This window comes from Rhinolophus hipposideros (genome assembly GCF_964194185.1).
Source record: "Rhinolophus hipposideros genome assembly, chromosome: 20".
Taxonomy (NCBI): domain Eukaryota; kingdom Metazoa; phylum Chordata; class Mammalia; order Chiroptera; family Rhinolophidae; genus Rhinolophus; species Rhinolophus hipposideros.
Genome location: NC_138066.1, coordinates 3,872,238 through 3,944,326, shown reverse-complemented (window position 1 = coordinate 3,944,326; position 72,089 = coordinate 3,872,238). Strand labels below are relative to the sequence as shown.

The window sequence follows — 72,089 nt, the reverse complement described above, 5'->3', positions numbered from 1 at the left end:
CATGATGCAGTAATGCAGGAAATACACTCAAAGTGGGGAAATTAAAATTGAGTGGTGCCCATTTGGTATATACGTATATGTCTTTTCAGCACGTGTTGTGAAGGTATTGACAGGAGGTATAAGACTTTATTTTCCACACAGGCTGGATTGGATAAAAGGCACTCAAATGAGAAATAGAAATTAAAAATGAGGTTGTTTTGGTTTTGTTTTTTTGAAAGCATTACTTTATGTTACTGATAATATCAATTAAGGTCATTTCAATGATGTCAAGGGATTTACCCAGGCAGCATGTGGAATATCTAACTACATATTTGGTAATTTATGGAGATTCTTAAAGAGATGGACATGGTACAAGTGACTTAATTGCAAAGAATTTGACTCCTTCCTGATATTTGATGATTTTCTTCAATTACTTCAGGAAGAAATGACGTTATTGGACAGACAGCGTTTTAAAACTGTAACCAAATGATTCCACCGAACTTTTAAAATTCCAAAGCTCAAGTCAACCTAAAAGTGCATTAGAAATCATTCACTGCTACCTCCCAGCTTTCAATTTTAATATATTCTGATTGTACTTCTGGAAGTTTTAATTGATACAAAGAGTCTGGGAGGGTTTCTCACAAGCTCTTTAGTTCTCCATCAGATGCTTTCTGACAGAGCCACCAAGAATTTACTTCCAGTTTCCTTAGCCAATAACTGTGAGTTAGAATTTTGTGCTTTTGATATTTTTACATTATTATTAAATGTCCTACATTTTCTCTTAGTACTTTCATGGTTTTTAAAAATCTGTAATTAACTAGAATTTGTGTTAGTATATCACATTAAATTACACTCTAAAAATTTTTTTGCAAATAGCCAGTTATTTAATAACCCATCCTTTCTCCAACTAGTATGAAGCATTGATTTTATTAGATTCACATATATATGTGGACCTATATTTGGATTTTCTATTTCATTTATCTGTCTGCCTGTCCCAGTTTTAATTGCTATGGTTTAAAAATATTGATTCTGAAATAATAAACAAGTAAGAATGGTTAGTGATATTTTTAAGGCTATTAAGAGAAGTCTTACATTAAAATTGTCATCAAATTATTCATCCATCTCTAGAAGATAACACATGCAGTATGATTCTTCCAAGATGTTTCATTTCTCACTCTCTCCATTGGGTTCTTTCCTTATGCTTACAAATGTGAACGTATTTTTTCTATGTAGAAGAAACTAACAAGGGCTTCCTGTGTTTTTCTGGCTGTTGCGTTCCTGTCCTTCCTTGCACTGCCGTTCCCTGTTACCCATGGAACACATTTCTCTTTCCCTTAAATTCCTGAGTTATCTGGCTACACTGTGCTCCCAAAGAGAACTATTAAAAGTTATCAGCAACCTCCTTCATGTCCTTCAAGTCTGTTTCTGATCCTCAACCTCCCTCAACTCCTTATGTAATGTTACACCAGTCACCACACTACCTGGACTCACCTCAGCCTCTCCGGCCACTGCTCGCTCCTGGCCCTCCTCTGACTTTTCTGGGGGCGACTTCTTTGCCCCCTGCCCTGCCTCCTTGCACCTCCTGTACTTTCTGTGCACACTTCTATTAGAATGGATGGGTGGCCCTCCACAAGTTAGTTAACTTTGCTCTCCTCCTAATCCAAAGAACATGAGGTGGTTTGGCTCACGTGGTTTAGCTCATGTGACTTGCGTTCATCATGCACCAGCTGAACGTTTTCACAACTCAGTCTACTATCAGTTAACGTCTCCCTGACTTAGAAATGAACTGCTTGCCTTCTTGTGGACTCTGGGAACCACTCTTCTCCTTGACATTTCAATGTCACCGTTTTCCTCAGCACCTCCGAAACATCTTCCAGGTGTGAGAGAAAAGAGCCCCTAAGTTACAAAACCTTACGCATTTTCTTTTTTTTTAAGCACTCCCTCTTTCCACTCTAACATCACCACTTGCACTTCTTCTTACTTCCTCAATAGCTTCCACTGAGAAGTTCGTTAAAAGCTCTTCTGGCTTCCTGCTGCCAATGAATCAAATCTAAATTTCTTAGCGGGGCATTCAAGACCACCACAGTCCATCAGTTCACAAACTTTGATTGCAGCAGCGGCACCCAGTGCTGCCCTAATTAATATTCGGGTCAAGAGGATCTGGATTTCAGTCTGGCCTTTGTCCCTTAGTAGCTGTGTGGGCTTGGGCAAGTTACTTAGCCTTACTCTCACCAAACCCAATGAGCTTGGAGTGGCCTAGCCAGTGGAATGTACCAGCCTGCATGGGTCAAGCACTAGCAAACTTCCTGTGTTCAAAGCTTTGTCTGTGGAGCACAGAACCCGAACTTGACCCATCTTGTTCAACAGTAGTGGTAACACCTCTGGACCCCTGCAGGTGAACACAGGGACCCTCCTTTCCTTCCTTGGTGTTCCAGGAGGGCCACACAAGGACTCTCCCTTCTTCTTCCTTGCTCTTAGAGGTCAGTAAAGTGATTTTCTTTTCTTATTTCTGACTCCTTTTCCACCATATTTTATTTCTTGGCATCCTCAAAATACTACTCTTAATAGGTGCTCTATAAAACTTGGCAAATAAATCGTTATATGAGACCACCCATTTGTAGGATAAAGGATCACTGACAGTCAGAAGATCTGGGTTTGTATCTAGATTGTCCCTATTCCAGCTCTGGGATATTGAACAACTAAATAATCTTCCTGAGCTTTAGTGCCCCCAATTTTCATGTGGAGCTCTAATCAGTGTTCAGTAGCCACAAGTGGTTGGTTGCTACCATTTTGGACAAAGATATAGAACATTTCCAACATTGCAGAAAGTTATACTGGATAGCACCGATAGATAAAACAGCACAGGAAGGGCACTGTGACTGGCAATAATGTCATAAAATAATATTTATGGGAAATGCCAAAAATCGACGCTTCACTGACAACAGAAACACAGCCACACTAAATGGAAGAGACAGCTAAGTGTCTCTGGGATGTACTCCAGTGCATCTAAGGAATTAGATTAGTGGAGATTTAGACAAACAACTGAAAAACCTCATCACAATCATCTGGGAGTTATCTGAGCTCATTGAATAATGGGAAGGAAGAAGGAAAAGGAGCCCCATCTTATGTGGCAGTCATTTGCATTAAGTCAAATATATGAGGCAATTCCAAAAGATATTATGAGGCTTCCAACATGAAAGTGTGGTTTTCAGATCTTTAAGTTTCTTAATTGATTGAAGAAATTGAGCCTTGAGTTGAAGAAGCAAAGAGAACTGGTCTCTAACTCAGAGAAAAAGAAGATTGGAAGAAAGTGTGCAAGAGATTATAGCTTTTTGCAATCAGGAGATTTCATTAGATGACCCTTCCCTCAATTTCTCAGGGTCCTCTTCAATATGTTTTTAATAATACACCTTGGCCAGACTTGTTTTTTTCCAGCTGTATTATTATTTCATAAAGGGCGATGATTATGTCTACCATTCCCTTCTTCACATCACAACCAGAGTGGTCCTTTAGGAATTGAGGTTACATCCCTACTTTCCTAAAATCCTCCAAGGGCCACATATTATAAGATCAAACTCTCACATCCAGAACTACCTACATACTTTGAGGGGCCCCGTGCAAAATGAAAATGCAGGGCTGAAAAATTATTAAGAATTTAAAGATGGTGACCATAGAACACAGAACCACGCATTAGCCCTTCTGAGCCCAGGGCCCTGAGTGACTGCCCAAGTCTCATGCCCCTAAAGCCAGCTTTGCCCATATCTAACTCCTATATATAGCATCTCAAGTGTTCAGTCTTTTAAAATGTTACTCTCTCTCTCTCTAACACATTTTTAAATGTGATTCTGTACCTAGAACATCCTTGGGCACTCTCTCACCCTACCATATTTCTTATGGATTTCTTACCTTTCAGACAGTTGATTAAGTCACAATTTCAAGAAAGCCTTCCAAGGTCTAATCCCTCTCATAAATTCTCGTAATTAGCTGAGTGCTCTGTGTGATGATGTGATTAGCAATCTTATTCACTAGACTAGTAGCTCCATGAGGAAAGAAACCTTGTCTATTTTGTTTACCATGTTATCTCCAAAGTCAAATACAGCACTACCACAAAGAAGGTACTCAATAAAATTCTATATATTGAGTCAGTGAATAGATGAATGAATTGCAATTTTCTTTGTACTATATCTTCAGAGAATTGGCTGGTGGGGACAGGAGGAAGGTGACTCTGGAGAAGGGCATGTCACAGTCCCCAGCCCAAATTCCAGTTCCTGCAGAGGTTCACCCTTTATACCTTGCTCTGCTCTTTGTCAGGGATTCAACTAGACAGCCAGCAGGGAGATGGAGTAAAGAAAGCCAACGTTTGGGTTACTAATGATTGACCCATCTTGCCATCCCTATTGGATCTCAGTATATTCTTCTCACTTGCCACTGGATTTCACTTGTTTATATTTCATTTAGGGATTATTATTGATTGCATAAAATACTTAACTAGCATATTCGTTAAAGTCCTATTTGGGTTTTCAAACTCCTGCTTTGAAGGAAATAGTAATGGCTCCCAAAAGGCCAAACAAAGTGGTCTTCACAACCAAAAACTTGAGAATGTCTCACCAAAGCAATAACAGCACTTACCTCTGAGGAGACACGGGGTGGTGGTCAAAGGAGTATTTAGCCTCATGTATTATGTTTCATTATTTTAAAAGAATATTTCTGTGCTGTCTTGTCATTTTAAATAATATTAAAGTATAAAATGTGAGTGTTTTGCTTCATTGAATTAGTCTTAAACTATTTAGAACTCAAATACTTAAAAATTGGGATGTCCCACCCAAGATAAATCTCCTGTGCTTGGAAGGCGTTGTCATGTCCTATTTCCAATCCTAAATATGTACAAAAGATTTATATGATTTAAATGTTAAAAATAAACAATTGCCTTGATGGTATCAGTCGCATAACTGACCTTACTGAGCTTTGTATCACTAGATTGATTTTGTTGACTAATTGTTTAGTTGCTTTGATCTCTTCGCTGAACCAGTGTGATTTTAGTAACACCAATCTGGTTTCCAAATTTTTATTTGATGTTTCTGCAGTTACACTCTAACCATGCAGCCTTCCATAAATTCATTCAAGAATAGGTGCCACTGAGTCCTGCAAAATGACCAGTTTGGGATTTGTACAAAGTCCAACTACGTGTGGCCCGCCTACGTGTGCCTCTCCCTCTAGTTGTCCCGTTGTCGTTTCAAACTTAACATTAGAGAGTGTCAGGCTCCTTTCCCGTTTCATCAAAAGAATTAAACTACATTATTATTCTGCTGTGTAGACATGGATGAATGTCCATTGAACTCTGGATTAGGTCTGGTTGATTTCTAACAATCATGTACTTATAAAATTATTATATAGGTCTTAGTTCTACTGAATGATCTTTGATCCAATTTCCCATTTTCAAATGAACTATATACTAGTACAATAAATTAAAACTATATAATGTTACCTGTCTCGATTGGTGCATGCTTGCATTTTCAGGGTTGGTTCATCTCACGCGCACTGAGCCATCAACACTATAATTTATAATACGAATATAATAAACCTAAGCTCCAGGCAGGGCTCCACCCCACCATTACCTTTACTATTAAGTTGCTTTGTAAAATAAGCATCTGAAGATATTCTGGTATTATTTCCGTCTTGCCCTCTCTCATCTCCCCAAGCTAAAGCCTCTTGACTCTTACAGGGTTTAAATAACTGCAACAGCAGTTCCAGCTACACAGAATCACATTCCTGCTCAGCAATGACTGCCCAGAGCATAACAGTGGCACCCTCTTTTAGACTGGGCACACATTCTTCGATTCATTCCAGGTCTGCTCTCCAGCTCCCAACAGTCTCTGTTGTTTCCCCAAAACAGAAGCAGAATTTCAACTACCATTTATCCTCACAACTGCACTGTTGTTTTTCTTATAGCAGAGTTATAACAGAAAACTTAAATACTCTTTACTTATGTCTCCTGGCTGGCCCTGTAGGCATTTGAGTTTGCCATCCCAGCTCTAGAGTCTTTGAGAGTTCTGATACTGAAGTGCCTTGGGTTATTTTGGCTCTTATGTAGACTTGGAAGCACCTGCACCTCTGGGCTGGTTGCTTCTGCGCTTGGAAGGCCTTGCATGAACTATTTCCAATCCGAAATATGTGCAAAAGATTTTGTCTTAGCCTGCTACTTCTAGGGATGGAGTAGACACATGCTCAGTTGTTTAGTCAGCACTGCTGCGTGCATTCTGGGACAGTAAGGAGTCTGAATTTCACAGTGGAAAATTCTCCATTTAGTTGCTGCCTTCAGCTGTTTCTTGTGCCTGGTATATCACTCAGGATAGGCCAGGACAGGCTGCAGTACCAAACAACCCAAAAGTGTCAGGGGCTTCAAATTGCACACATATATTTCTTACTCATGTAACATGGCCACAGTGGGTCAGCAGCTAAGTTATGTTTAGTGTAGTTGCTCAAGGAATATCTCAAAGGTTACTGGTTGTCATGTGTGAGGGTTGATTGTATGTGTCAACTTGACTGGGCTAAGGGATGCCCAGATAGTTTGTAAAACATTATTTCTGGGTGTGTCTATATACATATTTCTAAAAGAGATTAGTATTTAAATTAGTAGACAGAGTAAAGAAGATGGCCCTCACCAATGCCGGTGGGGGCCCGAATAGAACAAAAAAATGGACAAAGAACAAATTTGTTCTCTTTGCTTGAGCTGGGACACCCATATTCTCCTGCCCTCAGACATCAGTGTGCCTGCTTCTCAGGTCTTTGTACTCTGACTGAATTACACCACTGGCTTTTCTGTTTCTCCACCTTGCACATGGAAGGTCATGGAACTTCTTGGCATCTGTAATCATGTGAGCCAATTCTTATTATATATATTCATAATATATATGTATTCAGTTATATATATATTATATATAATACATATTACACACACACACACACACACACACACACATATGAAGGTCTGACAATTAAGTTCGTGAACTTGTTGCAACAATGTTGCTAACCTTTTTTTGGTATCAGAGGGATTACTCATTATAAATTTGTACTAAATGGACAGTTTGCTAATTTTACTATTTGGAAGTGCTGTAAAGGCTGCATGAAAAAGTTAGATGATCTGAACTTTTTGCCAACAAATCATGGCTCTTGCATCACGACAATGCACCAGCTCACATGGCACTGTCTGTGAGAGAGTTTTTAGCCAGTAAACAAATAACTGTATTGGAACACCCTCCCTACTTACCTGATCTGGCCCCCAGTGACTTCTTTCTTTACCTGAAGATAAAGGAAATATTGAAAGGAAGACATTTTGATGACATTCAGGGCATCAAGTGTAATACGATGACAGCTCTGATGGTCATTCCAGAAAAAGAATTCCAAAATTGCTTTGAAGGGTGGTGGACTAGGTACTGGCGTTGGTGCATAGCTTCCCAAGGGGAGTCCTTCGAAAATGACGGTAGTGATATTCAGCAATGAGGTATGTAGCACTTTTTCTAGGGTGAATTCGCTAACTTAATTGTCAGATCTCGTGTGTGTGTGTGTGTGTGTGTGTGTGTGTGTGTGTGTGTGTGTGTGTATTCTACTTCTCTGGAGAACCCTGACTAATACATCATGCCAAAAGGAAGAGAATTTTGGAAAGTCTCACACTGGCTATTGAACACTCAAGCCTAAAATGACTCACATTCCTTCCACTTGTAACTCATTGGCCAGAACTAGTTGCGTGGATCTACCAACCTACAAGGTGTCAAGGAGAGGGAATGCTGGAAATAACTTGATGTACAGCACTCATGACTGCCAGAATTCGTTCCCAGTGACAATGTTTACTGAACATGGCAACACTGTCCTCGATTCTTTTCCTGGTTATAGATTTGCCCCACATGCAGACCAAACTATTATGTGGCTGTCTCATTTCTGCATTTTGCCCCAAACTTATTTTATATTTTACTGATAGCTTTATCTTAGCTTAATTCATGCTAAAATTCTTATGGAAACTAGTCATTTGTCTGTCTTCAAAACACTTCCCACATCAGTAGAGTGAAAAACAAATCAAATAGCTATTTGGCATGTAGCTCAGAAGCACACCCTGGTGGGTGACTAGTCCTCAGTTTTCTCTTCTGTAAAACAGGGACAAAACTCTGACCAATTATCACTTTATAACACCAAAACTTTCAAATGAAAAAATATTGAAGTATTTTCTCTAATCATGCATTCAGCAAGTGGTTCCCTTTCTAAGTAAGAAGACTAATACTCTTTTTTTCTTTAACAATTGCATTCATTCAAAACCATTATAAATTTTGAATGAATTTATAATTTTATTTTTTGAATTGAGCTCTCCAAAAACAAGTCCAAACTCCTAATCATAATCAGTTGGTTCAGAGCAAACAATTTCTTACCGACATGCCACTTTTGCACAATTCTAGTTGGGGTGGTGAGTTTGGCTCCCTCAATATCTACTCAAACCTTCTGAAAGTATGCCGTACTGTAGAGGCTAAAGCTTTTTAAAAACTGCATTTGTCAGACTGTCTCACAGCCTAGATTCTGGATGTGATTTGGGTTCCGCTAATCAAATTGTAATTGTGTGAGGCTTGACTTTGGAACTCAGTTATATGAAGAGATGAGGGATGAGGTCAGGTGTGAATTTTGCTCCTGCAGATGACAGAGGTCGTATTCTTGGAGTTGGTATCAGAGTAGGTAGCGATGTTTACTGCTTCCTGATTTACCAGAAGCAACTTTCTGATCCCAACAAAAGTGGCAGAGTCCTGGATCTGGTGGCTGTAGCAGTGGCATGTCAGCTCAATGAGAAGTTTCCTGGTCCTGATAAAAGACATCTTCCTTGGTGGCCTAGTTTAGCAATGTGGTTTGCGAGTCACTCAGGAAGGTCGGCCAAGAGTCTGCTTTCACAGTGACCCTCTATCCCTTTCTGTCTAATCTTCCCTGCTAGAGAAGATTCTTCTACCATGAAACTGACCAATAGACATGGTCATTATTTCACCACTGGTGGGTCTTTTTTTCTTATTCCTGAGCTTTTGTGCTTCCCCCTCCCAAAAAGATAAACATTACCCTCCTCTTTGTGGAGGCTTCCATCCTTCATGAAGGTAATTACTCATTCTGAGTACCAAGCAACCAGAACAAAAATGACTCTGGAAATTCTCACTAGATAGCTCTGTGCTTGTAGATTTGGGTTATTTGATGACTCCTCATCTCTATATTTCATAATTAGACTCCTTTCCACAGTCTCTATCGCTGCCACTCCACAGTGCTTAGTACTCATTTTATTAATGCATTCCCATGTGTCCTGAGCTCCATATGAGCGAAGAAATACGTTGTGATCTATGGATCTTAAAACCCACGAGATGAGATGAAGAGACTCCAAACCAAGGTAAGGGACGGACCTAGTTCTAAATTCTCTTTTCTCTTTAGAGGAAGTTAGCTATTTCTGTAGCTAACTCCAGCTCAGACGACAACCTAAAATGCACACATACGGGAAAGAACCTATTTTAGTTAACTAGCACCAAAATGCCGGCGTAAGTGGTCACTAAACACAAACACTTCCCATTTGGGACTGAATGGTCGTTAGGAGAAATATGCTGCCACAGACCCAGGCACGTGGGGACAATTCTACAATCCATCGGTGTCAATGGTTATTGTCAACATGATGCTAGAAGAGGTTCAATGAAGAACAATTATTTGATTTCTAGAATTGAGTACCCTCAATCAAATTGTTGGAGATTTTTTTCTTCTATTTGTATAACACACACTCAGATATTATCCTTAACTTCTACTTAAGTTTAGAGCTAGAAATGTGCAATACCATAGTAAAATTAATTTACTGTGTTGATGAGATTAATTTTTCAAAATATCATACCTTCATGAATATCTGTTGGCAAAAATAAGACATTGGTTTCAAAATAACTTTCTTTTAATAGCCACAACCTTTGAGAATGTCTGATGCATTTTAAAGAGCTTAGAAAGAGATAATGAAGTTTTGGAGCAAACCTGAGTTCAGCTCCTAACTCTGAAACTTATTAGTGATTTGACTCTGGATTATTTTACTTCTTTAAGTTTCCATTTCCTCATTTTGAATGCAAATAATTAAATGTATGCACCTTAGAGAATAGCTGTGATGATAAAATAATATACGTAAAGTTCCCCTGCTCAGCAACAGTTAACTGTCACAATCATTATAGGTATCATTCTCAAGATGTGATCAATGGCGCAGAAGCTGGATCCCATTCATGCTTTAATTTTATACAAATTTTCCAAAATTAAAAGTTTATTAAATGTCCCTGCGCTCAAATCTAAATCCATCGATGCAATCATTTTACACATTTTGTTGCTGCTGAGAAGAGGAACACTGTATAAAACAGCGGTTCAGATACCAGTGTCAGATAAGGGGACTAAACACTAAATCCACCATGATCTATCTGAGTAACCTCAGACTAGTTGCTTAACCACTGTGGGATTACTTAGCCTCTCTGACTCTCCGTTTCCCCATTTGCAGAGTGGCCACAATAACTATTTCATATTATATGATGGAAACATAGTAAGAAGCACTCAACAAGTATTAGATACCCTTTCTCTCCAGATATTTGATGTTTGAAAAGCCAACGAAAACTTGTTTTGGTTGCCTGTTGTTGCATAAAAATTATCCAAGACGTAGTTGTAGTTTAAGCCAACAATGTATTGTTTCCTATGATTGTGTGGGTTGAATGGACAGTTCCGCGTCACACGCTGTCAGCTGGGAGAGCAGGAAGTTCCCAGTCTCCCTTTCCCGCTGCTAATTGGAGCATATCTGTGGCTATTGAGTGAGGACTCAGTTCTCTCCACACGAGGCTCTGCATGTGGCTGCTTGGGCTTCCTCACAGCATGGTGATTGCAGGGTAGTCAGACTTCTTACATGGCACCTAGCTTTCAAGAGCATAAAAGCAGAAGCTTCCAGCCCTTCTTAAGTCCTAGGCCTGGAACTGTCACAGTGTTACACAGCATTCTGCTGGTTTAAGTGATCAGAGACTGAGCCATCTTCAAGGGCGGGGGTGGGGTGGGGGAATTTTGCAAGGACACAAACACTTATAGGCATGGTTATTTTCCCCTGAAGACCCTGAGAAACATCTATGACCTCTCCCTTAGGAAACTGGGAAAGTTGGTTGCCCCATCCAGCACCGTTTTAAAGTGTCAGTGCTTTACTCCTTCAGCCTGTGGTATGTGCGGTGCTCTGGGGTCTTGTCTGTGGCCCTGGCTTATTATTTTCCTCTCCGTCACCCAGCCTCATCTCTTTTAAGGAGACTCTGTCTTTGCTACACACATTGAGTAGGCTGGGGTTGGGAGGTGAACCCAACAGCTTGATGCAAATAAATGGATAATTTTCTCTCTCTCTCTCTCTCTCTCTCTCTCTCTCACCACGAAGTTCTGACAATTAAGTTCGCTAACTTGTAATGCTGTTGCTAACCTTTTTGGATATCAGAGGGATTATTCATCATGAATTTGTATCAACTGGACAAACAGTTAACCAAGTGCCGAAAAGGCTGCATGAAAATTTTAGACGAAAACAACCTGAACTTTTCGCCAACAATTCATGACTCTTGCATCATGACAATGTACCAGCTCACACGACACTGTCTGTGAGGGAGTTTTTAGCCAGTAAACAAATAACTGTATTGGAACACCCTCCCTACTCACTTGATCTGGCCACCAATGACTTCTTTCTTTACCCGAAGATAAAGAAAATATTGAAAGGAAGACATTTTGATGACATTCAGGACATCAAGGGTAATATGACAACAGCTCTGATTGCCATTCCAGAAAGAGTTCCAAAATTGCTTTGAAGGGTGGACTAGGCATTGGCATCAGTGCATAACTTCCCAAGGGGAGTACTTCAAAGGTGACCATAGTGATATTCAGCAATGAGGTATGTAGCACTTTTTCTAGGATGAGTTTGCAAACTTAATTGTCTGACCTCGTAATATATATATGTATATATATATTATATATGTATATATATAATATATATGTATATATATATTATATATGTGTATATATATATATATTTAATATATATATATAATTTGTTGTTATTCTTAGCAAATAGATAGGTTTCCAAAAAGGGCAGGTTTTCAGGCAAGCAGAACACCATTTAGGGGAAGTAAGACAAGTGCCTTACATCTAAGTGACTGCAGAGCTAAAGTACCCAAGATGAACACTTTGAAAGTCAGTGCAATGATATCACTTTACCTTACAGGAGAAAAGAAAGTACCTGAAAAATAAAAGTTAATTCTTATGGTTCCCACACCCTTACTCATACACAATAGGACATCATTCTGCTTAGCAGTGAAAGGCTTTCTGTCCCCAAGGAGTTCCCTCCTAACTCTACCAGGATGCCACCAGTGATTTTTGGGTCATGGTGAGCTCTTTAGAAGATACTTGCTAAACGGAATAATTTGGCAGCAGAAAGGGTCTCCTATTAGCTCCCAGCAAAGTAGCAAATAGCAAGGTCTTCAGGAAATGAACCATAGATCATAAAACAGAATCCTTTTGAAGTTGAAACATAAACATTCAGAACTGTTTAAAACAGGGGTGATAGTATTTGTGCTGCCATTCTCCATCCTGGACCCCCTGGAGAGGTGACACTCCTATAGGACCCCTAGATTCTTACCTATCTGAGCTCACAGGTGGCCTCAGAATCCTTCTCCACTCCACACTCCAAATAAGCACTACTCTAGTCAAGAGCTGGACCTCAAGGTGAAATAGATTTTGCATCGCTGACGAAGAGATTAAGTATTGTCTCTTTTCCCCACGAATGCATGGGTACTAATATAGGATTCAGAAAATCCCACCAAAGTACTCTGCACAGGAGGCTGGTCTTGGCCATCTTGCCAGTGGTGAATCCAGCACTGTTGGAAACAGTCGAAGGGCCAGAGCTAGGAGATTGGAGACTGACAGGAAGGATTTGGGCACAACAATGAGTAGCAACTCCACCTCCTCCCCTGTGCTTTGGGTCAATCCTGCACAAAGGGAAAGAAACCATCCCCATTTTCAGAGCAAAACAAAAATTATAACCTAAACCCAGACCCACCTCAGCTATTTACAGCATGAACTCAGGATTCAAAAGTGCCAGGTGAGGTGTTTATGACAACACTCTCCGGAGACACAAATGGAAATTACTAAAATTATAGGTGACTCGGCTATTTAGGGGCAGTTACACACATTTCTAAATCTGAATGATGCTTGGGTAGACGGAAGCCTTTGCCATTCCAGCAGCCCTTCTTAAAGACACACAATATTAAAGATAGTTTGGTACTGAATATATAAAGCCAGATCACATGTTGATACTTGCAGTCCTGTGATTCTTAAACAGGATTACACTTTGTGACTCTTGGCTGCTCAGGCCCTCGGCATTAGAATATTCACCCAAGTAGCTGCAACATTTTAAAGTAGAAACCAAATGTTTATTTGTGGAATTTAGCCTTGCCCACAGTTTACCAAAATAACAAGAAAACCAGCCTTTTTCTATGTTTGAACTACATTTTCTTCCCATTACATTCTTGTAATGCCAGTAACATATGTTTAAGTAAAAGTACTCCACAAGCATATAGTCCTCAAAAAAGATAACAAAATTATGACTCATGGAAAAAGTCGGCAAGATTTTCCCTGAAACATATAACAAATAAGAGACATATGGCATTTATGTTTATTCTTACAATTGTCTTAAAATAATGACTATCAACACTCGATTGCTCTAATTGCTAAGTGTTTTAGTGGCACTTACATATCTTTGTTTTCATTAGAAACAAAGGGGGAATGACAAAACCTATCATTTGATTTCTAAAATGATATACTGAGACCACAGAAATAACTCTGGTACAAGCTTACCATGTTTATGTCAACTCTACTAGCATTTTGAGCTGTTTTGTGAAGTTGACTAACCAAGGCCTGAACAAATCTTTTAAGAAACAGAAAGAGAGAGATGGGGTTTGGAGTTAATGGGCAGTGGTCAGGGCTGAGCAAGGAGAACACGGGCATAAAGAGGTGTACAGAGGAGATGCTGAGGAGGGAGGGGGCGTACAAGTGAGATGGATGAGAGAAAAGAAATACTTTCCCTCCGGTAATCTCATCTTCCCATTTCAGAGCTTCTAGATCAAGGGCTTCAAAGCTAGCATGCTAGCTACATCATATCAAATTGAATTCCAGATGGTTAAATGTAAGTTAAGAAATCATTAAAGGAATTAGAAGAAATTATAAGTGAATCATCTTGGGAAGAGGAAGAGCTTTGCTGATGTAACTCCAAAGCCATAAATCATGAATGAAACATTTATACATTTTATCCTCTGTACATTAGAAACCATAAACAACATGTAAAGGCAAGTGGTATATAAAGAATATGTTCAGTATATGTGACGAACGTGTGATATGACCGATATACAGGTAACTCAAAAATAAATACATTTTAAAAAAATAAATACTCAGGTAAACAGGCAAATAACAAGGACAAGCGATTGACAGAAGAAATTCAAGAGTCCCGTGAACAATGTTCTACAACATTAGCTTCCAGAGAATGAGAAGTTAAAGCATTAAGACCATTTTTATACTGTTAAGTGGTAAAAAAAAGATAGCAAAAGCTTATCAAAAAATGCAGAAAGACAGGCCCTCTCACAGACTGCTGGTGGGGTGCCGAATAACACAACCTTTCAGGAGGGCAATTTGACAACACAATGCAGGAGCCCTTTTTAAAATGTGCGTAACTTCTGATCTATTGATTTAACACCTAGGAACTTCAGGAACATATTAAAGATGTTCGCAAATATTTAGCTAACAAGATTAAATCATGGCTGCATTGTTTGTTTATCATAAAGAAGAGTAATAGAGCATCCTGGAGCCTCAGTACAATAAAATATTAAAAAGCTGTTAAAATGAAGTTGTGAAAAGATGTTTAATAACATGGAAAGAGTACACATTATCAAGGGGAAAAAGCATAAATGAGTTCAAGTGAGTAAGGCACTGAGAATGCTGTCTGACATAAGTGCTTTATAAGTGCTAGCTACTTTATTAAGAATGATTCCATATTTTAGAGAAAAATATGTACAGAAACACAGAAATAATATGTTCAGAAATAAAATCTATGCATGTCAAAAGATGTAGTTAGTTTAGAAATACTAACTACATTTTTATTAGTATTTTTATTTTCTTCTTTTGCTTATCTGTATTCTCTGAAATTTCCACTGAAATAAGCGATATTTATTAATTTTAGAGATAAAAAGGAAGGCTTTAAAGAAATCATGTGTATAAAAAGCTAATGCAATGGAAATCCATTTATAATATTTGAATGGGAGGAAGAAGGTTACAAATCATCAGTGTAGTCCCAAATGTTATTACGTATTTACATATAAACATATTACACATATTTGTAAACAAATATAATAAACATTACAATTACCTATTATGTAAGTAAATATCATATACATATATAATCATAGAGAAAGGATTGAAAGCATACGCAATAAAATGTTGAAAACATCAGTGATTATTGCTGGGTGTTACAATGAGTGCTTTTTAGAAGTTTTGTGTGAGTGTATTTTCTCTATTTTCCAAAATATGTGTCATGCAAATGTTTTTTGTTTGTAAAAAAGAATAAGTTACTAAACAAACAAACAAACAACAACAACAAAAAACCCAAACACCGTGAGATATTCTCGTACCTCCTAGAATTCAAGCACTGTCCCATTTTCCAGCCCACTAAGGTCCAGGCCTCTGTGTCACACTGGACACGCTCACACACACACAGCACTCCCTCCACATGTAACGAGTTACCAAGTCCTGTTGATTTGTTATATTTTGCATTCCTCCTTTATTTGTTTTCACTGCCATCTGTCCAGTTTAAACTTTTCATTGCTCAATCATTGCTTCCATAAGGTCATTTCCCTGCTTCGAGATGTCCATCAGTTTCCCCCCACTCCTTAAGCTGAAGGTGAAGTCCCCCCACTTTTCAGGCACCTTGCGGGTTCTATTTCCTTCCTGTATACCATGCCTTATGAATCACAAACAACTCTACTTACTATTGTTTCAAATGCACTCTATATTTTTCCACCTTTGCTTTTGCTCAAACTATCCCCAACTACGACATAACCAGAGGCCTTTCTCCTTGTCTCCATGTTTCCTTTTGAGGCATAGCTCAAAATGCACTGTTTGTGATTCCTGCCCCTATCGCCCCAGAGAAAAACACATTTCTCCTTTCCAGCCCATTCATGTTACACAGAGAATAAGAAGAATAAAACAAATAAATATTTTTACCTTCTCTATTAGATTGATTATATTTCTTTATATCCTTCCCGTTGCCCAGACCTAGTAAGTAGTAGAAAATTAAGGTCTGAATGCAAACAAAAGGCTTTCCAAGACAGGAGACCAGTACATTTCTATCAGTAGAATCCTTTAATAAGTGACTATATTAGCACTCCACTTAAATGCTGAGACAGGGCTCTGGTACTACCTTTCCTGAGGAGTAAGGAAACCACTCCTGGAGGGGTCCCTAACAAAAGCCCACCAGCCGAAGGGTGTTGGGGAAGCTCTTGCGCATTCCCATGCATTTCTCCTGGTCGATGTACAGAGAATTGGCTTTGACTGCTAAGTCATGCTCTAGGGTGGCTTTGGTGTGGACCAGAGACTGCAGGGTGTTCTCAGCTTCTCTCAGGCGCTGCTGCAGGGTCTGGATGGTCTCGTCCACCTCATACACTTCGTTAACAAGGCTGCACGAGGGAAGAAGCACCCAGTTAGGTTAGCAGAAGTCACACTCCTGACAGTGGTTATTATCTGAATTAAGGGCATGTGTGGTTACTGAATCCCTATTGGAGGTGTGGCTACTGGGCCGGGCTCACGTGGAGGCCCCAGCAGCACGCAGGTTACACCAACATCAGAACTACTGCGTATTGCAAAGTCGCAAAGGAAGCAGTCCTTGTGTGTGGTTCTCCTATCTGCCTGGACCACTCCTATTAACTACGTCCAGAATCCAAAAGGCAAAAACTAAGCATATTTTGGGGACACCGGCAAATTTTCATATACACATATTAAATATTGTATATTTTTAAAAAGGGGAAAACTTTTAAACATTTCATGTTTTTTACTTAGTAAAAAATGGTAAAACGAAAACTTAACTAGACTTTCTTACATTTATTTTATCACTGAAATTATTGTAATAGTTAGGAAAAGTGGGATACCCAACTTTATTCAATGGCTAGAATTCAGCCCGACCCGTTAACATATCCTGGTGGGATGGAGGGAGGGATTAGTTAATGGGCCACTTCTCAAATTATAATGCCCCTCCCCCAACAACATCCTAAGGTCCCAGAGTAAATATATTAGTAACTGTTGAAAACTTAATAGAAGATGAAAATGATAATTCATTAAATCAGCTACATAAACCATGAAACAAGTTGCAGTTCTAATTATGTTACGATGATAAAAACATGACACATTTTTCACTTAAACATAAAGGAAAAAACTTTTTTCACTTCATGGAAAAATCTAGCATCTCCTCAAATTACATTAATTGATATTGTTTTAATTTTCATTTCTTTGTTAGTAAACCTTTCGTAAATATCCATTGATCATTTTGCATTTCTTCAGTGAATTGCCTCTTTCTATCTTGTGCTCCTTTTTCTACTGAGGTATTTCTATTTATCTTACTCATTTGCAAAGAGCTCTTTCAATACTAAGTATATTGATTTTTTTTTTGTCTGTTATGCTTGTGGCAAATGTTTTCCCTAATTTGATTTTTGCCTTTTAATTTTTATGATGTTTTTGTTATATGTAAGAGTTCAATGTTAACTAAGCCAAATCTCTTTCTTTCTTTTCTTTATGATTTCTTGCATTGTGTTTATATTCAGAAAGTATTTCTCTTCCTGAAAAGCAATTAAGCAAGGGCTCCTTTACTGACTGATTTGGCCAATAATATCCAAGGGAGATGACTATGTGGTCAGTCAAGAGAAAAAATAGGAAACAGGTTATAAAAAGCCAACAATGATAATAATAGCAATTCATTTATTAACTACTTTATTATATGCATAATATAGTACATATTATATACTAATATGTAGTACATATACATGTACTATCCTAAGTACTTTACATGATCAGACAATTTAATCCTATTGACAACACTCTGAAGTAGATACTATGATATCCCCATTTTAGAGATGAGGAAACTGAAGTACAAAGACCTTAGGTAACTTCCTTTACAGTTTATTTTTTTAATTTTTTTAAATTAAAGTTTATTGGGGTGATAATTGTTAGTACTTTTACACAGATTTCAGTTGTACCATTCTGGAATACATCATGTATATATCACATTGTGTGCTCACCACCCAGAGTCAGTTCTCTTTCTATTACCATATATTTGATCCCCTTTACCCTCATCTACCACCTCCCTCCCCCTTTACCCTCTGGTAACCACTAAACTATTGTCTGTGTCTGCGAGTTTTTGTTTCTTCATTTGTTTGTCTTGTTCTTTTGTTGTATATAAAACTAAAACAACAAAACAACAAAAGAACAGTTTTCAATGATTCTACCCATTGGCTGCCTATCATCCCCATGCTGTTCCCCTGCCTGACTCTAGTCAGTTGAAAACACAATTCCAAATTCATCAAATTTTAACCAGTTATTCAAAGTTAAGGTTTTCTTTATTTGAGGTTCATTTACCAGCAGACTAGAGGTGCATGAAGTTAATTAAAATATACAGTAATAGAAAGAGAACAGTGACAATGAACAAAAGGGACGTGGACATCCCTAGAGATAGAAAAGGATTTTGTGATTATAGAAAAATATCCAGACTATATTAAAATCGTTATACATTTCATAGTTTCACAGAACTTTGCAACTGGAAAATAAGTGTGAAAGGTCATTAAGCCCAGTTTCCTTGTTTTACAGAAGAGGAAATTGAGCCCAGAGGATTGATGAACTGCCCTTTTCAGGGACACACAGCCCACATGTGTTTATAAGCCGCTCACGGTTATCCAGGAAGCTCAGAAGGAAATAAGGAGCCTCAGTGGCCATAATAAAGAACTAGGTCCCATTTCCTGCCTTCTAAGCTTCCTGTGAGAAAAGGGCAGAAACAGAGACCCCAGAAGTTGGCCTCAACACCCTGGAACCCTTTCAGTACGGCCATCTCATTTCTATTTGTAATCCCCAAAGTGTGGGGTTATCAGATAATACACAGGATTCCCAGTTAAATTTGAATTTCAGATACATGTGTAATTTTCTTAATGTAAGTATTTTTTTAATTGTGGTAAAATACCAATAACAGAAAATTTACCATCTTAACCATTTTAAAGCGTACAGCCCAGTGACATTACTTGCATTCCCATTGTGCAACCATCACCACCATTTATGCACAGAACTATTTCATATTGCAAAATGAAACTGCCCTCATTAAACGCTAACTCTCAATTCCCCTCCCCAAACTCCTGGCAACCATTTTTCTACCTTCTGTCTCTCTGAATCTGACCACTCTAGGTAACTCATACACGTGCAATTATGCAGCGTTTGTTGTTTTATGACTGGCTTATTTCACTCAGCATAATAGCCTCAAGGTTCATCCATGTGGTAGCCTATGTCAGAATTTTCTTCCTTTTTAAGGCAGAGTAATATTCAGTGTAAGTATTTTTATTTAGCATAAATATTTTTAGTATAAGTATTCCATGCAATATTTGGGACATATATGAGGACTGACAATTAAGTTCGCGAACTTGTTGCAACGATGTTGCTAAACTTTTTCTGATATCAGAGGGATTATTCATCATGAATTTGTACCAACTGGACAAACAGTTAACCAAGTTTACAATTTGGAAGTGCTGAAAAGGCTGCGTGAAAAAGTTAGACGACCTGAACTTTTCACCAACAATTCATGGCTCTTGCATCACGACAATGCACCAGCTCACACTGCACTGTCTGTAAGGGAGTTTTTAGCCAGTAAACAAATAACTGTATTGGAACACCCTCCCTCCTCACCTGACCTGGCCCCCAAAGACTTCTTTCTTCACCCAAAGATAAAGGACATACTGAAAGGAAGAATTTTTATGACATTCAGGACATCAAGGGTAATACAACAACAGCTCTCATGGCCATTCCAGTAAAAGAGTTCCAAAAGTGCTTTGAAGGGCAGACTAGGTGCTGGCATCGGTGCATAGCTTCCCAAGGGGAGTACTTCAAAGGTGACCATAGTGATATTCAGCAATGAAGTATGCAGCACTTTTGCTACGATGAGTTCGTGAACTTAATTGTCAGACCTCTGAAAAATGATTCATTGTTTATCTGAAATTCAAATTTAACTGGCCATCCTGTGTCTTAATTTGTAAAATCTGGCAACCCTGCTACAGGGGCCAGTACAATGCCAGGCCCCAAGTGGCTCTTAAAGAAACCAAATTAAATGGCACCAAAGCAACAACTTCTCTGTTCAAAACTCTTCATGCTCTTTTCCTAAAAGACACACTGTAATCGTATTTAAGGAGATGCACAAATCAGCAGCTGTTACTGAGGCTGGGGAGCGAGACGATGGAGAGGGCATGAGAAGGACTCTAATTCTGCATTCCGTATAGATCTGTACTATTTGAATTTATTTTAAAATGAGAATGTATCCTTATCTTACTTGTGAAATTAAACCAAAAAACTTTTAGAAAAAAAAAGCAAGGTGAACAGTTTGACATAAAATTATGAAGAAATATTTTCTTCATAGTGTTGTCTTGTATTGACTGGTAGTATGAGAAAATGAGAGGAGACAATATTAACGTCTAATGATCATGGATGCTATAGACAGATGGTTAAAGACTAGGCAAGCAATACTTTTTAAAAAAGAACTTATATTTGCCATGGGGAAAGAAACTCACAATATAATATTGGCTGAAAGAATCAGGATATTAAATCCTATCTGCAGAAAGATCACAATTTTGTTAATGTGCCTGGTGAGAAATATGACAAATTGCTAACATTGGTTATCCCTCGATGGCACAAAGAATTGAGGATGGTTTCTTATTTCATTTACTGATTTTTCCGTCATGAACTGATACTACTCTTAAAGGCAGAAAGAAAAAAAAAGGCAATAACTATTTTTCAAAAAGGAAATACAGTTTTGAGGGATTTGAACTCTTTTTGACCTGTAGAGAGGTTATCTGACGTGACTCGCTCACCAACAGAATGACTGGGAAATATCATATCTTACTCAGACAGCTCAGCCAACGATGAATGGTTTAGAAACTCCCTAGGACGGCGCCACTGTGCTCCCCTTCTGGGCACACCTTTCTCGGTGAATATGCCAGTGTGTGGCTGATTCAGGCTGCGGTGGCCGATAGAGCAGATTGAGCCACCTGTGTGTCCCATATCTCAGGCAGTGGTGTCACCATCCTTGTAGATGCTGAAACTAAAACCCTCTGATCACCTTGACCCTGCCCTCTTCCTCATGGTCCCCCAATTCCTCAATCATAAAATCCTGTTATTCCTATCTCCCAAAGAGCCTTACCATGTGCCACTGCCCCCCCCCCCAGGTGCATTCTGGAATGTGCACGCTCCATCTCTGACCTCAGGGTCTTCACCCTTTCCATCCCTTCAGCCCATTTTTATCGCTCCCCATCCGCTAATTTATGCAATCTTCAAAGACCAAGCAAATACACACTTCTTCCTGAAGTCCCTCCCTTAACCCTGGGACTAGGTAGCTGCCCAATGTAATTTACTACATTTTTCCTGCAAGCCATCAGCTCCCTGAAAGCATGAGCTGACTTTGCTCAAGGCTCAACCCAGCAGCCCCTCCTGCAGTTGACAGGCATGCAGAAAATGCTTGTTGCAGGAGGATCAACTTCCATGTCCTACGTAAAGGAGGTCACAGTGGGAGGTAGGGAGCTGCCCAGAGGTCCAGGCCCACAGGATCTTTCAAGAAAAGCTTTTGCACAGAAAAAGAAGCCATCAACAAAACAAAGAGGCCACCCACCAAATGGAAGAAGATATTTGCAAACACCTTCCATAAGGGCTAGTATGCAAAATATATAAAGAACTCATACAGCTCAATAACAAAACATAAATAAATATTACAATTAAAAACTGGGCAGAAGTGCTGAATAGATAGATGCCTCTCCCAAGTCGGCATTCAAACAGCCAACAGAGACGTGAAAAGATGCTGAACTTCACTGGCTATTAGGGAAATGTGAATCAAAACAGTGAGATACCATTTCACACCTGTTAGAATGGCTATTATCAACAAGGCAAGGAATAACAAGTGTTGCAAAGGTTGTGGAGAGAAAGGAAGCCTCATACACTGCTGATGGGAATGTAAATTGGTACAGCCCTGTGGAAAAGAGTACGGAAGTTCCTTAGAAAAATTAAGAATAGAATTACCATATGACCCAGCAATTCCTCTTCTGCATATCTGCCTCCCAAAATTAAAACATTTATTCATAAAGATATATGTACCCCTATGTTCACTGCAGCATTATTCACAGTGGCCAAGACATGGACAAACCAAAGTACCTTCAATAGATGATTGGATAAAGAAGATGTGGTACCGTGTTTCCCTGAAAATAAGACCTAGCCGGATCATCAGCTCTAATGCATCTTTTGGAGCAAAAATTAATGACCGGGCCTAACATAATATAATAATATAATGTAATAATATAATATTATAATATAATATAATAATATAATATAATACCAGGTCTTATATTAATTTTTGCTCCAAAAGACGTGTTAGAGCTGATGGTCCGGCAACTTATTTCTGGGGAAACACGGTATATACAATGGAATATTACCCAGCCATAAGAAAAAATGAAATACTACATTTGCGGCAACATGGATGAATCATGAGATTATCATGCTAAGCAAATTAAGTCAGAAAAATTCAAGAACCCTATGATTTCATTCATATGTGGAATATAAAACTGAAAGCAACAAATGAACAAGAAAAACAAAAACTCATAGACAGACAACATTTAGTGGTTACCAGAGGGTAAGAGAGTGGGGGGGCGGGTGTACAAGAGGGTAAAGGGGGTCAAACATATGGTAACGGAGGGAGATTTGACTTTGGGTGGCAGACATACAATGCCATATACAAATGATAGATTACAGAATTGTACACTTGAAACCTATATAATTTTCTTAACCAATGTAAGCTCAATAAATTTAACTTAAAAATATTTTTTTAAAGAACAAAAACCAGACTCCAGGCAATAGAGAGGAAGCACAGGCTGGAGGGAGCCTGGAGATTCAGCTTTCAACCCACCTGAAGCCTGAGAAGGAAAAGGTACTGCAAAGCTCCAACCCCCCCCATCCCCCCCCACACCCCCCTCCCCCGCGCCCCACCCCAAAGGCTCACAGAAGCAACAGTAAGCTCTGAAAATACATCCAGACTATGCATCTCCTTTTATCTTAGAACCTGAAACTGTTTTCTTACTTTCAGTGGGTAAGGAAAGGAATTGAAACTTAATTGCCAAGTTTCTTTTGGTCTGGAATTGGTAAACACAAAAATCTGAGAACTGATCTAAAACTTATTTTGTTGTTGTTTAGGGCAGGTTGGATTAAATATATATATAACATATATATTTATATATATATTAAATATACATATTTATATGTATCAAATATATATATGTATATATATTTATATATATTTAACATATATAAATATATATATATTTTTTTACTGATCCCAGGGTATAAAATATCACTAGGAAAGAAACCAATCTTTGGGGAGCAGCTTATTTACAGTCACACCAGGGCCTACCTCTGGTCTCCCACCCCTCCCTCTGCCCCTTCCAGTGGCTTCAAAAGGAACCCTGAACCCAAAGGTAGGGAAAGAAGCAGGAAGATACATGAGTCTTTACTCCTTGCCGCCAAATACTAGTCTAGTGGAAAATTCATCTCAGGAAACTTTTGAAAAAATACACATTAAAATATCAATGTTTAAAAAAAAAGGAATTCAAGATACATAGAGCACAGGCAATTATCGTTGTTTTCCCACTGCTGTGTGAACACAGCTACGAGATACTGCACTTCCCTCAACTTTCACCATTAGAAATACATTTTTCCTCATCTTTCAAGGCCACATTTCACTCATAGTTTCCTTGTTCTTGGCAGATCACAGAGCGCTATTTTGCTGAAACCACTCATTTGGGGAGAATTACAGAACTGAAAAACATTTTGCATTGAAATACAAATAAAGCTACCGTAGTTAAAAAAAAAAAAAAGTATGGAGATTATTTAAGTAAAGCAGAGCCTGGTCTGGCCTGCCACCAAAGATGCCAGGAATGTTTAGAATTACTTTTGAAAGAACCCGTTTAGAAAATTTTAAATGAAAATAAAAGTCTTGAAATGAAAACAGCTATTTTTCTCAGTCCTCCCTCCTCTGAGTTTATGCGCGTATTTTTTCTTAATCTAATTCTGAAAGCAAACCAGCCAAAGGGCTGCTTTCAGAATGATCAGTTGAAGAGGAAAAATAACCCCCTCCCCCAATAATAATCCTAAATTCCACTGTTGTTACTCTGGGACCATATTTTTGGCAACGATATTTTAACAAGAAATCTTTAGAGAACAAAAGTAGGTTTTGTTCTAAAGCCAATAAAGGAGCAGAGGAAACAGACATACTACGGAGTGGACAGGAAGTAAAGGAAAAGCAACTTCTGTTTAGCTGTGAAGGGGAAAAAAGAGTAAAAACCATTCAGCTTTTCAGAAGCCTCTCTGAATGCCTCATTGTTTGATAACTCTAAAGCCAAATTAGACCACTACTAAAAACCCTCCTAAAAAGCAACCCTGGGTTTGTCTAATGGCAGTCTGAACGATGTATTTATCCCTATCTCTACTTGTAATGACTCTGCAGAAATTTTTGGAGCATGAAATTTCAGTTCAGCTTCTCCTAATCATATTTGCAGAAAGCCACAATTCGTGATTCAATCCCAACTGGCCAAATGGGAGTTCTTCTGAAGCAAACACACACTTCAGATTGGCCATCCAGCGGCCCACCTAGCCTCTGTAGTGGAGGGCAGCTTATCCTAAATAATGAGCACTATATGAGTAGGGTTTCTATGGAACCCACTCTGAAACATGTAGCTGGCTGAACTCCTATATGGCTATGGCCTAGATAACATCTCCACTTGGGGAAATGCAGTAAGTTTATTTGCATATAATCTAAAGCATGCTTTTTAGCATCCAACACAGACTATACCCATGCCACCATGTTTCCCCGAAAATAAGACCTAGCCGGACCATCAGCTCTAATGAGTCTTTTGGAGCAAAAATTAATATAAGACCCAGTATATATTATATTATATAGTATAGTATAGAATACTGGGTATTACAGTAAAATAAGACCGGGTATTATATTATATTTATTTATTATATTATATTATATTATTATATTATATTATATTATATTATATTATATTATATTATTATATTATACCGGGTCTTATATTAATTTTTGCTCCAAAAGATGCCTTAGAGTTGATAGTTCAGCTAGGTCTTATTTTTGGGGAAACACGGAATGTGCGTAGTGTATTTTGCAATATCGCTCTCCTCTGTGACCCTGTTTCATCCTCTGTGAGAGAGAGATGAGGATACAGTACCTCCTTTGTCAACTCATCCCACATGGGCACTAAGAAAGTCAGATGAGATAAGACACATGATAGAGGAATGGAGAAAGCACCCTGCAATACGAAAGATGGAAGAAGCAGAAGCAAATAGTTGGTTTGGTGGGATTGAGCTCTGCACGAAGACAGGTTAGGATTCACACTGTGGCTCTCATTCTTACTACCTGGTGCCACATGGGGCGAGGCACTCAACCCACTTCTGCCTCGGTTTCCTTATTTGTAAAATGAAGAAAATGAATGAGGTCGTGTACAGTGCTCAGGACAGTAGCTGGCACAGAATGAGATCAGTAAGTGGTGGCAGCCATTATTATCTCTCTATCTTTAGGATTATGTTCATCATTGTTGGCCTCACAAAAACTCCCTTCCCTTTCCCTCCAGGCAATCCACACTGTTTCTTTGGTAGAGCTCAAAGTCATTTTATCTGCTGGATAAATCCTTCATGGTGATAAGGGAATTAATCATGGGACAAGGTAGAAGACAAGACAGGTGGCCTCTCTCCCCAAAAACAATTCTGGATTTCAAGTGCTGCCCCTTTGTTCCTCCAGTTACTATAAATTCGATTTGCCTCTGCATGGAGCATTTTATAACCTAAGAATAGCAATGATGAAATCCAGAAAGAAAAGGCAGAGCAGGTACTGGGAAATTAGAAATGAAGCCAAAATTGAGTAGGGCGTTGAGAGAGGGGGGAGGCGGGTATCTTGGCCGATTCCTTACAAGCCCATCCTAAAATGTATTTTCCAAGTTAAAATAATAATAATAATAAAATCCATGTTGTGTTCAGTCAATAAACCGTGGCATCAGATGCCTCCTGACATGTGTATGCAGGAGACATGCTTGATGAAGACCAGCTGTTCTCAATTTCTACTGAGAACACACTAAAATGAACCTACAAGGCCATTGGGATTTTTCAGGGGATCCTGAGGATGGTCTTCATGACAAGAACAGAGACACTAACTGCTAAAAGAGGCCAAAGAGAGCAAATGGATGAAAGCAGATGGACAAGGGTCAGTGGCACTATAAGCCAAGTTCACATCTGACAAGTCTCCAGCACTGAGGAACACACAGCAGGCCGCTCTGCTATTTATAGCAGAGCTGTGCTGGAAACGAGAGAGTCCAGGGAAGTGTGGGGGACTCACACGCCTTGTTGGCCTCACTGAATGAGGCCTAATGTTTATTATCACTTTTTTGTGTGTAATGTTGATGTCATTTGTTGTTGTTTTTTTAATTGTGGTAAAATACACATAACAAAAAATTTACCATCTCAACTATTTTTCAGCGTTCAGTTTTGTGGCATTAAGTACATTCACAATGCTAGGCATTCATCCCCATCATCCATCTCAAGAACTTTGTATCATCCCAAACCAAAACTCCATGCCCATTAAACACTAATCTCCCACTATTAATATTTTAAGTGGGCATTGTTATGCCCTTCCATATTACTGGTGTGTGGGCAGAAAGCGCTTTCATAAAGAGCATGGCGTCCCAGTCAGGCTGGTGTCCTGTCCCACAGTGAACCTGACTTTCCCCTCCCGCCAAGGGCGCTCCCTCCTGCCTCACCGCAACTGGGACAAATCTCGGCAGAGCTCTATGTTAGGTCTCCGGGTACGCTCATCCAATCTGGTCTGAGCCACTTTCAGGAAGGCAGACTTGTCCTTGATGGCCTTCTTGATGGATTCTATGGTCATTTCAGTCTGGAAAATCTCCTGCAGGGTCTGTAGGAAGAGAAGCAGATGGCTGAGGCTTCAGTGCTGTGCCTGCTTGCCCCTTGCTTCCTGCCTCCTGCCAGTCCATTTGGAGCCCAGCCCACCTCGCCCCTCAGATTGGGAGGTTGATTCACTGAGTGCCCTGCTCCTTCCTAGCACCATGCCCAGCAAATCCGCAGTTCTCCCGCTGCCCTGGAGAGCTGACTGCATGGAACTTTCCCAACTCCCAACTCGGGGTGAAATCAGCCAGGGTGGAAGTATTTACACCACAGATATTGGCAAATGCTACAAGTCAGAGCTTTTTCTCCCACCTGAGGCCACCGGTTGTTAAATATTTACCAGCACACATTTGTGTGTAACTGAGAAAAGGGAGGCCATGAGGCTTCCATTCTCTCTTCTCACTAATCTCATAGAGATGTCTTCCTGTTGGTGGAGAATTTGCCTTGAAGCAAATCAAGGTCAAGCCCCAAGGTGCCTCACTCACAAGGGAGAAGCACTGGCAATTTTGTAGTCCTAATTTTATATCCTTTTTTCTCAAAGAGGGTCCCCCAAATTGCATAAACTTGGATCCCTCCCTGGTTCCTCCTTTGTGAAGCTAGTCCCTCTCTTGTGCTCTAAACCCTTCTTTCTCCTCCCTTTCTGCAATCTCATTTTCCCACATTCTCCCCATCACTCTCCCCCTTCCCCTGCTCCTTTCCTGTGGCCAGGAGAGGAGTCCAATTATCACCCAAATTCCTTTAAAACCTCATGTTTTCACCATCACTCTCTCATCCAGTCCTACCTGGGTGCTTCCAATCGGTGCTCTCACCCCTCTCCTCATGTTCACTGCCAAGTGTACTCAACAATGCCCTTCTCTCTCCCTGCACCTCTGGCCCACCGAATCTCATGGTGGCTCCTGTAGTAAGTCTCTGGCCCTAGTTGCCCTCATGAGACTGCGCTTTCAAAATCCATGATGAGGTGTCTCTGATGTCTCCCCTTCCTTGAATTCCCTCACCTTGCTTAATTTCTTGGGCCAACTGCTGCCCTAATTCCTTATGTTTCTCTCTAACCACTTCCCCTCATTTCTAATGCAAGGTTTTGTCCTCAGACGACTTCTACATCCTTTCACCCCTGCTGAGATATCACGTAATCACACAGATTCGAGCACTTGGGTAAGCCAGGAACTCTTAAAACTGTCACATAAGCTTTGATTCCTTTCCCATGCTTTCAACAACCTGCTGCAAATCATTACATTGCTCCTATCACCAAGGCCACGCTCTGGGGCTCCCTGTCTCTCACCATTGGAAATAACTGCTCCTTCTGCTAAACAAACAACATTTTCTCTGTAGCTGCAAGGGGTTCATGCTCTACCTTTCTGATGGAACTTATTTTCTATGTGCATGTTTTGTCTCACTCTAAGATACAAGATGGCAGGGTCAGTATGTCATTCATGTGTGTATACCCCCAAATGCCTACCTTGAATCTAACTTTCATGGGCTGAATTCTACCCTCTTCTCCCCCCAAAACAAATATGTTGAAGTTCTAACCCCTATTACCTCAGAATGTGACTGTATTTGGAAACAGAGCCTTTAAAGGAGTAACTAAGTTAAGATGAGATCATTAGGGTAAGTACTAAGCCAACATGACTGGTGTCTAAGAAGAGGAGGTTAGGACACAGACACACACTCAGACGAAAGACCATGTGCAGACACAGACAGAAGAGAGGCCTCAGAGAGAACCAACCCTACAAACACCTTTCTCAGACTTCTAGCCTCCAGAACTGTGAGATGATAAATTCCTGCTGTTTAAGTCCCTCAGTCTGTAATGCTTTGCTACGGCAACCCTAGCAAACTAATATAATAGTAAATAAAAATGTGTTGAACAAAAGGACTCCATCAAGTCAGTCTTCTAAAAGGCCTTTAGACTGGCTTCTTACTGCCCAAAGGATACCTTTCCACAAATGTCCTCTACAGTCTGGCTCTAACCTACCTTTCCTTCCAAGCTTCTGTCCCAGAACACATACCATCCACACTAGCCAAATGGGTCTGTTTACAGACCTGAACTCAACCTCTGATTGATTACCTCCTAAGGCTTTGTTCAAGATGTTGCCCATCTGGAATGTTCACTTCCTCTTCTAAATCCCCCAAACACTTCCTGTATTTGTTATCTGGCAACCACAATTTGTAATTTTTCTATTGTTATTAATTATTCATGAGCTTTTCATATGTATGCATCTCTTTTCCACAAGTGTAAGCTTCCTGGGAACAAAAACTACATTTTATACTTCTCTCTACCCTTCTCAGTACATAGCACACTGTCTGGCTCAATAAATATTTGTTGCCCAAAAATGGTACCATGAGAAAGAAAGATAAATTGCTGCAGCCTGAGAAAACATGGTGCTCTCAATTGGGTAACATCACCTTAGAATGACACGACTGAATTGTAAGGTTCTTAAAAAAAAAAGAAAGAAAGAAATATAAACATATACAGCATAATCCACAGAAATAATAAGAGCTCCAAGTCTAATACTAAATAAAAGAAGAGCTCCTTGTTTATCTTGAACATATGAATTCTGCTTGAATCTTTCATTTTATTGTTATTGTAAAACTCTTGTAGTTAGAGCACTTTAAAAAATTTAATAACAGAAACATTTTGAACTACCTAATAGGTTCCTGTATTTGGTTTTGTATTCCAGAAAAAAAGTGCCTGAAATTATTTAACAGAACACATTCCTACGATATGTTCTAATAATAAATTTACTTCCTAGTTACATATGGTGATTCATTAAGATTTAATAATAACATTTTTGTTTCTGTTAAAAATACTATGAACCTTTCATTACATAGTGCATTCTTTGTGTTTCAAAAAAAAAAAACCAACAAACCAGTGGATTCCAATTTCATTTTGATACCTGGCTACCTGGTTAAAATAAATGGTGCTCTTTGTACTGTTTTAAATTTTTCTTAGTGTGTATGGCCAGGAGGTCGTGCGCCTTATGGCATCTCTCCAGGAGTGGTGAGAGATTTGTGGTCCCTAAGGCCCTGCCCTATCCATCCAGGTCAGCTAAGGGTACCACCAGTGCTTGACTTACCTTTGCTAAGTGAATCTGAATCTTATTTTTAGCATCTGCAGTCTCAGCAACGCGATTGGTGAAAGCTAAGTTCACTTTGTTGAACTGATTCCACATCTCATTGGCAGTCACAACCAAGAGGTTTTGAATGTCATCTCTTAGTTTTGTGGAGGCTGCTCGTTCACTCTGGGAGCGGAGAATATTGTCATCTGTAAATTTGGCCCAGGACTCAGGCACTGAGACCCTGATAAAAGGAATTAGAACCAAACAATGGTGACAATGATGCATTGGCCTATATGGTCTATAGGCAATCATTCATTTTGTGTAAAAGAACCCAAATCACTGACCCTGGGTTTATTGAGTAAAATGTAAACATCAGAGCAAAGCTTGTTTTAAACTTTTCTTCATTGCTCTTTATCTTACTGCTAACCAATTTTCTATAAATCCAAAGCGTAAACTAACTCCTCTGCCAGTTTTGGGAGAAAGAAAAGATTGATGAAGGGTAAGGGTATGTAGGTTCATTACAAACATGTCACACAAAAATATTCAACCTCAGGAATAATCAAAGTAATGAAAACAACAATATACTAATAACCCTTTATCATAACAGCAAAAAGTGAAGAGAATGATTTGCTGAGGAGCATGTCTAGAAATAGATTCTCTTATATCCTAAAGATAGGAACGTTGATTTGGTACAACCATGCTACAGGGTAAAACGTCAACATACAAGAGCCTTTCAAATGTGTATAACCCAGAAATGTCACTTTTAGAAATATTTTTATTGAGATATAATTGATATATAACATTATATTGGTTTTAGGTATTCCACATAATGATTTGATATAGGTATATATTGCAAAATGATTACCACAATAAGTCTAGTTAACAACCCTCACCATATACAGTTACAATTTTTTTCTTGTGATGAGAATTTTTAAGATCTACTCTCTTAGCAACTTTCAAATATCCATTACAGCATTGTTACCTAAAGTCACCATGCTGTACATTACGCCCTCAGAACTAAAAATATGGAATGCTTCACGAATTTCCAAGTCACCTTTGCACAGGGGCCACATTAATTGTCTGTATCATCTCCCTTTCATTCCAATATTAGTATGTGTGCTGCTGAAGCAAGCACTCTAGAAATTTCCCTAAGGAAATAATGCACTCAAAGATGTATATGTGAGGACAGTCATTTTCAGCTTTATTTATGCCAATCACTGATAAACAAGAAACAGCCTAAATGTCCAAAAGTAAAGAAAAAAATAAGTAAATTGTGGTACATTTATAAAAGTAACCCATATAACATGCAAACACATATTGTAGAAGAATATTTTCACAAGCAGTGTTTTTGATATATTATGAAGTAAAGTATCAGACATGCTATTCAGGCAGTATGTGTGTAATGTCATTATTTAAATACATAATTTTTTATCTACATGACAGGAAGAATATTGGAAGGATTAACAGTAAATTGTTACCATTGGGCATCTCTGGGTATGGGTGACATTTCTTTGATGTAATAGGATATCAAAAGAGACGCTCACGGTTGACTTGAGATTTTAGCTCAGGCCCCAATGGCCCAAAATATCACCTGATGTGCTCCATACCTTGTCGTCCTATAAGAGATGGCTAAGAATTCGTGCCAGAAATAGTGGAGGCCCTTTGTGGAGGGCTAGGTGTTCAGAGTATGTGGTTCCATCCCAACCCACTCCTCACCCTGGAAGGAGCAAAGGAAGATGCTTCCTGCTGACCTTAAGCCAAGTAAGAGGCATTTCGTGGGGACCACTTAGGACATAGAGCCTGAATCTGATTCACACCTGAAGAATCTAAAAGTCAAAATAGGTACATGTTGCTGCTCTTACTAAGTGCTAAGAGAGGGGGCTGCTTTGGGGGTGACCAGCCGCAGAGTAGAGTTCCATTTGGGATTCACTTTATAAGAGGGAGGGGTCAGGAGTGTGGGAGGGAATGCAAGGGAACTTTCTGAGGTGACGAAAAAATGCTTTACCTTGACTATCATCATGCTTACCTAGGTATAGAAACTTGTCAACATTCATCAAAATGTGCACTTATACCAAATGTATATTATTGTAGGTGAATTTCACCTCAATAAAGTTGATTACTTGAAAAGAGAATGACTGGAAAAGATCATGAACTGAACATTTCATGCAAGGTCCTGGCAAAGAAACCATTAACAAAGGAAGTTCAACAGGCAGTGGTAATAAAAACGATAAGCTGTTCCTCAGCTTGTACCCCACAGAGTCCTGGGCATCCAATACACAGAGGCAACACTCTGCTTTCTGATTATCTGCGTTTTCTAGGTTCTCTGCATCAATCAGTTATTTATTATTTTCATAGTTATAAAAATAAGTAACAAATATTCCTTTACAAAAGGATACAGGATGTAAGTGTTAAGGCCTGACTGCAGAACATGCATACTAAGACTTGTCCGAAGCAGGGTGTGTCACTTACCTTTCCACATCTTCTCACGTCTTCTGCTCTAATCTATAAGCGGCATCATTTTGAAAGAAGGGAGAATGAATTAAATGACATCAAAATCATAGATGGGGTGTGTGTCTGACTTACGTCGCATCGACCCTCTCCACTCCGCGAAAGTAGCTGATGCCTTCTGATGTGTTCCGCAGGTGGTGGCATTTATCGTCGATCCGGTAAGCTGTCTGTTTATTACTCAGGTCCTTCTCCAGCTCGTGCTGGGCAGCTCTGTTGGCTCTGTAACACAGAGTGAGGAAATGGAGCTTCAAGTTTGGGTAACAATTTCATATAGCCCTTCTGTGTTGGGACCCACCCATTACTGCTCTCCGGCTCTCTCCTCCTTTACACAATGTCCAACTCCTCAATTAAAAGGAGCCTTCCCTGGAGATGTCCACACATGTGAGAAATCACAACCCTTCCCACACTGACCCTTTCATGGGGTGGGGTGGGTGGGGCTTAGGGAGAAGAGGTGTAGATAGACAAAAGTCAGGTACCTAGAGCCCCATTTCTGGGGCATATCTTCCTAACACACAAACTGTTCCAGATAGAACACTGGTTAAGAGTAAGCTGTCCACATCTCTGTCTTTTTTTCCTTCTTCCTTTTCCTCTTCTACATTATAACCCCTTTCTCTGCCATTCTTTGGTTGCTATTCCCTGAGAAGTTATGAGGCATTTATAGTCCAGCTTCCCTCCATCCGTAGGTGACCTCAGTTTGTGGTCAAGCCAGGCCTGAGAAGTTGGCCAGGAAATAGAAACCAAGGGTCAAAATTAACCTCCAAAGCAAAAGTCAGAGTTCTTGAAAAAAGATCAGGAATTGGTGGCTCCCCCACACTCGTGCACTCCAGCAGCCACCTTCCGGGGAAGGAAAAGGCCTTGGTGAGCTCTGAGATGCCTGGTGTTTACTGCAGTAACAGTAGAAAGGAGAAGTAGAAAGGAGGCCCAGCTGCTCACTACCGAATATACGGCCAAAGGGGTGGGCACGGGGGACGGGTGAGCCTTATCTTTACTCATGGAGTAGTTCGCTCAACAAATAATTATTGGATGCCTCCTACATGCCAGGCACTGTTCTACAAGCCTGTGATGCATCGACGGACAAAACAAACATCTCTTCCTCAATGAGCTTACATACATCCTACTGGGAGGAGACAGGTAATACCCACAAGGAAGCAAATCATGTGATTTGTTAGCAGAGCAATACAGAAAACAAAGCAGGAAAAGGGGTCGAGGAGTGTGAGCGATGATTTTAAATAGGATGGTCAGGGGTATGACTCCTTGAAGAGGAGATGTTTGAGCAAAGACTTGAAGGGGGAAAGCAGATCATGCAGGGCCTTGATGGACATTGGGAGGAGTCAGACTTTCTTCCGAGTGAAATGAGAGACCACTGACTTGCAATTTTAAAGGATTCTGGTGCCGGGTTGAGAACAGACTGCTGAGGACAGGGACACCCATTAGCAACAGGTGCAGTTACCCAGGTAAGAGATGGTGGTAGCTTTGGACCAAAGGGGTAGCACTGAAGGAAGTGAGAAGAGCTCAGATTCTACATATGTTTTAAAGATGGAACCACGATACAAATACACACACACACACACACACACAATGGAATACTATTCAGCAGTAAAAATAACGAAATTTTGTCATTTGATATGGATGAACCTAAAGGGTATTATGCTAAGTGAAATAAGTCAGACAGAGAAAGACAAATACCATATTATTGCAATTATATGTGGAATCTGAAAAACAAACAAAAAAAAAGAATAAACAAAGTAAAATGGAAATACGCACACAGAGAACCAGCTGATGGTTGTCAAAATTTAAAAGTACAAATGTGTGAGAAGTAAGAAAAATAGGATAGACTTGTTTTCAAACAGTATGTTAGCTTTTCAGATGATATCATCACTATTAAAAAAAAAATGAAACCAAGCTAATCTCCCAGGAGATTGTACATCAGTGAGGAAAAAGAGCTGAAGTTGAGTAATTAGTATAGCAGAATTCCATCAACCAAGGTGGGCTAGGCTGTGGGTAAATAGGTTGAGGGCAGAAGTTCCGCTGACACACTGAGCTTGAGTGTCCATTAAAGATCCAAGTGGAGGTACGAAGTAGGTTGTTGAAATTTGGGAAGGATCTAGACATCCCCTAGAAACAAAAATTTGGGAGGCATTATCACATAGATAATATTTGAAAAGTAGGACAACTGAATGATCTTAATCATTTCTGTATTCCCAGCACCCAAAAATGGTCTTAGCGTACAGGAGCCAGTCAGTAAAGCCTGCATGGACAGACTGAATAAACTAATTCTAGCCTTGTCTTCTCTTTAACATAGTCTGTGCCTTTGGGTAAGTTAGTTGACCTGTCACCAGAGCTCTCTCCTTACACACACACACACACACACACACACGAAGTGGAAATGAGTATAAATTCTAAAATAATATACATGTGCAAAGGATGAAAAGTAAGAAGCTGCCTCCGGTTGCTACTTCTGTGTTCAGACTCATGCCTCAGGTTGTGCTGAAACTCTGGGATTAGAGGGCCTTTCTCATTTGTGGTCTGAGACCAAAATGCCCCATAGGCTTTCTCTCTTGGGCTGACATCCTTGACCCCCCTTCTGACCTGATGTCAGGCTTTCCAAAGGAAAGTCCTTGAGACAGCATCCCATGGACTACCTTATAGCCCAAGGAAAAAGCTTGGCTGCCATGTTGATAGCTAATGAGATGTCATTTTCTGCTGAGCACTTCATTGTTCCTTCCAAGACAAGTGGAATTAAAACCCTCCTCCCATCACCTTCGCTGAACAAAGCCCAGGGATCATCATGTTCGTGATCCAGGCTCCCACAAATCCAGAGGAAGCCATCCCAGGAAATGAGGTAAGCATTTTGCCCACTGTGTGTTCAAAGGAAAGCCAAGCTCTTTAAAGGATCACCAACAAAGATTCTGAACAAGTGCACATGCAGAGACAAAGCCCTGCACGAGGCCCAGACCGAGGCCATTTGAAATGGGGGCTGATATGAAGATATGGCTGTTCCAGGGTGGACAATCCAGGCCAAGAAGAGCAAAGGACACGGAAGATGGGCAGCAGATTCTAGATTAAGAAAAAAAATAGGAACTGGACAAGAAGAAAACAGAACAGAAACAATTATTTGAACCGCACTACAGTGTGTTTCTGAAATTCCTAGGGAGCAGAAACAAGAAATTGATGTTGGAACTGTACTGCCTGGTATTTATAGCTTACATAAATTGTACAGTTAACCAAACCATGAGCTGAGAGTCATCCTTAACCTTTCACTTATCCTCACCAGTCTCTGAATTAAAGAGTCCTTCCAATCAGATCTGGTATGGCAGCCATCTGAACCTCACCCAACCTTCACAGCTTCAATCCTGATGGGCAGGGTGGGAAAACTAAGGAAGAAATACTGATACCTTTATCACACGTATTCCTTTGGGTGTATCACACATGATCCTCGACAACATTCGTAGAAACAGAATCATTATTTCCTTTGTGTAATACCAACACAACTTCTTCCCATGGCCATAACTGAACAAATACTGATCTTTCTATTCAGGTTAGGCAGCAGGCTCAGCCAATACTTTTACTATGTTGACAGCTGTTGTCATGACTTAAGACCTTCCTTTGATTATTATGCCCCCTTCCCAAATTCTCACCATAAATGTCAAGTACCTACTATCTCCTATTGCCAAGAAAAGAGGAATGTGTATTCTGGTAGCGAATAAGGTGGGTGAGCAATTACAACGCACGGGATGTGTAAATGCAGAGATGGTGTAACCAGAGCATGAAGGAGCATGTACCAGGACTGCTGGGAAATCAGGGAAGGCTGAGTCTTCACAGAGAGAGGGAAAATAAACATGAAAGTGAGCCACAATTCATTACTCTTCTAACCACTGGGCTGAACAAGAGATTGAACACAAGTCAATCTCTTATCAAAGAATAAAAGTCTTTGAGTTAAAAGAAACCTTGGCCATATTCCAAGTTAGAGCAGAAATCCTTTCTATGGAATCTTAAAATTATTTCTTTAAATTAAAATTTCAAGCAAATACTCCAAGTACTCATTTAAACCTCTAAATAAAAACGTGTGTGTGTGTATGTGTGTTTCTTACATAAGAAATCCTTATATAAGAAGCTAGGAGAAATCTGAATGGAAGGCATAAAAGTACAGTTTCATGATTAGATTTTAAATTGTATAGAGAGGTAAAGCTCTTACGCAAGTTGGGCAATGGCCTTATCCAAATGTAGCTTCATCCTTTCTTGACAACTCAGAATAATATCAACTTCCTACTCAATTGAAAAAAATACACATTAATGTTTTCATTTATTGAGTGTAACATTCAAAGTCAACAATGTAACAAAACATCTATGCAGGAAAACTTTGTTTCTGGGAAAATTGTAAAGTAAAACAACAAGACAACTTTACATCCACTTATTTACATATATGCCCCCATGACATGTATGTCCCCATGACATGGCAATCTTAATATTATAGGGCTATAGGGAAATTATATAATGGAATAAATAGGGATAGGGGTAAAATTCTAAGGTTTTTCTTTATTTTTATTTTTATCTCTGTCCTAAGTAAACAAACATATACATAAATAAAATTCTGGTGATGTGCAAGGCGGAATTTAATGCATGGTTTCTTCTGTATTAACTATTCTTCCAATACAAAGTCAATCAGGGAGGAGAAAAGAGCAGCCAAAAAGGGACTTCTCTCCCACAGTGCATGTAACCTCCAACAGACTCAGCTTTATGTCTAAACAGAGGCTGTCTTCCCCTCCCCTCTGTCCTGACTATGCCCTGCAGCCCAGCTCTAGACTCATACAAACACATTTGCTAGCCACTCCGCCCTACCTGAGCACACACATAGCATGTTGATGCTGCTAGGATGTATACACTATTACATAACGTGTTATGTCAGAGATTTTTAAGACAAATATTTACTTTCCTCCAAAATTTGTATTCACATTAGAAAATCTAGGAACTCAAAATAGCATCAAGAAGACATTTAAAAAGTGCACATAATTATTGTTAACACTTTTTCAAGTGAAAAGTAATCATACAGTGCATAGTGTTTTGTATTCTGCTTTTTCATTTTAAACTTGAACGTTTTCCCATGACTTGAAATAGTACTGTGATGAACAACCTCAATAAATATTTAGATACCACCAAAGGGTATGCCGGTTTTAAGGTTTTGACAAGTATAGCCAAATTGCCCTTCAGAAAATTTGTACCCGTTTACAATAATAAACGAGTGTGAATTTCCTCACCTCGCACACCAAGTGGCATATGACTCCTCTCAATCTCTGCCAGTGTGATGAGAGTCCCCCCAAAAAAGCACATTTGCTCAAATTTGCAGGTTAATATTTTGACTGTGTATTTTCTTATCATTTGACTTTCTTCTTTTGTGAACCACCTGTTCGTATGCTTGACCACTTTTTTCTGTTGTGTTTTTTTCTTATTCACTTATGTGTTCTTATATTTAAAAGCCTGTACTTTCCCAAGATACATGTCATATATACTTGTTATATATATGTAGATGACAGATAGATAGATGATAGATAGATAGATAGATAGATAGATAGATAGATAGATAGATAGATAGATAGATAGACAGGTCTTTGTTTGCTTTACAGTTTAGCCCTTGCATTTATATTTTGTGCATGGTATTTTTGATACATAGACATTTATGATTTCTATGATGTCAAACTATCAAATAATCAAATATCCCCTTTTGGTTTTTGCCTTTATTAATTTAATAATCAAGTTCTACACTCCAGTATTAATTATTACCCAACTATATAGTCTTATCTTTTATTCTTTAATCGTTTAACATAAAAATATTGAATATACCTAGGGTTTATTTCAGTGATAACTCTCCTGTCTGACTCTTTGAATTAATGGAGTAAGTGAAATGGAGTAAGTGAAAAACTAGATTTCCACCATGTTACCAAGGTTCTCCCCGGCCTTACGGTAGCAAAGATGTCCTCACAGTAGGTTGTGTATCCGTCTCCGTTCTCAGTGTTGTTCAGTCCTCATCTTTCTCTACGGCTTGTTTTCAGTGTGTAGCTATTTCACTGAGGTCTTGGCAGAAGATACATGGAGGACTGCTTTAAAAATGCCACTTAAAACCCCCAAACCTAGTGAGCTTTTATATTATGTGTACACCATGCACACAGTAGGGATTCCTAGGACTTTTAGTGAAAAAAAATGTACATTTAATGAGACTCTTGTTATAAAAAATTACTCAACAATAGATTTTATATTAAAATTTAAAAGTTATATGGTGAAGTTCAGATGGTTGGAGGCAGAAAAGTCTAAATGCCTAAAACTGAAGACTTTTGTGACTGTCCCCAATGTTAACCTATCTATTAATCTGCGCTCAAAGATTCATTGGGCTTCAAAGTCCAAGGAGTCAGCATGGTCTAGAAGTACTATGAATATAGACAGGATCCCGATCAATTTCCCAAGAGAAGCCATTCTGTAAGAATTTGGTGACTATCACTGACTGAATGTAATAGCCAACAGAATTCCTGAGAAAGTATTTTATTTCACCCACATTTTCCAAAAGTAGGCCTTTAAAGGCTATTTTTTTATAGTGTTCATTTAGTTATTCTAAAAATTGAGACCCATTGTGGTAAAAATAAAAGATGTGCTAATATTACCTTGGGTAGACTACAGGACAATTCACTACTTGAATGAATTGGCAATGACTAAGACACCCCCTCAAACGGTGAATCATTACTCTAATTGCAGACTCAGTTATTTTGCGGTAAAGCAGCCTCTGCTACTGACCTAGAAAAATTCATCTCTAAAGCAGTGGTTCTTTTTTTTTTCATTGTTTTATTGAGATGTAATTCACATACAACAGAATTCATGTATTTAACTGTACAATTGGGTGTTTTTTCAGTATATTCACAGAATTGTGTAGTCATCACCATAACCAATTTTAAAACATTTTCATTTCTCCCCCCTCCCTCCAAAGAAACACCATACCCCTTATCTGTTACCCCCAATTTCCAATCCTCCTAGGCAACCACTGACGTACGTTCAGTCTCTATCGATTCCCCTAATGTGGACATTTCATATAAATGGAATGGTACAATTTGTGGTTCTTTGTGACTGGCTTCCTTCACTTAGCATAATTTTTTCAAGGATCATCCATGTAGTAGAATGTATCAGTACATTCCTTTTTATGTCTGAATAACATTCTATTGTATGGAGAGGACATATTTTACTTAACATTCATCAGTTGATGGACATCTGGGTTGTTTCTAAATGGCTGCTATGAACATTCATGTACGAGTTCTTGTGTGGGCATGTTCTTTCTTTTCTCTTGGGTAAATAATAGAGTGGAATTACTGAATCATGTGGTAACTCTATGTTTAACGATTTTCCAAGCAGCCACACCATTTTACATTCCTACCAGCAGTGTATGAGCGTTCTAATTTCTCCACATTCTCACCAACACCTTGTTATTATCTGTATTTTTGAGTATAACCATCCTAGTGGGTATGAAGTGGTATTTCATTGTGGTTTTATTTGCATTTCCCTGGTGACTAATGTTGTTGAGCATTCTTTCTTATGCTTATCTGCCATTTGTGTATCCACTTTGGAGAACTCTCTATTCAGATCCTTTGCCCATTTTTTAATTGGGTTGTTATTTGTTTGTTTATTTATTTATTTATTTTTGAGTTGTAAGAGTTCTTCACATTTTCTATCAAACATATGATTTGCAAAGATTTTGTTCCATTCTGTGATTGCCTTTTCACTTTATTGATGATGTTCTTTGAGGCATCAAAATTTTTCATTTTGATGATGTCCAATTTATTTTTTCTTATGTTGTTTATGCTTTGTGCTTTTGATGCCAGATTTAAGAAACTATTGCCTATTCCAATGTCACAAATATTTATGCCTATGTTTTCTTCTTAGAGTTTTACAGTTTTAGCTCTCACATTTAAGTCGTTCATCCATTCTGACTCAACTGTTTTTATATGTTGTGAGATACAGATCCAACTTCAGTCTTTTGCATGTAGATATCCAATTGTCCAACTCCCATGTGTTGAAGAGAATAGCCCTTTCCCATTGAATAGCCTTGGCACCCTGGTTGAAGATTACTTGATCATAAATATGAGGGTTTATTTCTGGATTTTCAAATGCCATTCCATTGATCTATATATTTATCCTTATGTCAGCACTATACTGTTTCATGTGTTGGAGCTTCACAGTAAGTTTTGAAATTAAGAATAGTGAATCCTTCAACTTTATTCTTTTTCAATATTATTTTCGCTGTTCTGCATTCCTTGAATTTCCATGTGAATTTTAGGATCTGCTTGCCAATTTCTAGAAAGAAGTCAGCTGGGATTTTCATAGGAATTGTATTGAATCTCCAAAGCATATTGGGAAGTACTAACATCTTAACACTATTTAAGTCTTCCAATATGTGAACATACTATGTCAAATTATTTAGATACTCATTAATTTCTATCAATGATATTTTATAGTTTTAAAGCAGTGGTTCTTAACTCTGGTTGTTAATGAAAATTATTTGGGAACATTTTAAAATATCAATGCCTATTCCCCATTCCAGATTTTAATCGGAATCTCTGGATGTGGGACACAATCACTGATATTTTAAGAAACTTCTAAGCTGCAGTCAGATTTGAGAGTTAAAATAATGGAAACACTGAAGTAACCAAGTTTTTTTTGTTGTTGTTAATAAAAAAAAACCCTCTTAGAAATACCATAGAGTGTTTGTGGGCAAACTGATAAAGTTAAGCTGTTAGAAGTGGCTTAAAATTTACTTCATACAGAACACCTCAGGATTACTGAGAACAAGAGGCCAAGAAATATTTGCTGATAAATTCCTTCCCATTTAGAATGACAGAATAGATGACAGATTATTTTAACACTTGTGAGATTCATCAGAGGCTCAAAGAGAAGAAACAACAGAGCTGTTTTTGTTGTAAAGCTCTTTCATTCAGGATGCCTTATTCCTAATTACTCATATGCAGCAGTGGGGACTGTGGCTTTTACAAAGTCGATTACATAGGCTCTCTGTAGTGGTGAAAGCTTTCCTGAGTGTATTATTTCAACTCATATTGTTTTCAGAGAGTCAGGAGTAGAGAAAAGGAAAGAGCAAAGAAAAAACCTTCTGCTTATCATCCCTAATGTAATCGGTCACTGAAAAAACCTCAATGCAGTGTTAAAAGGGACCCTTGATAACTTCTAAGGATGAAATACAGATGATCGGGTTGCTAGTTAGTCATATTTACCTTCTTACCAAGGATCCATTTTTTACCAAGCACCAATCAAAATTAAAAAGGTGGGACTCTACAAAACTGGTTCACGGACAGTTAATGGATTTGCTGCAGCAGAAATTCAGCAAGTTAGAATGGGAAAGGAGATGAGAAGGGGTGAGAGCCAGACAATGGAAGGCCATAGTAGATTTTCTCCTGGAGGAACTGCAGAGTCAAGGAAGAGTTTTAGCAGACGGGGAAAACAGGCAATCAAGTGAAACTGGAGGGGAGGGAAGGTATTTGGGGATTTCACATTAACTAGCTATGAAGGAGGAAAGGATGGTTTAGAATAATGGTAGGAAAAATGGAATGGAATAGAAAAATGAAACAAATTAGAGGAACAATGTACAGGAGCTGGAAGCTGATGACAGAGGTGGAGGAGGTGACCGTCAGCAAGTCATGCTGTGGAAACGGGAGAACCTTGGAAGCATTAATCGTAAGGGGAAGGCAGAGTAGTAACAGAACCAGCTAACAGTATCATCAATAGAAAGGGAGGACAGAAGGCATCAGGATAGAAGAAACGTTCACTTTTAGACTTCATGAATGTGAACCAAAAAATTAGTTACCAATGTAAATGTTTGTCAGGTACTTAGGGATGTTCAACTAATGCTTAATAGAGTATCTGGAGTGGGGGATAGGGGGGACGGGGAAAAGGAGATTAGGAAGGACCTTGGGTACATAATGACTGAAATCTTAAGGAGTACCAGAGATCTCCTGGGAGCAAGTGTAGGAAGTAAAGGTCAGAGAACTTAGAACTAAATCACATTTAATTGGTGGAAGGTGGAAGAGAGTATAGTGGGGGAAGCAGCATACTAGTGCGATGTAACTACAAGGTTCCGGATGGCGATTTGGCTATATATCAAAAGCTTTCCAAACGTATATAGCTTTTGACACATCAATTACGTTTTTTGAAATGTATTCTAAGGAAAAAATTAGCAATACATACAGTTATGAATAATATTTTTATATACTGCAATGTTATGAAAATAGAGGGAATAAAGGAGATAGGGAAACAACCTAACTATTTAAAAAGAGAGAATTGATTTTTTTTCAGTGAAAGCACCTCACATTGTGGAACACTATGTAACCATTAAAATTATGTCTTAAAGGATATCTAATCATATAAGGAAATTACCCCGACGTATTCTATTCTATTTTATAGAATACAGCACTGTCAGGGTGGGGAAGGGTTGACCAGGCAGAATCAGAGGATTTTTCAGGCAGTGAAAGTACTCTGTATGATATTATAATGATGAACACATGCCATTATACTTGTCCAAACTCATAGGATCTACAATACCAAGACTGAGCCCTAAGGGTAAACCATAGACTTCAGATGATTGTGATGAGTCAGTGCAGGTTCATCAGTTGTAACAAATGGACCATCTGGTGGGGGGTTGATAATCGAGGGGCTGTGTATGGGTGGGGGCCCAGCAAGGGGCATGTGGGAAATCTCTGTACTTCCTCTCAATATTACTGTACATCTAAAACTGCTTTAAGAAAATGAAGTCTTTTAAAAAAATAGCACTGCCTTCCCACATCTATATTTAAGAATAAATAGCACTAAGTATTTATCCTGCAAAAATAGCACTATTCAAATTTATTTATACAGTATAATTCTAACCTTTACGACATGTCTTTAAGTTGGTTGGTGTCTGTCTAAGTATGATTAATAAAGATACTCCAAAATTAATAGTGATTTCCATGTGAACCTCAGGTTATTTTTATCTTTATCATTTTCTATGTATTTCAAATTCTCTAAATGAACATCTATTACTTTTATAACCAAAATAGAAGGTAAATTTTTTAAATGCTATAAACACTTGATACCACAACTTCTTATTCATAAGCGGCTTCAGGTAACATTTTTTGTATCTACACATTAAACACGTGTGCAACTAAGTTTCTTGTTGAAGCTTTCCCCCCACATTTACCGTCAGCAGGTCTTTTTCCACTTCATCATGAACTAGATCGATGCCCATTCTCTTCTCTCGGTGAAACAGACATTCTCGGGCTACCTACAGATACACAAATAATGGAAACCACTGATGTAAACTCTAAAATCAGTGACTAGCATGTCTAAAGACCTGTTTCTAAAACAAGTCAACAAATGCTCACAATACCAACTTTTCCAGCCATTTTGTTGGAGATACAGCATGAAACTGACCGTGACAACTAAGTAAATCCCTGCTTCTAGTTAGTCTTCAAAGTAGCTTGAAAAAATTTCTAATTTGGAAAGTTGACAAAATGAAGCAGATGGCATCTACTTGAACCCCACACATTAGCATCTGAGACAATTACTTGGTATTAATTTCTTTGAGAGAAATACTTCAAAAACCTGAAACATAGTCTTCAAGATATTATTTCCAAATATTTTCTGAGAAGAGGAAGGGAAAAACAAATGATTATCTTTAAAGACATCAAAATATTGTGTAGCCAAACACCCAAGTGATTATTTTTAAAGTACCACTTATTATTTTCCTGATTATAAAAATATTGCCTTACCTACTAAAGAGAAAAAAATATAGAAAAATAAAAGATGATTTAGCCATGCTCATGTTACTGATTTGTTTGTTTGTTTTTAACAGATCAGAGGTTATAATGCCCTTATCGTTTTATATTATGTTTTTTTAGGGTTGACATTAAATGATAGGCCCTATTTATGAAATATTTTTGAGGCAAAGCGTATTCATGACTCCAATGGAAAACAGCACAGATTGTTAACAATGAATTATGTATGAAAGAATATTATTAATTGTTAAAATACTTTTTTCAAAGACTATTTCCCAACATGGGATGGCTGTATAATGTTAACATTTTCAAATTTTAAAGTAGTATGTACACCGTAATCCAGTTATAATATCACTGAACAAAATCTTTAAGTGAATTTCTAATTTTTTAATAGTATACTTTACATTTACTAGATCAATTAATGGGTTGAGGGGAACTCTGATTATTTTAACATGTATTACTAAATCACTTCCAAGGAAGTTTTATCCATCCACAGTCCTACCAGCAACATATCAGTGTCCATTTTCTGTACTTTTGTCAACTACATGTTACCAGTTTTTATTTTTTGTAAATCTGATAGGCCAAAGATGGTTACTTCATTGATTTAATTTGCATTTTTATTATTGAGTTTTAACATTTTTTTTCATATATGAGTTGAGCATCTGTAGTTTCTCTTTTGAGATGTATCTGTTTATATGACTAACACTAATTTTAACCAGGAACCTGCTTGATACTGTGTTGACAGTAAATGTTCAAACACTCAAGAACATCTGGACAAAAAATTACAGAAAAAATTTCAAATTAGACCCAACTCACTGAAAGCAGTCATCACTAAAAGGAGTACTAATGGAAGAAACTGAATCTCCTCTGGAAATTAAGTAAGAGGGTAAGTGGCTATCCTTTTCAGGATAATTTAAAGTAAGTGAGGGTTAGGATGCGGTGGGAGGTAGAATATACCAGGAAGCCTCAAAATGAATCAGAACACAGAAAGTACAGAAGGGCTTCTAATCCCAAAACATAATTCATGATAAGTTAATGTAAAAGGACATCATTAGTGTCTATCAACCTTTCTCAGGATTTCTAGTGGTTGTATGTATTTGTGTGTGCGTGTGTTTAGTGGGGAGGGAGCATAATAAGAAATAACAGTGTGCAGGGGTTGCCTACAAACTCCTCAACCCATTAGACTTCCAGCTCCTTGATTCTCTAAACTCTTCCACTACAGATGTCATAATAAACTACAGCAAATGCTTATCACATGGGGAATAAATCAGACAAACGAAGAAAAATGGTATGAGATTTTACCATCCATATATATTTATATATACGTTCTAAAATAATTTCTGTCATTTTCACATCTTCCAATACAGAATGCCTTCCTTCAGGGGTGGTGCATAGAACGAATCTGCAGGGCCCTTCATGCACTCAGAGGGTTAGGGGCAATTTGAGCTCACTCAGAAGCCTGGTCAGAGGCCAGCAACCAACTGAAATGCAGCCTCTACGACCACAACTGGCTTAACCTCAGTCCCATTTCTCTATTCAGTCAAACTCATTCCATCTCCTAAGAAGGTCTCATTTGGACCTTGGAATGGAATCATGTCATATGCACAGGAGGCATTTCACGACACAGATGAAAGAAATAGTTGGTTTTGGCTTTTTGTTCCTAAATATCGTTTATGTTAATTCAGGGACAGCAACGATCAAGCAGCATATTTAAGAGATGAAAAGATAGCATTTTCAGCAGGAAACATTGTATGTCCTAAGGTGTTTCTTTAATTAGCCTCCTTAGTTTTGCATTCAGAACTCTTTCTACTTAAATGGTTGTTCTGTATAATGTACAAAAATGGCAATTGTTTTATCATTATTGAAACCAATTGCAAATTAATTGATGGGCGTTGACTTCTACAGGAGAAGTAAAACACAGTTCAATAGAAAACATAACCTCAGGAAGTAGCCAGTGGGTTATAACCATTAAGACAGTATCATTTATAAGGTCTTATATTTACCTGAAGAGGGGCTTCTGTCTCCATCAAAGCCCTGTCCAATTTTTTCTTAACATCAGTTAGTTCATTTGTCTCTCCAATCATTGCATCCAACTCATGAATGATTTCAGATTTCCAAAACCCTATGTCATTGACTCGTTCTCCCAAATTTTGGGTAGAGTCTGCCTGGACTTTTCTCATTTCTTGATATTTGTCTTGAATCAGGCGAGTTGTATCTACCCTTAGTCTTTCCGAATTATGCCGGGAAGTGTCAGATTCTAGGTAGTTGGTTAAGTTGGACCTATACCAATCATCAGGAGTATACCTTGTGAAGAGAGTGGTTCTATTGGAGACGAAGGGTAGCATGGTGCTCTCAGACACCTTCTGAGATCTGGTGCAGTACGGGCCCAAGGTCGGCAAGTTGGAGGCGACTTTGTAGTATGTGCTTGGTCTCCAAGGAAGGCTCAAGCCATGGGTCAAATTGTAGTGGAGGAAGCGGTCCCTATAGCTTGATGTCATGGTACTGATGGCGGGTAGAAAGCTGGTTGATGCTGGTCTAGGGTGCGCGTAAGTGGCCGTTAAAGTAGAACCTAAAAGCTCCATGATTCTCAAATGCTACTTGTAAATCTCTCCTGTTTAAAAGGGTGAAAAATGGGAAAAAATAGACAGTCACATAAATTAATCTTTGGTACAAATAAAAGGCCACATCCGACTTAGTATCAGCAGCAGTGTTCCCTGAAACATAAGAGATTTGTTTGAATTTGATACCCACCTTTACCAGTGATAATGTATTCCAAAATATTTTTTTATCTCTGTGTCTCTAGATGTATTAAAAATCATATTTTTAGATTGGTTATTTGAATTTTTAAAATATCTTTTAATTACAAAAAGTAATATTGTAACAAATTCACATTAAGTGCCTGAACTATGCATTTTAACAGATTAAAATTTTGGTTCTGCTATTTACTAGCTGTGTGACATTGGGCAAACTACTTAACCTCTCTGTGCCTCAGGTTCCTCATCTCTAAATTGGGAATAATACTACTTACTTCTTTTGATTGTTATGAGCAGTATTAGCAGAGCAAGGGGTTGCTAGGCAGCACCCTGCCCACCCCCCAAGTCATCCTAAATAAACACACAATCCCGGTTATGATGGTGTGGTTGGTAGGTAAACATAGCTCAAGGCCAGTACCTAGATATGCTTTTCCTGGCAACTTGCCACCTATAAGCAGCTCCAATATAGACATTCTAGGGCAGCCAGAGGGGTATGAGGATTGAGTAAGACAATGCTAAGTATGTGGAATGCTTAGCACAGTTCTGGACACATGGTACATGCTCCACAAATGTAAGCTTTTAAAATTACTAATACAGAGTATATAAAGTGAAAGATAAATATAAATTCTTTCCCCCAAAAAAATCCTGAACTCAGAAGTAGCCACTGTGCATAGTTCATTAATAGTTGTATTTCTCCAGATTTTTCCTGTTCATATACCAACGTATGTATTAGTTTTAAACCTACATACATCTACCTATGCACCATTTATACATATGTACAGAGATTTTCAATACAAAAAAATGAATTATCTTAATCACTACATTTATCATTCTAGAACATGCATTTTTTTAAATATACAGAGGGTGCCAAAAAATGTATACACATTTTAAGAAAGGAAAAAACTGTATTAAAATTACGTTGACGGTAACCACTTTGAGCACCTCTTATAATTGCAAAAGTCAAATGTGACTTATATTCATCTTTTATTATCTGTGTATATTGAGTATTACAATTTTAATATAGTTTTTTCCTTTCTTAAAATGTGTATACATTTTTTGGGGACCCTCTGTGTATTTTGTACTTCTCCCTCTGTTAGAACATATAGATCCACTTCTTCATTTTTTATTTCTTTATTTTTTTTTTACCAGTTGAAAGTATTCTATTATTATCTGGAACTTCTGGTCATTATTAGTCCAGAAAGCCAAGGTTGCCTGCCATAGACTATAACATCCTTTTCAGCAGCTAAATATCACACTGTTTTCGGGTTAGTGTCTAGGACCCATTTACTGAAAAGGAAAAATAAAATTAGATCCAATTCTATAGGCTTGCTCAGAAAAAAAAATCATTCAATGATTATTTAAATGGCTATATCTTGAAGCTTTTGGCACCCGAACCACAACATAATCTATTTGTAGAATTGTGGTCAAATCTAAATCCACTTGGATCACATGTGTGTAATAGCTGCCCACTGCCAGTGGGATGTCCCACCTGAGCTTAGCTCCTTGACTTTCTCCTGAATTCTTCCTTCCCTTAGCCCCCAAGTACCTATACTGACCACGCTTAGAGTATAATAGTAAAAAAGAAACCTTAATAACCACTTGCAGTTCTTCACTTTAGTTTGAAACTTAAACAGTGTTTTTTTAAAAAGCAAATTCAAAGTAACTTGAGACCTTAGGGTCCCTATGGCTACTTTTACTTCCAACTGCTTCCCCAAGTCAAATCTAGAAATAATCCAGTTTTCCTTCAACAAGAAACCTCACGTAGGGTTGAACCATTCTTACTTGCCTTTTCTTAATTCTTGACAATAAAGGGTATAAAAGTTAATGTCTCATTTGGTCCTTCAACCAAGGAATTCCCAGTGTAGAATTATATTTACCCTTCATCTATTATATTGAAATCTTGAGGGATCGCAACCTGTCAAATATTAAACCTTGGGTGATTTACTCCATGTGGCAATGTATGAAGATGTAGAGGTTAAAAAGCCAGAGGAGACATATGCACTGAAAAATTCAATACAGTTTACAAAGGTATCCAGTGATATTTCTTTTAATTATGGATGGGGTATAATCTAGAATCTTGAATCTGAGCATAAAGGTCAGTTGTTTTTGAAGTTCACAGAAGTACAGTTCCTTACGTATAACAGTAAGTTTCACATGAAAGATAATATTCCACAGCCACAACTGAAGTCCTAGCTTCAGTCAGACATCTTTTAAGTCTTTCAGGAAGACTGAAAAAAAGACAACAGCATGTCAATGTGTTGTATTTTTATTCATTACTGGTAAAAATAAAAATGAGAGTGTCAGTCCTAAGAAATACTCAAAACGAACTTGACTCTGCCTCCAACCAGGATAGAGAAATAAAAACAACACTCAGCCTCTTACATCTTAAAAAAAATTAAACAAGATATATGAAACTGTTTTCAGATATTGGACAAAAAGCAGCACAGAATTCTGATTCCTGAGGGAAGGGAAACAGATAAGATGAGGCCTCTGGTCATCCTGAAATTCTGCCTAGAGGCAATTTCCAAGCAATGGGACAAACAGATGAAAACCAAACAGAGCCTGGCAGCATAAATCTATGTAGGGGTCTGCTTGAGTCTTTGCTGAGTAATAGGATGCATGTACATGAAGGGACATTTCACAGACCTTGGCAAAGAATGATGGCAGGATTGTTAGCGCAACAATTTCATCAGCTCACAGAGGGTGAAGAACATTTTGAATTTGCACCAGTCAGAGTGGAGAGTTATTGGTAATCATCTGGAGCATTCCATGGAGACCCTAGTGAGGTCACACGTTAGAGAGGAGGCTGAACTATCTCTAGAATGAAGGTATTGAAAACTCACTCTAGAAAAGCTTAAAAAGAGGCCTCAAAGAGATCAAACTACTCCACAAGTAATTAAACTGCCTGACAGCATCAAGACACTCAAATATATAACATCACAATGCCCAGCATCCAATCAAAAAGTTCTAGATATGCCAAGAAGCAGAAAAATGTGACCCATAATCAGGAGAAAAATCAGTCAATTCAAACAGGCTTATGAATAGCAAAGATGTGATGGAACTAGTAAACTAAGTACAAGCATCTACAGGAAAACAAGAACATAATACAGAGAGGCATGGAAGATAAAAAAAAAAAAAAAGAACCAAATGGAACTTTACATATAAAACATACAATATATACTTGTACAACATATACTTGCATGATTTCATTAGATGGGATTAATAGCAGATGAGACACTGGAGAAGTAAAGATTAGTAAACTCCAATCCAACCAAACCAAAGCAGAATTTTTTTAAATTAAAAATAAAATAAAAATAAAAAAAATAAAATGAGCCTCAGTCATCAATGGTAAAATATCAAGTGGTCTAACATCACTGTACTTGAAGTATCATAAACAGAAGGGAGGAAAATAAATTTTTTGAAGACATAATGGCTGTATATTTTCCAAACTCAATGAAAACTGCAAAATGCCAAGATTTAAGAAGCTCCACACAATTCAAGAGGATAAACACACACCCATATGGGCATGCACACACACACACCACCACCACCACCATCACCTCAAGACTCATCATAATCATATTGCTGAAAATTCACAATAAATATGAAAACACAAAATCAGAGTAGAAAGACACAGTAGGTAGAAAGGAACAAAGACAAGGATTAGTGCAAAATTCTTGTCAGAAACTATGCGAGTCAGAAGACAATCAAACATCTTTAAAAGGCTGGAAGAAAGAGTAAGCCTAGAATTCTATATCCAGTGAAAATATCCTTCAAAGATGAAGGTGAAATAAAATATTTACATACAAACAAAAGCCAAGAGAATTCATCAGCTGCAGAACTGCACCAAAAAAATTGTTAGAGGAAATTCTTCTGGTAAAAGAAAATTATACCAGATGGAAACTTGGGTCTACACGAAGAAATTAAGTGTCAGAAATGGTAATACAAAAATTTTTTTTCTAACTTTTAAATTTATTTAAAAGATGGTTGTTTAAAGTAAAAATAATAAAAGAAAAATTATTATGGAGGTTATTCTAAAAATAGAAGTAAAAAGAAAAGAAAAATTATAAAAGAAAAATTATTATGGAGGTTATTCTAAAAATAGAAGTAAATTTATATGGTAATAATAGCACAAATGATGGAAGAGCCAAAGTGGAATGTATTATTCTAAGGGTTATATTTTATAACTAAAATGGACTAATGAAATTTTAAAAATACTGTAACGAGTTAAAAAATGCATGTTGTAAACTTTAGAGCAGCAGTTCTCAAGACGTGATACAGGAATTCACAGCTAGCCTAAAACCTTCTCAAGAGGGATAAGGTAAAAATTATTTTCGTAGTAAATACTTAGATGCCATTTGCCTTTTTCACTCTCATTCTCTCACAAATTTACAATGGAGTTTTCCAGAGGTGGCATATCATATTGCAACAGACTGAATACAGAAATACATATGAGAACCCAGTTACTAAGAGAGAAATTAAAGAACTTTGTCAAAAATGTAAAACAATGTCACTTTTCTCACTAATTTATTTTTTGTTTCGGAAAAGCTAGCTTTCTTAATTAAAAAAAAACACACACGTCATTTATGTTACTATATAATGGACAGTTATAGTTATTTTTAAAAGAATTGATATTTTTAATTTTTAAATTTCTAATATAATAAATATCAATAGATGTAATCCATATAAACCACAGCTTTTTAAGGTCTTCAACATGAGGTCATTTGAGTACAAAGGGGTCGTAAGACCAAAAAATTTTGAACTGCTGACCTGGAGCTATTTCTAAGACAAAAAATAAAACAGAGTTAAAGCTAATAGTAAGCCAATAGTGGAACGAAAAAATTGAAGACTTACAAAACATATATAATTAATCCAAGAGAAAAGACAAAAATAAGAGAGAAAACAAATAGCATAATGACAGACACAAACCCAATCATAATAAATGGTTTAACAATCAAATCAAAAGGCACAGATTGTTAGACTGATTTCTACAAAATAATATTGAACTCTATACTGTCTAGAAAAAAATATAATTTTAAATACAAAACACAAGTAAGTTAAAAATAAAGGTGTAAAAAAAGATGTGTCATGAAGACACTAATCAAAAGAATACTGAAGTGCCTATATTAACATCAAAACAAGTAGAATTTAGAACAAAAAATATTATCAAAGATAAAGAGAAAAATAGGATAAAGGGATTAATCAAAGAGATACAACAAAATGTAACCATTAACAGAATTTTAAATACATGAAGAAAAACTGGCAAAATTAAAATGAGAAATAGACAAATCCACAGTGTAGGTAGAATTTCCACACTCATCTGTCACTAATTGACAGAACATGTACCAAGGTAGACTGTATTCTGAAGCATAAAACAAGTCTCAAAACCTTAAAATATTGAAATCATGCAGAGTATGTTCTCTGACTATATCAGATTTAAATTAAAAGTCAATAATGGAAAGGTATTTGGAAAATCCTCAAATAGTAGCAAATTAAACAACACACTTCTAGATCAATGAAGAAATTACATGGGAAATAGGAAAATATTTTGAAGTAAATGAGAGTGAAAACAGCATATAAAAATTGTGAAATGCAGCTAAATAGTGTTTAGAGGCAAGTTTATAGCTTTAAATGCCTATATTACAAAATAAGAATGAGCTAAAATCAATAATCTACACTTTCATTTTAATGCCTAGAACAGAAAGTGAAATAAACACAAAGTAGACGGAAAGAAATAATAAAAAGAGAAAAATAAATGAAGTAGAAATTGGACAAATGGGGAGGGGGGAAAGAATGAAACCCTAACAGTAAAATTGATAAACCTCTTGCTAGGTTGATCAAGATAAAAAGAGAGGACAAATTACTATTAAAAGGAATGAAAGAGAAAATATTACTACAGACCATGCAAATACTAGAAAATTAATGAAACAATATTACCAACAATTTTATGCAATATGACCAACAACTAATAAAAGAAATTTGACATCAATGAAATGGACAAATTTCTTTAAAGATGTAAATAACCAAACTGACTAAAGGAGAAACAGATAACTGAATAGCCCCATAGTAGTTAACAAAATTGAATCTATAGTTTAAAATCTTTCTTTAAAGAATATTTCAGGCCCAGATGTGTTCACTGATGAATTCCACCAAACATTTCAGGAAGAAATAATACCTTAATTTGTAAAAGCTTATAGAGTCCTTGGGTGCTTTGCCTTTTATAGTGTTTAAATTATTCACTTAAGCTTAACTCAGCCATGTCCCAAAAGGCTATGTGTGACACCTACTGAGATAATTAACTGTTCCTATAAACATTTCATATTTACAAGTAAACCAAACATATTCTTTGAGGAAATGACTGAAAATAGCCTTGGAATAATCCATCCCCTAAATCATGTAACTGCTTTTTATTATTCTTTTAGTCATGATAAAAATGCATTTTAAGAAATGAGACATGTGCTACAAAGTCAAATACAGTGTTTGACTATGTTCATTTAATGTGGGGTCAATAGTTATCCACATTCTTGAAAAATGCTATAATAGTCTCCTATAAATATTAATATGATAAAAGTATAATAAATCATGCAGAGATTTTAAGTACTAGAAAACTCCATTTAGAATCCAAAAGGTAGCCTCAAGTTGAATAAACATATTTTATAGGCAAATTTAGGCAATACTTTAAGATCACAAATATTTCAAGGTTTAAAAATCTATAGATCATTTTCTGCAGAAGACATGAGAAGTACAGCAAGTCTCCACAGCTTGTTTCACACCCGGCTCAGATAAGTGGCAAACATAATCTGGAAATGACTACCTATAAACCCATTAGTTCCTTTGGTGATATCCATTTAATTACTCATAGTTTCACACTGGAACAGAAATAAAACACTGCCCCCAATATATTAATAAGTACCAGAATTAGAAGAAATTTTATCAGACTTCAATATTTAAGTATTTTATCTTTATGCATATATTAAATAAGAATGCAGGAAAAGTTGAATAGTTTTTCTTCCAAAAAAGGAAAGTTTGATAAGAAACTCTCTTCGCTGAGAGTGGAAGTATAAATTACTACAAATTAGAGAGCTGTGTGGCAGTATTCGGTAAAGTTGAAAAAGCATGTTCCCTATGATTCAGTAATTCAACTTTTTGATATCTACCTAGAGAAACATAAGTATGTATACAAATAGAATGTACAAGAATATGTTTCTAATAAGTTTTAAAAGGAAACAGCCTAAAAGTCCATCAACACTGCAACAGTACAAAAGTCCAACACATGCTTAGTTTGTGGTAAATTCATTCATACAAGAATGTTCATACAACAGCTAAATGAATGACCTACAGCATGTATAGCGTGGTATCATTATGTGAACTTTAAAAATAACACTATATATATATACATATATATATATATATGTATATATATATATGTATATATATATATATATATGGTTTTAGATTAATTCATAAGTGGTAAAAGTATAAAATATGCAGACTATAAGTAAGCACTAAAATTCTGGTAGGCGGGTAGAGGTGGGGAACGAGAGAGAGAAACAGGATTCCCAAGGGTGCATAGGAGGCCTCCTGTGTGCTTGTAACAGTTTTTTATTGTTTTAAATGAGGTGTGGGTACATGGATACTTGAACACTCTATGCGGTGAAATATTTCATTTTAAGTCAGAAAAAGTAGAATATTTTATCAGATACCACAAAACACTTTGCCTATTAGTAAACTTTGTGCTTGCTCTTTTAGCAATGGCCAAATGAGTAATTCTACCCGTTTAGAAAATGTTTATTTATCTAGAAAATCATCTAGATACATAAGCATCTAGAGAGAAATCATAAAGGGGCTTTGTCTGAACTGCCAACGTACACGTGAGAGCTTCACAGCCAGAGTTCAACAGAAATGGCCACGGGCGGTAAGCAAACACCTGCCTTTCCTGAATCTCAGGAACTCGGTCTGGACCTCCAGGTGATTGTCCTGCCCTCCCGTTGGCAGCACTTGGAAAACCAGGGCTAAAGGAGCAGGAAGAACAAGGAACAGTGTGCAGTGGGAAAGCACAGCATTGCTAACAGGTGTCCTAAACTATGCCAATTAGCAGAGGGTCTGGGGTTCCGACGCCCCTTTCCGGGTTCCTCATTTAGAAAGAACTTCTCAACCCTTGAAAAGCCTCAGAAACGTAAATTACAAAAGCACGGACTGTGTAGAAGTGCCTGTGGGTTCGCAGGGTTTTTATTTTGGAGGGTGGAAGAAGTGAACATGGGAGTAGGAATTCCAGGGTTTCCATGACCTCACCCCGAATTCTGAGGTCAACGTTGTAGCCCTGGTTGGAGAAGGGGACCCTATAGGAGTTGTCCCAGCGGAGAGCCAGCGAGACCACTCACCTGTCAGGGGGTGCCGGGCGAGGGGAGGGGAAGGGGCGGCTAGCTGGAGGGGTCGCAGACGCACCACCTACCGCCCGCAAAGGCTCGGACCCTACGGGCAGGGCCCTGGCCCCGCCTTCTGTGACGTCAGCGCCCACGGACCAATCAACAGGCTCCCTTGCCGGCTCGCCGGGAGCCGATTGGCCAGTGGGAGGAGAGGAGGGCGCCCGCAGCGGGAGGAACGGGTTGCCATGGACGCTCTCGTGCTTGGTAACCACGGCCCTCCGGGAGACCAGCTTGATCTGGGAGGTAAAAGGGTGAAGGGTAACCTAAGCGAGAAGCCGCGGTGATTCCCACGCCTTTCCCTCCCCGCCTCTCTTCTGACACCTGATTCGGAATTCTTTCAGCTGCGCAAAGCTTGGTGACCCATTCTAAGGTGCAGGATGCTGACAAAGTCGCCACATTTACACCTGTCTTCTGTCCCATAGGTCTCTCCTGCTGGGATTATACAGCTATCTTCCCCTACTTCCTCACGCTAAGGAAAAAAATTGGGGCTTCCACTTTCTCTTTAGCCAATATTTCTGGAAACAGTAGCTCTTACTATTTCCACCGGGCTCTGGGCCACATATCTTATATACATCACTGTTCATCCATGCAGCCTCTTTACAACTGTGGAGTAGGAGTTTACCTTTCACCTGAGGAAACTCAACTTGGAGTTCATTGGCTTAGGCAAGGCCACACAAACCATAAGTGGCAGAGCTCATACTAAAATTCAGATTTGTCCAACTTCAAGACACTCTTTCCTCCAGAGAGGAGTCGAAATGTGTGAACAGCAGGAAAACTTGAGAGTTCCTCTTAATGCTAAAGAGAATAAAGCCCTCAGTTAATCATTCTCGGTGTGTCTGGGAACTGCTGTGTGACACTCCATTGAAGAGTGACACTGGGGACTTGCTGCCAGGATGAGGCAGTCTGGCCAGCCCCTAACAGTCCTTGGTGAAGTGACTACAGGTTGGGGGCCTCAGCTTTGCCATTTCAGAAATTCAGTTCTGTTGTTTTCCGGGTTTATTAGAGGCTAACTCAGGCTAACTGAACTCATGGGAACCTGAAGTAGAGAAGCTGGAATGCCACTGCAACGGGTTTGCATAAAAGCAACACGGTACCTCTGACAATGGAGACAAACTCAGAATATTTTCCCCAAGTAGGAAAACTACAGACGACATCCAATGATCAGAAGCTATTCAGTAGCCTGGCCACAGCACTGGACAAGCCAAGTCTCTGCTCCCAAGCTCAGCAAACTTGTTCTTTTGTTCTCCTATATTCCTTATCAGCAACTCTATTTCTGGCCTAAGAAACATTTGACCCTGAGCTACCTTTTATTATTGTTATTACTTTTTCTCACGCATCCTGTATTGCTTTTTGTATTAATTTTCAGAATTCTGGATGAGCTTGCTGATGACAGTAGGCTGCAGAAATAGTCAATGGTACTATTCAAAAGGCCTGCAACAGTCCTAAAATAGATTTAATTGCCTGCAATTTTCTTGAAAATGACGTGCAATCTTTGTACTTTGGTATGCATCAAAATGCCCAATATATTGCTAATTGAATATCAAATTCATTTAATGTCTGATTTAAAAATGAACAGGTGAAATTATAGCAGAATTTGGTCTTTTTGAGGATACATTGAGTCAGTGAAATTTTTAAATGTCCTAATTAAAATTTCAGGTTAAATTAGTCAACTCCAGTCTCCTCAGAACTAATTGAATTATTTAAAAAATAATTTAGATACCCTCTCCAAAAACTTGTTCCATGATTATCAAGTCTTTGCCAGAATTAAGAAGTTGTCTCACCCTTCAGCTTTCTTTTATAATAGAGACATCCTACGGTGCCTATTTATAAAGAGAATACAGCAAACATCCCTGCATTCAGCTATTCAACCTCACAAATTTCTCAGCAGCTTCACTAGTTCTGGGGTGTTTCTGTTCGCCTCTGTATCTGCCGTATATGGCTTAGTACCTGCTGGGTGCTCGATCGACATTTGTTAAATGAAAGAATGAATGAATATGTGATGATTAGTGATAGGAGATCATCAAAGGTATAGAAGTGAAGAAGTCATAAAGCAGATTTTGTCTGTTTTATGTTGCCTAAGAAGCACAGTGCTACAGGCCATCTTTGCTTTCTCACTTCCTTACCTGCTCCATCGGCATTCCCTGCTCTACATCACCAAACCTCCTCTCCAGCTTCTCTGGGACTTCTGATCACTCAATCCATCCAGGATACCATCAGCCCCTTCCCACTACACTTCCTCATCAAAAACCAAGTGTGGCCCTGATCCATCTTCTCCCCTGGACTTCAACCCACTATTCCCATTGTTATGGCTGACTCATACCGTGTTTCCCCGAAAATAAGACCTAAGTGGAAAATAAGCCCTAGCATGATTTTTCAGGATGACATCCCCTGAACATAAGCCCTAACGCATCTTTTGGAGCAAAAATTAATATAAGGCCTGGTCTTATTTTCGGGCAAACATGGTATCCAGACTGCTTTGTCCATTCCTTCTCCCATACTATAAATTATGCTACAGTTTAGCATATGCTTTCATCCACGGTTGGTCTAAGGTTTGATGCTACTCTTCATAAATCTATTTACTCAGCTCTGTACATCTCCCTAATTCACAAAGACCATGTCTCCTAAAACTTTCATTTCACCCCTAGATGCTAATGACTCATGATGAATGGAAGACTTAGCTTCCAATTATATGAAGACCACATCATCACCCATGCTTCCTCTCCCTACTTGACTACTTCTCATCTCTTCTCTTATTCATGCCCTCATCCTTAGAAAAAGGCCAGATGGCTCAGTTGGTTAGAGCAGGAGCTCTTAACAACTAGGTTGCCAGTTCGATTCCCACATGGGCCTGTGAGCTGTGCCCTCCACAACTAAATTGAAAAACAAGGACTTGACATCCTGGAAGAACACACTATTCCCCAGTATTCCCCAAGAAAAAAAAAGAAAGAAAAAGGAGATTTTTCTCATTAATGCTCAACTCACCACATTGCATCCCACCATCCAGATATCTAAAACTATTTCCTTTACTCTTCAGCATCTTCCACTTCTTTTCCTCCCTAAGGACCTTCCCTTCCACCTTCCAACACACCTCAACCATTGCTGTTACTGAATTAAGCCACTAGGCTTTTCTGCTTCTTCAAGTAATTGACCTACAACCTCCCTTCCTTTTCTTGTCAAATCCCTAAATAAATGTACATGGCCTCTATATGGATTCCTGCCTAATCTTATGGCTATACCTGTGCCCAAGGAGTCAAGTTCTGTGTCTTAAATCATTAACTTCCCTATCTATATCTTTGGCCCAGAATTCTAGCCTGATTTGACACACTCTGTGCAGGACAGCCTGTTGCCACCATCCTCCACTGTGACTTTCCTGGATGATAAGCTCCTTGGGCTGGAGGAACATCTCATCGACCCAAATTATGTCCCATGATGTTTAGCACAACCTCCTTATAGGCAGCAGGGACCCCAGTGTTCAAAGCGAAACAATGAAGACCTTTTATCCCTCTGCTTCCCCATTCCCAGCTGTGATAAAATCACAGACTGCAAATCTCTCCTTCATACATTCAACCATTACTTATTAAGTGCCTGCTACCAAGTGCCAGGCACTGGGGAAAAGAGAACAAATAACACATGGTCCCTGCCCTAAAGGAGCTACCTACCAATCTAGGAAAGGTAGAAAAATGGGTGTGCCCATGAGTGACGCCAACGGTTCCAGGTGCATGGTGGACGTCATTCAGGGCATATTGAGTGCATCATGGAAGTAGCTCTTCTTTGCTGTACGGAAATTGGAAATTGATGGGAACAGGCATTCCTGCAGGCAGCAGAAGCAAAGGCCCAGAGACAGGGCTATCTGGGAAGACAAGCTGGCCCCTTCACTGCCCTCTCACCTGGCCACACCTATTTATGCCTCTCTCTGTGATATGGTCAGTGCCACTCTTCAGACTCCTCGTGCTCTATTCCCTCCTTACCACCTGTCCAAAAATTGGCTTTCCTCCTCCTTCCAGAAGCATTCTGACGACTCCAATTGTCCCCTGTCTTTCCTTCATCTGACCATCAGTTACATTGAATGCCCCAAGTTGGAATTTAGGTTTCTTGGGTGCAGTCTTGTCTCTCCAGCTTCATGGTATTTTCTCTGAGAGTAAGGAGTATTTCTCAATCTTCTTATGAATGTTCTACAGTACACAGCTCACTGTTGAGCCTGCCCTTCCACCAGGATTCCCCTTCTCCATCAATAGAACCACTCAAACAGAAACTTTGGAATGCTCATTAATGCCCCTCTGTCCCTCATCCATACTGCCAACTCTATCTCCAAAAAGATAGCTTACATATGTCCATTTCTCTCAGTCTCCAATGTCGTTTTCCTAGTTGAAGCCACCACACCTGTTGCCTGGATTATGAGAATAATCTGGGGTTCTCTAACTGGGGTTCTCATTTCTAATATTGTTACTACAGTAGCCAAAGTACTCTTTTCAAAATGTAAATCAGATTACGGTATGTCACAGCTTCCCATTGTATTTAAAATAAAATCCACACTCCTTAATATGGCCAGTATCCTGGATGATTGCGCCCTTCCTGTTTACCGTGACCTCAGACCATACCTATGTCTTCTTCACTCTCTATGTGCTAACCACACTGGCCTCTCTTCAGGTTTTTCAATGCTCCATGCTATTTCCTAGGACCTTTGTACATGCTTTTCCCTCTGCCTGGACCACTTTTTTTCCCACTTAAATGTCACTGCCCTAGAGAGCAGTCACCCAGACTCAGGTCACCATGCTATATTGCCCAGATCATTTATTACAATTTCCAGTTATTTATTTATTTGTATGATTATTTAATTAATATCTGAGTTCCCTTCCAGAATATAATTGTCAGGAGGGTAGGAACCAGGTTTCTTTTGCTCACCATCAAATATTGTGCAGTTAGCCTAATGCCTGGCACTGAAAAGAATGTATCCATGCCTCAAACAACTTTTAAGGGGGAAGAAAAAAATAAAATAAAACAAAACAAACTCACCCACAATCCAGCTCATAGTTTTACTGAAGGATTGAAAAGTCAGACTGTTTCTGGTTCCAAACTGTCGTGTAAATGCTGAGAGGAAAACTCCTGGCGTTTGCATGGCCCTTCCAACACTCATAAAGCACAAAGTTTCTGACAACAGCTCCATCTATGTTTATTTGATGTACTTGTTACATGTGTGGTCCTCTGCCATGTGCTGTAACAGAAACAAAAGTGGGATTCACAGCCTCAGTAGCAGAAGAAAAAGATCCACCACATTGCTGCTGAAGAAACAGGGTATCTGCATTCACTCGAAAGCAAATGGTTAAGAAACATATCTAATGACACTGTTATCTGCTCATAAACCTTTGCTGCTTCCTCCGGGTTTATAAAACAAAATCTAAACCCCTCATACCGGCATTCAAGGGCCTCCATGATCTGGTCCCAGCCTAGCTTTCCAACCTTCCCTCTCATTCCGTGATCCCAAACACGGGGGAACACACAATCTCTGCTCCAGCCTCCCAGCCTTTGAGTGGGCTCCATAAATGTCCTATAACTTTTCTGCACCCTTGATTTCCTCAGACTCTTCCCTTAACCTGGAGTTCTCTTCCCCTCATCTTTGCCTGTATAACTGCTACTCATCTTTCATATCAAAGGCAAACACTACCTCCAAAATATTATTAATTTTGTTTGTCAAAACTAATTTATCCTTCCTTGTGTTAGTTTATATAACATATATAGTATAATTCATTTGATGCTATATTCATTTAATAATGTTTCAGTATTATTCTATAGACTATAAACTTGTATCTGTGCACATAAGCAGGCACACACACACACACACACACACACACCACTATTGCACTGCAATAATACAAATCATAGTTAAGTTAATGAACCCTCACTTTGTGCCATATACCCTACATTATGCCAGGGCTTTATGTTACATCATCTCATTTATTGCTCCTAACAGCAGTATGGGATGGACTATCATTATTTCTAAATGAGGTGAAATAGGTTTGGAGAGGTTAGGTAGCTTGCCCAAGGCCACACAGACAGCAAGAGGAAGAGTCGTGTTTTGAAGCCATGTCTTCCATGCTTTTCACCTCTATACCATAAAAAAAATATGACATAAGTCATAAATCAGAAACACAGTATCAACCATGGAGAAGTAGCATAGAGTAATTACGCTGTGCCAGGCACTACCCTCACATCTGTGAATTCCTTCAACTCACCAACACCCCCATGAGAAAGGTACTGCTGCCTCATGGCACATCAGTAGATGCTGTTGGCCTGCTGAGTTACCTTGTCTGCACCTGGTGACAGCAGATTAAGTTGGCATTGAGGCAGAGGTACCCTGTTAAGAGGTTTTACAGTCAACTTTTGTAGAGATACTACCTTTGATAAGGCAGTTTAAATAACTTAGACACACCCCAGAAGGGAGGGTGTATGGTCCGCAGAGCAGGGTACAGTGGCTGGTCCAAGAGAATTTGAACACAACCTCCTCAAGGTTCTAGGATTGGCATCCTTGAAGAAGTCATTTGTTTTCAGCACAAAGTCCAATAGAATCACAAGAGCATGGGCTTGGAAAGCAGATGGTGGCTCACAGCTACTTTGTGAAATTCTTTAAAGGTCAGCAAGGTGCATTCTTTAAAGGTCATGCATAGGGTGCATGACAGGACAAGAGATAATGAGTTGAGTGAGAAAGTAAACAGGTAGCCCAGCTTCCATCATGAGAGGGGCAGCCCTTGGAGGCTGAAATAGAGTCAGAGAGTTCCTTTCCTCAGCTCTTCAGCACAGGAAAAAGAACATTCTTGTTGCATTAGAGGGGTGTTTCCCCAAGTGTGTTCCCTGAACGATTAAAGAGGCTATTCAATCAATCAGCCAATCAATAATAGTTCTATAATCAAATAAGTTTGTGAATTTCGGGCACAGAGAGAGTTAAATAGGTTTCTTTAACACAAGAACTCTCAGTCTTTAATATGCCAGTTTGTATTTTCCCACAAGATCCAATGCCAGTTTTTAAAACTCAGAACACTTGTTAACATCTCCACGGACACTAACTGATGCCCCATGGAACACAGTTGGTAAACCCTGGTTTAGAATAAGATATGTTCTGAAAATATGTGTCAGTGAGAGAAAGAAAAATTTATATCCATGCATTGCTAATTACAGATATTCTCCAAAGCCATATACAAATAAATGATTTATTTGTGTATTCAATAAAAGATTCTAATGTAAATGTCATTTGATGATGGTTCCCCTTCTAAGTAGCCTCTTAAGGAGTGTGGGGTGGTGTAGGGGAGGGTGGTGTGTTAAAGGGTGGCTCATGGAAGACTGAAGGAATAAGGAGAAAAGGAGAGAGAAAGGGAGGTGAAAGAGGTTAATGGAGGTGTGAGTAAGAATGTTTAGGAATTGGGAATAGAAAATATTGCCTTTATAGCCAACTGTCTCTAATCTGCTTGTTCCTTTTAAATTCTTTTAATTCCATAAGTCCGTTTTTATAGCTATTTTTACAGGGAAATTGTAAACATTTGCATTGTCAAAGGTGAGCAAGGTAATAGAAATGTTTGCAGTCTAAATTTTGGCATAGTGTAAGTTCTTTAAATGTATTCTTCATAATCTTTCTTGGAAATTACTTAGAAACAGATTTGAGGCATTTTAGTCCAATGTGCACCGTCCATATGAATGGTATTATTTTCCTTGAGTGCTGTGTTAGGAATCAGTACTTGTGGAAACAGCAATGTAATCTGTAACTACTATGGAATCCAAATGGATTTAATGTACAGAATATAACAATAATATTTACAGAAAAGTGCTTCAGAGGACTGACTGAGAAACTTGAGCGTGTGATGCATTCATTGAGAATTTTATCATTTGCAATAACAGTAAAGTGATATCAGCTGCCATTGTTATGTTTTGCTTATGTTACTAAGCTAGTTATTGGGGGTGTGTATCACCATAAGCTTTTGTAATTGAATAGACTTTTTATAGCATGAAATTGCAGGGCACACCTTGTTGGGCGCACCTCCAGAGATCCAAGGTACACAGGCTCACTCAAGTTTAGCTATCGTCTTTTAATTCCCTTGTTTAGCAGGTAAGGAGCTGTGATTCTAGAGACTAAAAGACAATCCCAAGGTCACATTTTTGTCTGTGGCCTCCTGATCAAGTGGAAAAGGATGGGCTCCCACAGGGCTCTCTTTTTTTGTTTCCATCAGAGTCATTATCTCATTGTCATAGGTTTTTACGTATTGTCTCCCCTATTAGACTATGAGCCCTACAATGTTCTTCTAGCCTTAGTCACAGGAACCATTAGTCACAGGAACTAGCACATGCTCTGTGCTAGTTTCATACACATCATCTATGATCCTCACAATAACCTCACAAGTTTGATAATATGATTCCCCTTTTACAAGGACTTACAGGTTGAGTAATTCGACCAAGGTTACATTAGCCAGGAGCTTAGAGAGCTGGAGTCCAACCTGCGTCTGTCTAACCCCAAAGCCCATGGTCTTTCTCCTACATCAAACAGGTGCACATCCTTCTTGTACATTCTCCTTTTTATCCTTACTGCCTACCATGGAGCTTGGTCTATGCTGTGCTCCTAGTACATGTCTGTTGAATGAATGAATGAGCATTTAAAGAAAACGGGACTAGCTTCCCTCCCTGGCACTTACCGGTGATGTTGTATTGGGTAAATTCCCAAATCACCCCAGGTCAGATGGGTCTCTTTATAAAATAGGGATAATGATGCTCCAATGGACAGAAGCGGAGAGAATTAATCAGATGTTTTATTAAAATCCTTCCCGGAAAATAGATTAAAATTTGGATGCTCACTTTTGAGTGGTTCTGGAAGAGCTAAGAGTACTTAGCCCATCTAAATAGAATGGCTCCTGCTTCTACAGGGGTTGGCAGTGGGACTGCTTCTCTTTTTCTTCCCCCCCCAAAAAAAAAAATAAAAGTCAAAGAAAAAGAAATGCAGATTGGAGTTATCAGGTGAATTGCATTATAGAGTAATTAATCAGTAACCATCCCAGCAGCTGAGATGGCTAGATAATTGGTCATCATGACCTAAAAGCTTTTCTTATATGATTTGAGGCTCCTCTGAAATTTAATCATCAAGTTCCATTTACAAGTTCCTGGAATTGATTGACAGTCCAATGTCATCAATTAATCATCATCAACAACAAAAATGACTCATATTAAGTGCTGTAGGGAGATCCTGACACTCAAAAGGAAGAAACAAACAGGACACAGGGTGAGAAATTTTTGGATTAATTTTAAGAGTCATAAAATGGCAAATGTTGGGTAATGGATAGTATCGGGTTACGGATTATACCTCATAGTATGTATTTAAACAGGGGAACATATCATAGTATGTATTTAAACGGGAACATATCAAAGGTACTCAAAAGAGCTGACATTTTAAGATCTGAGGCCACTTTGCAATATTCTAAGATTCTGTAGAGACTATTCATTATTAAGGAAATGTGGACGGTACAAGCAGAGAAAGACTGACAGGTCTGAGTAGGCCGGTGTCTACCAGAGATACACTGTATTTCATCTAGATAAGCCAACAGAACCTTCATTAGTTAAGAAAACTTAGCTTTTAAGCTTAGATACCATGGGGAGATTGTTAGAATTTTGTCAGTGAGATAGAACATGTCAAACAGAGCAAGAGAGTCAACATCTCTAACTAACTGGACTCACAGCACTCATGCGATCACTGAACATTTTTCACCCCTCAGCATGTAAGGCAATGAATTATGGCAATGGTGTGCTGGAACTGGTTTATAATGGCTCACAAGAGTCCATTGTTAAATTTGCAGGAATTTTGCAAGCTGGTTATTAAACATAGTCTCTATTAAAAGCTAAGTTATATAAATTTATAATTAAATACATTATATTAAAACAATGGCAATAAATACTCAAAACTTATTACTTTCTAATGCTTTTACAACATTTTACTGTTTTTTATCTTCTTGAATTTATTTTCATCTGTTTCGTCTTTCTGGTGGAAGTACTACCTAATGATGGCCTTTCTTCCCCATTTTAAGTTCAGCGACTTCATATTGGTAAGTTAGAATTGATCACAATGGTAGTATTTACACCATGGAAATCATCAAAAGCTACAAATCAAGCCTTGACTTATTGTTTTGTTGATTGTCTAGACTCAAGAAAGAAATAGAGGAAAATGATATAATTCAGATTAAACTTAAAAGTGTCTCATGTCTGTAGCCACTAAATTGTGACAAGCAAAAACAAAAACAAACAAATAAAACCCTGCAGCTATATTCTTCCAGTATTTGGAAACAATTATCTGACTCAGAAAAAAAGTCACTCTCATGTCATTGAATGACTTTCAACATACATCTTCTTCATTTTTTTCTTACTTGAAAATATCAACCAAAACATTCTCATGGAACTCTTCTTGTTCATCAGTCACCACTATAAGTTGGCCAGCTATAAACTCTTATATTTAAGAGTTTAGCCAAAATCAGTATAAGCTGTCTATGAAAATCAATTGTCTATATGGAATTTACAATAGAGTATTGTATATTTTATTATTATTTATTAATTGTGTGGTATTCATGCTTTATATCATTAAAGTGTATAATAAATTTATGTATGCATATATTTTTTCCCAGGGAGCCAGCTGTAAATATTTACATCATTGCAAGTGGGCTCCTGTTCTTACCCTTAAAGAGATTACCCTCTGGTGGGACAGGGGCAAAACCCCTACAGTGTTGGAGTTCCAGTGTGGCGAGAGCCTTTACGAAGGAACCAGTTTCTCAGGAGTTCTGAAGAGGAAAAAGCACTATCAGCCAGGGACTTCGTATATATGTTACATGGAAAGCCATGTCACTCTTTAAACTGATGAAGAGTTTGTGGAAAATGAAGTTGGATACAGATAGATGTGCTATATTTTTATGAGATATTTGAAATGACATTTCTCAGTGATTTAACAAGAAAGTTAATTTATTTTTCTTGAAATCATTGAAAACAGTTAATCTCTTCCTTGTAACCTGGAAACAGCCAGAGTCTGACTAGTGTCGACTTTAGTCTGTCTTGGTGTAGAATTAACCCCCGATTGTTCACAGAACGTAAAAAGAATTTACGAGACTCTACAAGAGTAAGCAAAGATTTATTGAAAGTCAAAAAGAGAGAGAGAGTCCTGTTTGGAACTGGCAGATGTTTTGCCAGGGCAGTCTGAGAGGGAGAGCTGTGGAGACAGAGCGGTAAGAGAGAAATACTGGCAGAAGTTTGCCAGGGCAGAGTCTGATGGAGACAGCTGCAGAGACAGAGGGGTAAGAGAGAAATACTGGCAAATGGAGTTGTGCCAGGGCAGAGTCCTATGGGGGACAGCTGCACCAATGAGAAGGAGTACTGGGGTTTTATATTTTTCCATGCAGGATGTTGGGTGCTGGTCAGCTTGCGGGGGTTGGGGGCGGGGGGAGGTTGCCATTACAATTGTCTTCTCCTGGGAACTGTCCTGTTCCCATCTACGATGGATGTCAGCTTGCAGGGGGTTGCTTTGTGATTGGGAACTGTTCTGTTCTCACCTATGATGGATGTAAGGTGCAGTGCTAGCCAGGGGAGTTAGAGCCCAGCAGTCAATATTTAAGCTCTCTCCTGTTAGCCCACAAGCTCACTCCTGTTAACTCTTTGCCTGGTCCCACCTTGCCAGCTTACAAGCCCGCTCACATTCACTCTTTATTTGTCTCATCATAGTCTGCTTCCTGTTGGCCTTTGATTGATGCTGGCTCTTTCCAAAGATGCCACACCGTAGAAAAAGTACCAGATAACTGACTGCACCGTTTACAACCTGAACCTAAGTTTCAAACTCGATTTTTTGTTGTCACCATCAGGCCACGTAGGGAAGACTATGCAGCTTATGGTGTCAGCCATGACAACAGCACCTTGGTGGAGGAAGCCTTTCTAGCTAATTCCTTAGGTAGCTGTAGCAGGTGCTATTAGTGCTCCAAGCTGCATCACCTCAGATCCTTTGACCATTTCTTGAGCACAGGCTCCCAGGATGCTTTCACTCCCAACAGTGGACAGTATGTCTCCTTGAAGTGTTGCCTTCAGACTACCAGAATCTACTTTGCCTGCACAAGAAAAACTGCAAGTGTCTGGGAATTTGTGCCTCAGGCCAATGCTTAACCAAATAGCAGTGAGTTCAGGGGTGTGTACTTATATACCCCAGTTTCTAGGCCCTGATTGGGACAACTCTGAAATGTGACATACCCTGTCTCCAGAGCCCCTCCTATGGCACTGAACCAATTACTTTCCTGGGGAGTTTGCTTCTCCTGGTTTCCCTTTTACATCCCACTTCTTCATTTCTCTAGTAGTTTTTTCCAGGGAACATTTTCTGATAAGTCAGTTTCACACTAGTCCTCAGGGTCTGCTTCTAGGGAACGCAACCTAACACAGTGGCCATGTTTCATATGATGTGCTCCTCACCTCCATCCAGAATGCCCTGGCCATAGCTGACTGGACAACAGGTGGGCACCTAGCTCAAAGGTAGCCTTTCTGTAGGCTGCCAGCAGACTGAGATGGCCTCTCACAAGAGCCAACCTATGCAGATCCTCTCTGGGGAAGTTTGATCTTGAGTCATACAGAGAATAGATGAGTCATTATATTTGATATTGCAAAACTCTGAGATTCATAGACCTGAAGAGCCAAGGAGCAATGAGAAAATCCTGTCATTGGAACTCTACTGCACCCTCAATGACTTTCCAGTTTCCAGACATTCTCCCACGTCCATGAGGTTTCCTTAATTCTACATGTCTTCTTCCTATAATCCTCATTGCTCACGGTCATTGGATATCTCTATTTCTCAAACAACCTGACATCACCTCTTCGGTAGACCCAATTCTCTGGCCACTCACTGACAAATGCTTCAAGGAAAGTTTCCTGAAAATTATCAAGGAGGTCATAATGATTTGAGTAGAAGCAACATGAAGCCAAATTAGTATTTAAATAAGATGAGCAATGAAGATGTAAGGAAACCTATTTGAGATACTAAAAAGCTGAAAGGAGGCAGACCAGTGCTCTTTCTTGATAGAAAAAGTAGCTAATCCCCTTCTGTCTTCCATACCCCTTCTCTCACTTGCGGCAGCCAAGATAAGGTTTTCGAACTGGGGAGCAGATCGATAGTAGAAAGAAAAAGTTGAAAAGACTATAAACCAGGAATGTATAAGCCACGAATGTTGAGCCTCTTGGCCTTTTGAGTTTTTGGGTTCTTTTGCTCAAGAAAGCACTTTAGTTCTAGTGATGAAAGGGCCAGATAAGAATGGCAACTGAGGCATGTTTTCTGGGGCTTGCTCCAGGTTTGCTCTGACCTCGCCCAGCTCACCAGGACCCAGAAAGAGACAGGAGCTCAGGGCAAACATCGTAATTTGAAATGGAGGTCAAATGATCTGTGGTATCAGACCAGGTAGGGTGTGGAGATGAGAGGTATCAACACTACAACCTTCCATAGTGAAAAATGGAAAGCCAGAATTTTACAGACACAAGCAGAAGCAAACAAATAGAATTCCTGCTTGCCTGGAGTCAACATTACCTCCCCCACCCACACCAGACATTTCTCTAAAACGTTCATAAAAATACTAAGGGATCCTCTTGGGCCAATAATTAGCTCATCAGACTTACAACACTTTGCTCTGCTGGAACATTCCCAGAGCACGACTCATCAGAATGGCCCAGAGAGCTTTTGACATACAGATTTCAGGGTCTTCACCCAAGGGGATCTGATTAAGTAAGGCTAGGTTGGGGCCTGGGAATCCAAACTAAGGAGGAATTCACTTGAATTTCTGCAATAATACCAGATCTAACATTTTGTTTAGGTGCCCCTTACTTCAATCTTGGGGATTTTTAAAGGTGAAAAAGGCACTCAGTATTCTGATTTCCTTTGTTTGAGAAGGATATTTCTAAATTTACATAACCAGCATCGTAAACAAGTTGCCAAATTTTCGCTTGTGAGTGAGATTTTTAACATACTTATAATTCTAATTTAAATTAAGTTCATTTTTTTTTTAAGTATCCAGGAGAAATCTTTAAATTTCTCCTGTTTCTCCTTCAGCTGTCCTTGAAGCACACACTGTCTTTGGAAAGAGGTTTTAGATAACTGAATTGAAGTTAGTTAAATCACAGAAAGTGAAATCCAGAAGGACCTGAACAGCTCTCCAGTCCAGCCCCCCTTATTAGGTGAGAAAAATGAAGTCAATGAGTTTGATTAACTTGCCCTATGTCACCCAAGTAGCTTGGGAGACCTGTCACCAACATCCTTTGAGGTCTGCCCTGCCTCTGGGAGGCCTGGTGTGAGTATTCTCATCAGATCTTAATTTCTAGTCTCATTTTGCAAACAGCACTTTCCGCCACATTGAGCAGGGGTGGGCGTACTAGCTCTGAAATCACCCCACCTAGGCAGTCCCATTTCCCCTCTGCTTGATCGGACCTTAGCTACACAGGATCCATCCATCACCGCCTTGAGGCTTCACTAAAGGAGACCATTCAAGATTTAATTAATTAATTAAACAAAAAGAAAATGTCACTATTCCTCAAGATACTCTAACGTCTTCTCATTTACCAAAATTCCCAGAGCCTGCTTACACACACCTGCTGAGAATATATACCCATATATTCACTCTCTATATACATACATTCATACACATATATGTTTAAACACACAGATATACATGTGCATGTACATGTACATCTATATATACTCTATTTCCATGAAAATGATATATTTGAGTCCAAAGTGAGAGTCATAAACTCCACACTGTATTGTTTCTTCTCAACTCATTCATCACAACCTTTGAATTATCATCCAATAAAAAGAAGGAGAAAACATAGTGAGTAATGTTATGATCTGGAGGCAATCTCTCCTCCTCCCAGGATAAGAGATGTTACTCAGAGCTGTCCACAAACACAGTGTCCTTTTACTTTCTTCCATTCCATCGTTCAAAGTCACTCATGATCCCAGGACACTAAGTGCGTCATCACTGTGAATTCAAAAAGAAATCACCTGTTGCTTATCCCATGAAGAGATGCAGTTCTGCCAAGGCCCAGCTGCGACAGTGGCTGTTGCATTAAGACTGTGTTTGCTTTGCACCTGTGCACTGTGTGTCGGAGCTCCCAGCACCTATACTTTAAATGAATTATAGCAGCCAGGTTGAGATTTCGTCCTTTGCCTCTAGCCTTCTGTACAACCCAAACTGCCGACTTTGTTTTCCTTCTCACCATGTGCTGCGATATGGAAAGGTTTAGGAAGCTTTGTTCTAGACACACATCTGCTAGGATTTCTAAAGACCAGAGTCATTTCCACCCATGCCCAGACCCTGGGTACTGGCCACAGGTAGGTGTGTGTTCCCACCAGAAAAAGAGCAATGGGAGACATTCCTCTACCTAAGTGGCCCCGTGGCGTGTTGGAAAGAGCATGGACTCCTACTTCTAAGGAGGCTGACCTGGACCGGTGGTCTTGGTATGGCCTCCTACTAGTCCAAGACAATGAACAAATCATTGACCTCTCTGAGACTCAGTGTCCTTATTCACAATATTGGGATAATATATACCAACAGTCTCAAGTTGTTATGTAAATTATGTAAGAATGCTAGTGAAATAATAGCTCCCTTCCTCGCTGTAGAGTATATTGTTTTTCCTATGGAACAAGAGGGAAGGTCTGTGAACCCGCAGGGCCACATGGGGCAGCTATTTTCTCCTGGCCTCTGCCTCCCACAGCATCTTAGCGGGAAGGGAAGCATTGCATTATCTTGCAGCAGAACCTCGGCAAGACCGAACTTAATTATATGTGGCTGCAAGCTAGCCGCGACACTGGATGAGCTCATCAGTTCTTACAGAAAATGACCAAGGGCTTCTTGAAAGGTGACAACTATTTTTAAATGACTAGACTTTTTTCAAAAAAGCGTTTTCTTCTCTCTCCTCTCAGCATAAGGCAGATTGGCCCAAGGCCTAATTTAGATCAGGGTTAGTTGTGAGTCCTGGAGCTAACCTTTCTTCCCTTACTTCTACATCCCTGGAGTTCATATGCATATTTAACCACACAGCTTAGAAACAATAATGGAAACACATTACTTGATTTATATTTATACTTACATTTACTACTTAATACATATTACCTGACACACACCAAGGAAGTGTAAAAAAATTATCTAGTGCTACACACTTTCTCTGGAGTATCTCAGAGAGCCAGGAGGAGGCTGCAAAGGAAAGAGGGCCCGTGAG

General features: G+C 38.8%; 1 protein-coding gene across 1 annotated transcript; it reads right to left on the bottom strand.

Annotated features, from left to right (window-relative positions):
- Window positions 1–13,427: 13,427 nt before the first annotated feature.
- TEKT3 (tektin 3) lies at window positions 13,428–55,921 on the bottom strand. The gene is made up of 8 exons (XM_081028060.1): window positions 55,800–55,921; window positions 46,669–47,276; window positions 44,089–44,172; window positions 37,066–37,136; window positions 32,946–33,089; window positions 30,381–30,603; window positions 27,165–27,319; window positions 13,428–16,736 (listed from the first exon to the last, which is right to left on the bottom strand). Exons 2-8 carry the CDS (start codon window positions 47,245–47,247, stop codon window positions 16,520–16,522), a joined length of 1,473 nt encoding a protein of 490 aa, XP_080884186.1. The 5' UTR covers window positions 47,248–47,276; window positions 55,800–55,921; the 3' UTR covers window positions 13,428–16,519.
- Between the last annotated feature and the right edge of the window lie 16,168 nt (window positions 55,922–72,089).

Excerpts from the sequence above, each read along its gene's own strand:
- TEKT3 (XM_081028060.1), bottom strand. The coding sequence starts at position 47,247 with ATGGAGCTTTTAGGTTCTACTTTAACGGCCACTTACGCGCACCCTAGA. Across the intron at positions 27,320-30,380 it reads TTCAGATTCACTTAGCAAAG|ACCCTGCAGGAGATTTTCCA; the intron begins GTAAGTCAAGCA and ends CTCTTCCTACAG. Across the intron at positions 16,737-27,164 it reads CGAGATTTGTCCCAGTTGCG|CCTTGTTAACGAAGTGTATG; the intron begins GTGAGGCAGGAG and ends TCCCTCGTGCAG.